At 38.1% G+C, this 72089-nt stretch overlaps 1 long non-coding RNA gene across 1 annotated transcript; it reads left to right on the top strand.

The window, feature by feature from the left end:
• Positions 1-26682: 26682 nt before the first annotated feature.
• Positions 26683-53586, top strand: LOC132418719 (uncharacterized). Its single transcript, XR_009518032.1, has 3 exons — positions 26683-26705; positions 52597-52770; positions 53522-53586. It is a non-coding gene; the product is annotated as an uncharacterized lncRNA (long non-coding RNA).
• Positions 53587-72089: the final 18503 nt, after the last annotated feature.

Raw genomic sequence — 72089 nt, 5'->3', positions numbered from 1 at the left:
GCTATGTGATAGGCACCTAACTTACATTTACTTATAATTTAGTTCTTGTAACAACCTTATAATGCAAGCATTATTATTGTACTACCTTTTTGCTGATGAGGAAGCAGGCTTAGAGTTTAAGGAACTTGCTCAAAATTATCCAACTTATAAGTGACAGAGCAAGATGTTGAACATTGAACCCTAAGTCCATCGCTCTGTGCTTCAATTGGGCCTGAAAAAACTTTGGTCCCAGATCATCAGCATTCTGGCTATATCCCAGGAGTGGCCTTAGTTAAGCCAGCATGAACCAGAGTAGGGAAGACACTGGACCCAGGAAGGCCAGAGAAATCAAGATATGAAAAAAGAAGGTGTGTTGTAAGATCCTAAGGAACTAATCTATGTCAGTGTAGGTGGGTTGATGTGTAGGGTCCAGATTTGAGATTTATGTCTGATGATTGATTGGATGTATATGTGAGAGTGTGATATTCTGAATGGATCCAAAATTTATTATAGGGGTGGTTAACTGTAACTCCATTAACAGAGATAGAAGATGGTGGAGGAGCAGCAATTCATGGCAATGTGAGCTTTCTGACTGTAATGCAATTGACTTAGGAATCATTTACAGAAAGATAACTACACATGATTTTTAAAAAGATTTTTGGAAATGAAGAAATATAGCTCATAGTAACTATTGGTCAATGAAGAAATCATAATAGAAATTAGAAAATATTTAAAACTGAATAATAACTGAAATTTTGTATAGCAAAAGTTATGAGATGCAGTAAAGTGATATATAAAGTAAAATTTAGACCTTTAAATGCATATATTAAGACACAAGTCTGAAACTTATCTCAGTAAAATAAACAAAAGTAAATTATGAAAGAGGAAAAATTTTAAATAAGAAAAATATTAATGAAATAGAAAAAATATAGAGATCGACAAAACCAAAAGATGCTCCTTTGAAATGACAAATAAAATGTATAGACCTCTGATGACACTGTGTAAGAAATCAAAGGGATAAGGAACAAATAACCAATCCTAAGAATAAACAAAAGATATTTACTATGATGTATGAAGCAAGCATTGGTAGAACTGAATAGATAAATAGACAAAACCACAATTACAGCTAGAGACTTCAAAAACCCTCTTGTAACAACTGATAAAACAGCTAGATGAAAATCAGCAAGGATATACAACTCAATAATACCATCAACCAACAGGACCTAATTCACATTTATAGAATACTCCACCCCACAACAGTAAAACACATTATTTTCAAGTGCCTATGAAATATTCATCAAGATAAACCATATTCTGAGTCATAAAACAAACCTCAACAAAATTTTAAGTTGAAATTATACACTGTATGTTCTCTGACCATAATGGAATCACACTAAAAATCAATAACAGATATCAGGAAAATCTCTAAACACTTCGAAATTAAACAAAACGCGTTCCAATAACTCATGGGTTAAAGAGGAATTCTCAAATGAAATTTAATTAAATGAAAATACAACATATCAAAATATGTATAATGCAACTAAAGCAGTGCTGAAAGGGACATTTATAGCACTAAATACTTACATTAAAAAGAGGAAAAGTCTCAAATCAATAATTTAAGTTTGTACCTCAGGAAACTAGAAAAAGAAGACAAAATAAAGCAAAACAAGTGGAAGGAAGAAAATAAAACACATAGAAGAACTCAGTGAAATACAAGAAAACAAATGAGAAAATCAATGAAACAAAAGCTGTTTCTTTGAAAGATCAATAAAATCAACAAACCTCTATCAAGAGTTACAAAAATAGGGCTTCCCTGGTGGCGCAGTGGTTGAGAGTCTGCCTGCCAATGCAGAGGACACAGGGTCGTGCCCCGGTCCGGGAAGATCCCACATGCCACGGAGTGGCTAGGCCCCTGAGCCATGGCCCCTGAGCCATGGCCGCTGAGCCTGCATGTCCGGAGCCTGTGCTCCGCAACGGGAGAGGCTACAACAGTGAGAGGCCCGTGTACTGCAAAAAAAAAAAGAAAAGAGTTACAAAAACAAAAAGAGAAAAAACCCAATCGCCAACACCAAAAATAAAATCGGATATCACCTGCAGCCATTAATAAGGATAAGAGAATATTAGAAACAACTTTATACACATAAGTTCAACAACTTCTATGAAATAGACCAATTCCTCAAAAACAACAAATTATCCAAACTCAACCAATATGAAATGGATCATCTGAGTGGCCCTATAAACATTAAAGAAATTGAATTTGTAATTTAAAAACTCCCCCCAAAAGAAATTTCTTGGTTTAAATGTTTTCACTGAAGAATTCTACCAAACATTTAAAGAATTAACACCAATTTCATGTAAGCTCTTCCAGAAATAGAAGAGGAAGGAATACCTCATAATACATTTAATGAGGCGAATATTACCTTGATATTAAAACCAGACAAATCAGTCCGAAAAAGAAACTACAGACCAATATCTCTCATGAACTTAGACACAAAAATATTCAAGAAAATATTTTTAGATAGAATCCAGCAAAGTCTAAAAAGAATTGTTACATCATAGCTATATTATTATAGTTTTTTATTGCTGCTGTAACAAATTACCACAAACATACTGGTTTAAAACAATACATATTATTTTATAGTTCTGTAGGTTAGAAATCCAACATGGGTCTCACTGTGCTAAAATCAAGGCATTGGCTGTGTGACTTTTTGGAAGCTTTAGGGTATATGCTGTTTCCTTGTCTGTTTCAGCTTCCAGGTGTGGCCCACATTCCTTGGATCATGGCCCCTTCCTTCATCTTCAAAGCCGGCAACATTGCATCTCTCTAACCATTCTTGGTAATCAAATCTGTTTCTGATCACATCTGGGAAAGGTTCTCTGCTTTTAAGAATTCAGGTGATAAGATTGGGCCCACACTAACTATCTGAGATAATCTCATCTCATGATCCTTAGCCTTAATCTCGTCTGCAAATTCCCTTTTGCCATGTAAGTAACATATTCACAGCTTAATGGGGATTAGGATGTGGACATCTTTGGGGCCCATTATTCTTCCTACCTTAACTCCCAAGTAGGATTTATCCCATGTATGGCAATCATTGTAATCCACTACATCAGGGCTCCCCAACCACCGGGCCGAGGACAGGACTGGCCCGTGGCCTGCTAGGAACTGGACCACGCAGCAGGAGCTGAGTGGTGGGCAAACGAGTGAAGCTTCATCTGCTGCCCCCCATCACTCCCCATTGCTCGCATTACCACCTGAAACATCCCCCCACCCCACCTCCGTCCATGGAAAAACTGTCTCCACAAAACCGGTCCCTGGTGCTAAAAAGGTTGGGGACCGCTGCACTATTACCAACAGGCTAAAGAAGAAAAATCACATGATCATATCAATTGATGCAGGATGGTTGCTGAGCAAAATTCAACACCCATTCATGCTTTAAAAAAAAATAAATCTTAGTGTTGTGGTCCGTTCTGGCTGCTATAACAAAATACTATAGACTGGGTGGCTTATAACCAACAGAAATTTATTTCTCACAGTTCTGGAGGTTAGGAAGCCCAAGATCAAGGCACCAGCATGACTGGGGGAGGAGGGCTTTCATGCTGTTTCATAGCTGGTGTTTTCTCATTGTGTTCTCACATGGTGGAAGGGGCAAGGGATCTCTGTGGGGTCTCTTTTACAAGGCACTAATCCCACTCACAAGGGCTCTACCTCATGATTTAAGCAACTCCCAAAGGCCCACGTCTTAATAACATCATCTTTGGGGATTAAGATTTTAACATAGGAATTTTGGAGAGACACAAACATTCAGACCACAGTACTTAGCAAACTAAGACTAGGGAGGAACATCCTCAGGTTGCTAAGGAGCATCTACAAAACACAGGTAATCTCATACTAAAGAGTAAAAGATTGAATAATATATCCTTAAGATCAGGAACCAGATAAGGGTGGCTACTGTCACCACTTATATTTGATATAGTACTGGAAGTCCTAGCCAGTACAATAAGGCAAGAAAAGGATATAATAAAAAGATTCATATTCAGAACATATGAATACTCTTGCAAATGAATAAAAATCAAACCACCAAGAAAATGTTTATTATTTTCATTGCAAAAGAGCAAATACAGATGGCCAAATAACATAGGGAAAGGAGTGTATCATTAGTAATCAGGGAAAACCATAATGGAATACCAATGTAGAAACTCTACAGTTGCAAAATTTATGAAATCTGACAACATCAAGCATTGGCGAGGTTGTGCTAAAATGGGAAGTTTCATATACCACTGATGGGAGTGTAAATTTGTATAATTACTTTGCCGAAGTGTTTGACACGCTCTAATAAAGTTGAAAATATATACCTTAATCTCAGACACTTGTGTACCAGGCTATATGTTCAAGAATATTCATGCAATCTTTGTAATAGCACAACTTGAAAAAAATGTGATTTATCAATGTAAAGAATTTTTGTAGTATGTTCATACAATGGAATCTTATTAAGTAATTTAAAAATCAACAAATTACAGCTATGCAAAATTACGTATTTCTTCTTACATACATAAAGCTGAAAGAAAGAAATATGTCACAAAAGAATTCACACATCATAATTCCACTTTTTGAGACTCAAACAGGAAAAAATAAACTATATTGTTTATAGATGCATACATAAGTGGTAAAATTATAAAGAAATCAAATTATGACAAAAGTCAAGGAAACGAGTAATGTTGGGAAATAGGAGGGAGTTTTGATTGAGAAGAACAAGGTAGAGTGCTGCTAAAGAACTGGCAATATTCAATTTCTTGACCTGGATAGTGTTTTACAATTATTTGTCAAGCTATATACATTTCATGTACTTTTCTATATGTATGCTTTACTTCACAGTACTTACTAAAAGAAATCAAAATGTATAACAATTTCACAATAATAAAATATATTTTTAAAAGAAAATAACTACATCCAAATCAAAGACTTTAAAAAATATCAGAGTAACCCAAAGCAGAATAAAAACTAGTGAAGAACCAAATGTAAAATAGATAGCTAGTGAGAAGCAGCCACATAGCACAGAGAGATCAGCCTTGTGCCTTATGACCACCTAGAGGGGTGGGATAGGGAGGGTGGGAGGGAGGGAGACACAAGAGGGAGGAGATACGGGGATATATGTATATGTATAGCTGATTCACTTTGTTATAAAGCAGAAACTAACACACCACTGTAAAGCAATTATACTCTGATAAAGATGTTAAAAAAAAACTAGTAAAGATAAAAGCAAAAATTGGGTGACACCATCAAGATGGTGGAGTAGGAGACCCCAACCTCTATCTGTTCACCCAGATCAATTATTAGCTACCCATGAACCAAAACAAAACAACAAAAAGCAGCTCTGGGAGTGCTCTGGAGTCTACTAAAGACACTTCAACAACAGAGTGGAATAAAAAACTTGAGAATAACCACACAAAAAGGGAAGGAAGACAGCTTCATTTTGCCTGCATCATCCCATCCCACAAGCCACTGGCACTGTTCAGCACCAAGAGGAGATTCCCAGCTAAAAAGAGTTCTCACAGGGAAAGGAAGAGTGGTATGAGTGACCAGCTTCCGTAGCCCTTCAGGGCACTGCACAAAGGTTCTGCTTCAGTTTCACCCAGCCCAGGGGCTGACAAAGCAGAGGTGCATAGAGACAGCAAGGAACAAGAACTAAAAGCAAGGGATACCAGTAGCCCTCATGCAGTGGGAGCAGTTGTGGCTCCAGTGACCTGCTCTGTAGACAAACCCAGCAGCTTTTGCCACTGAAAACACTAACAGCCAGCGCAGCTGCAAAAGACCACCTATTGATTACACTGGCTTTGCCGCACAGCTTTTTGCATTCCCTGATGCCTGCTGCCTGAGTCCCTCCCCACTCCTTCTTCCTGCCCCCTGCATCCTCCAGAGTCCAGAAACTGCATTAGTAGCTGGCCAAGGCCTCTGCAGCTGTGCTAGAGCAAGACACCAGCCTAGATCCTTGTGGCTGACTCACACTGCTGTGCACCTACTCGAGGCTAGACCCTCTAGCTCTGCACCCACATGCCCCCCAGCCTGACACCCATCACTGGCCTCCACTGCTGTACTGCACACCTAGAGGGAGACCTGCAGCCATGGCAGAGCATGCCAACAGCCAGGGTCCCCACAGCAGCTTGTGGGCTGGGATCAGGCCCTATCTTTTATCACTGACCTGCAACACTGTGTTACCAGTAGCTAATCCCTCCAGCTGTACACCTGCATGCCACTGACACAAACCCCACAACCAGCCTACACTGCTGTGCACCCATGACAAGACCCAGCAGCCATGGTAGTGCACACCAACAACCAGGGCCCCTGCAGCTACCAGTGCTGCCTACCCTGGTGCTCATCACTACCTGTGTTTGCAACCGGCACTTGCCACTCACAGGCACCTACAGCTGGCACTTGCAGCCAAGCCCATGCATAGCACAAGTTCTAGCTACTTCTGCTGCTTGCCCTGGTCCCTAGCTGCTGGACCTGGAGGCACTGATAAGGACACCAATAGTCCTTGCAACCTCTACAGATCCTTGCGGGGCTTGCCAAGGACCATGCAGTTGTCAATGCTGTGGACTCCAAAAGTCTGAGCTGATGAGCCATCATGTCACCCTAGACCCAGTGCTGTCACATGCCCCTGCACTTGGGCCCAGTACCACTAGGCCTGGGGTCCCAGCATGCTCCAACATGCCCTACATAGAGGTGACAGTCTTCCTGCAATGAAGTTAGTCCATAAAGTCTGGAGGAGGTGACTGCTTCTTCAAATGTGCTGACACCTACACAAAGCTATAGGGATCACAAAGAATCAGGGAAACATGACACTAACAAAGCAACATAGTAAACTTCCAGTAACTGATCTCAAAAATTGGAGATCAAGGAATTGCCTGACAAAAATATTCAAAATAACTTTTCTAAAGATGCTCAGAGAGCTACAAGAGAACACAGATAAACCAAAACTAACCCAACTCTGTTGGAAACTAAATAGACCAATGTGATAGTTAATTATACGTGTCAACTTGTCTGGACCGTTGTGCTCAGACATTTGGTCAAACTTTATTCTGGCTGTTTCTGTGAAAGTATTTTTTGGATGAGCTTAACAGTTAACCAGTGGACTTTGAGTAAAGCAGATTACTCTCCATAATTGGGCCTCATCTAGTCAGTTGAGGCCTTAATAGAACAAAGACTGACTTCTCCTGAGCAAGGAATTCTGTCAGCAGACTGCATATGGGCTCCAGCTGTAACTCTTCCCTGAGTCTCCAGCTTGCCAGCCTACCTTGTTAGTTGCAGAATTACAACATGTATTTAATTCACAACTTCCCAGAGTGTCTACTGTTAAAGTGGGGACATTGATTGGGAAGGAATGAGGTCCTGAAAATTGGAATGGGGATGTATGGGAGAACCTGATGAAGCTGGAGACGCTGAATCTCTAAATTTGAATGAGCCTTCTTTGCCAAAGGAAGTAGCCTTTCCACCTCCATCTAAGGAGATTAACCTTGCATTGTCTAAGGAACTGATATGCCCTTTACTGAGGCACCTGCTTCACAAGACACTGTTGAGTCTCCTCAGTAGCCTCTCCCAAAACCTCTCTTTATTTCTTGACCTATAACTAGACTCAAGTCCTAGGAGGCCCCTAAAGATGAGATCTTCAACAAAATAAAGGCCATATATGACAAGCCCACAGCTAGTATCATACTCAATGGTGAAAAGCTTTTTTTCTTTCTTTTTTTTTTTTTGCGGTACGCGGGCCTGTGGCCTCTCCAGTTGCGGAGCACAGGCTCCGGATGCGCAGGCTCAGTGGCCATGGCTCATGGGCCCAGCCACTCCATGACATGTGGGATCTTCCCAGAACGGGGCACGAACCCATGTCCCCTGCATCGGCAGGCGGACTGTCAACCACTGTGCCACCAGGGAAGCCCGTGAAAAGCTTTTCTTCTAAAATCAGAAACAAGATAAGGATGTCCATGCTCACCACTTCTATTGAACATAGTGCTGAAAGTCCTAGCCAGAGTAATTAGGCAAGAAAAAAAATAATAAAAGGCATCCAAATCAGAAAGGAAGAAGTTAAAATTGTAGATGATATGATGTTATATAAAGAAAACACTTTAGACTACACACACAAAAAAACCCTGTTAGAACTAATAAATGAAGTCAGTAATTCAGTAAAGTTGCAGGATACATAATCAACATATGAATATCAGTTGTGTTCCTATACGCTAACAATGAGCTATCTGTAAAAGAAATTAAGAAAACAACCTCATTTACAATTTCATTGAAAACAATAAAATACTTGGGAATAAATTTAACCAAGGAAGTGAAAGATCTCTATACTGAAAACTATAGGACTCTGATGAAAGAAATTGAGGAAAGAACAAATAAATGGAAATATACCCCATGTTTATGAATTGGAAAAATTAATATTGTTAAAATGCCCATACTACCCAAAGTGGTCTACAGATTCAAAGCAATCTCTACCAAAGTTCCAATGGCATTTTCCACAGAAATAGAAAAAACAATCCTAAAATTCGTATGAAACCACAAAAGACCTTAAATAGCCAAAGTAATCTTGAGAAAGAAGAATAAAGCTGGAGACATCATACTTCTTTTTTTTTAAGTTTTGTATAGACTTTATTTCCAGACCATGTTATAAAATCTCGAATATCTATCCACTTGGTAACTGTATGCATATTCCTTTTTTAATTTAGTGCACATTTTAACATATATATCAATGACTTTAATAATTGTACAGAGTTGTGTAATAACCACACCAAAAACAGAATATAAAATATTTCCATTGCTCCAATAAGTTTTCCCATACTCATTTACAATCAATCACTTGTCCACATTCCTAGTCCCTGGCAACCACAGATCTATTTTCTGTGCCTACAGTTTTGTCTTTTCCAAAAGGTCATATAAATAAAATACATAACTGGAAACATAGAATGTTTTTGTTGCCTTTCATGTTTGGAGGCATCACACTTCTTGATTTCAAGTTATATTACAAAGCTACAGTAGCCAAAACAGCATGTATGGTACTGGTATAAAAATAGACTAGACCAATGCAATAGAATAGCAAGCCCAGAAATAAACCAACACATATATGGTCAACTAATCTTTGACAAGGGTGCCAAAATACACAATGGGGAAAAGACAGGCTCTTCAATAAATGGTGTTGGGAAAACTGGATATTCACATATAAAATAATGAAATTGGACCCTTACACCATATACAAAAATCTACTCAAAATGGGTTGAATACTTAAACATAAGACCTGAAACTATAAAACTCCTACAGAAAACATAGGTAAAAAGCCCCTTGACACTGATCTTGGCAATGATCTTTTGGATATAACACCAAAAGCACAAGCAACAAAAGCAAAAATAAAGTAGGACTACATCAAACTAAAAAGCTTTTGCATAGCAAAAGAAACAATCAACAGAGTGAAAAGGCAACCTATATAAAGGGAAAAAATATTTGCAAACTGTCTATATACTAAGGGGTTAATACCCAAAATATGAGGAACTCATACAACTCAGGAGCAAAAATCCCCAAAAATCTGATTTAAAAATGGGCAAAGGATCCAACAGACATTTTTCCAAAGTAGATATACAAATGACCAACAAATGTATGAAACGGTGCTCTACATCATTAATTATTGGGGAAATGCAAATCAAGACCGCAATTAGATATCACCTCATGCCTGTCAGGATGACTATTATCAAAAAGACAAGAGATAAGAAGTGTTGGCAAGGGTGTGGAGAAAAGGGAACCCTTATACACTGTAGGAATGTAAATTGGCACAGCCATTATGTAAAATAGTATGGAAGTGTCTCAAAAAAAATCAGTAATAGAATTACCATATCATCCAGCAATTCCACTTCTGGGTATATATCCAAAGGAATGGAAATCAAGATCTCACAGAGACATCTGCACTCCTATGTTCATTGTAGCATTATTCACAATAGCCAAGATATAAAATAACCTGTGTCAGTCAGTGGATGAATGGAAAAAACTATATGGTATGTATGTACATACACACAAACACACACAAAATGGAATATTATTCAACCATAAAAAAGAAAGGAACCTCACCATTTGCAACAGCATAGATGGACCTTGTGGGCATTATGCTACATGAAATAAGTCAGAGAAGGACAAGTACTGTAAGATCTCACTTATATGTGAAATCTAAAAAAGCCGAACACATGGAACCAGAGAGTAGAATGGTGTTTGCCGACAGCTGGGAGGAGGCAGAGTGGGGAAAATGAAGAGGTGTTGGTCAAAGGGTACAAACTTCCAGTTATAAAAGGCATAAGTTCTGGGGATCTAATGTACAGTATGGTAACTATAGTCAACAGTACTGTATCATATATTTGAAAGTTGCTAAGAGAGTATATTTAAACGTTCTTTCCATAACAACAACAACAAAATGGTAATTATGTGAGGTGAAGAATGTGTTAACTATACTTATTTTGGTAAATGTTTTGCAATATATAGGTGTATGAAATCCTCATATTGTGCACCTTAAATTTACGCAATGTTATATGTCTATTGTGTCTCAATAAAACTGGAGAATATGTATCTGTGCCCAAATTTCCATTTTTTATAAGGATACCAGTGACGTTGAATTAGGGACTCATCCTCCTTCAATGTGACCTCATCTTACCTAATTATATCGTCAACAAAGCTATTTCCAAATAAGGTCACACTCTGAGGTATTAGGGATTAGAACTTCAACATATGAATTTGGGGGGAACACAATTCAATCCATAACCATATGTATCAAATATACATATAAAGGATAGTTTATGGATATGCAGGTAGGTAGTGAATGTCTAGAACATTACAGAAATGTTATATACCAATTCAAGGATAGTAATTACCTGTAGAGAGTGAGGGAGCTAGGAGGAAATGTTTAGTAATGAAACTCTAACAGTATCCTTAACTTCATCTTAATAAAAAAGTTCTGTAGCCAATATGGCAAAATAACTTTTAAATCTAAGTTCTGAGTGGTCGGTATCTAGATGTATGTTGTACTGTTTTCTGAACCCTTCTGAGTATTTAACAGCTTGTGTCTATAAATGTTATTCATTCCCTAGAAAGATGCTACAATGGGACTGACTCACTAAGCCTAACAACACAGACAGCTTTTCCTCCAACAATTAGAGTATGTTATTGTTTTTTTATTTTAAAATCAAATGAGGTAGTTGCTTTGCTTTTAGTGATCCTGTTATATATATATATATATATATATATATATATATAACTTTAAAGGTATAATCATATTCAGTGGGCTAAGATGCTTCCATGATGAGAGGTAAGCAGTATCTGAGACAGGCAGAGAGAAAAAATTTCTAACCCCACATATCATGCTTACGCCATGGCTTACTCTTTTCGACTGGAATGGGGGTAGAAACATGCAAAATCTTTGAAATCTTTCTTCCTCCCCCGTGCCCTTTACCTGTCCCTCTCTTTTTTTTCTCCTGGCTTGTGGGTTTCAATTCATTTAAATCCCATTTGTGAATTTGTTTCCTACCCAATACCAACTGCATATATTTACAGAAATTAAGAGGAGATCTGAATCAAAGGATCTCAAAGTCTAACCATGCTTCACCAATAGCAAACTGCTTGTTTCTGGGCAACTCTCTCAATATTTATTTATTTTTCATCCAGAAAATGAAAGATTTGGACTAAATAGTCTCAGATCTAAATGTGTTTAGAAGAACAAAGGTGATTGATGGAGCAGGACGTAAACATTTTATGTAACTTGTGAAAATGTAAAAATTTCAGTAAAATACGTATGTTTTCAATTATGTGATAAATTAGGTAGCTGATGTGGTTAATTTTTTCTCAGAGTGGAACACAATCACCTGTTTGTTCTAGTAACATGTACACACAATCTATGTTAATCTGACTCAATTATGCAGCCCACAACATAACATTATCCACACATTGAGACTCTTAAAAGTCCTTCTTGACAATGATAAAATTCACCTCTTAGGAAGGAAAAATAAATCTTTGTATAATCCAGATGCCAGATGCAGCTCTCATCCATAAGCCTTGAGTGTGTTTTTACTCTGAGCTAAACTTGACGCAATCTTGGCCTCTTAACCAACCTCTACAAGAAAGCCAATCATACAAAATATTTCCTAGGTTTTATGGAAGATTTTGTGGGGCCGCGGGGAAGAATCAGGTTGGATAACATGCAGTATCTTGTGTGAATACTCCCAAACAGAACCACCTCTCCTCTAAGTCTCTTCTCTGAGGTTTTAGCCACTGGCTCTCTCTCTTTCCCCAAACTTTGCCCCAAAGAGTGCTTGGTTAGCTCCTCCTCCTTGGATGACTCTGGTCCTTGGAGACTCTCTCCTCCCTCTTCGTATCCTTATCCAAGTATCTTCTCAACAAAGCTGGGCTGTGCCTACAAAGAAATCCTTCTAGACACTAACATCAAATTTTCCACATCTAGGCATTTGCAAGCAAAGTTCCCTTGCTTGTTGAAGACTGTATTTAATGTGGAAGTAGGCTTTTTGGCTCTAAGATCTTAATTATGTACAAAGCCTTCGACTCATGCCTGCAGGAATTATGCCCCAATACAGCACGTTCAGCAGACCTTCCAGGCTATCTCCTAGGCACAAAAATTGTTAGCTGACAATGAAGTTTCCTTGGACCCAGCCCCTAATTCCACCAGAATGTGATCTACTCAGAAGGCCAGCTTTCCTATTCCATCCAAACTCGACTGGGAAAAAAATCTGCTTAATTAGAAGGAAAAATAGGTAAGTGGTTAACATTGTGCAAGTATAATTTTCTCAGATGATTAGACACTTTTTCTTTTGAAATGAATAAATAAAAGGGAAAGAGGGGCAGAATAATAATGATACAGGTTTTACCTTTTAAAAATTCGAATAAAATTAGCATAATTTCCCTTTTATTAAGCTACAGTAGATAGAAAGCACATTATATACACTGTAGGTGGAGATGTGGGTGGACACATAAGAGGGGTAATGAGGGAGCATTGAAAATACAGCTGAAATAATGAGCATGTAATATGAAGAACAGCAGCAAAGATCAAGCTGGAGGATGGAAGAATGCCTGCTTTGATTATAGACAAAAGGAATGGAGAACAGAAAAAAAGAGGGAACCATTCAGCTGAGCTGAGAAACTGGGGCAGCCTGGACAAATGGAGCTTGATATAGATGGGAAGAGAACAGGGGATACTTCACCATTGACTTGGGTTTAAAAAATGATAACCTTGTGCTTAAAGAGGAGGAAAGCACAATAATATAATTCATTAAAAAATCTAGTTTTATCTATACTAATCCTGATGGAAACAGAAGCTACACAACTTGCTTCCATTTGAACTGGAGCAACCTTGTTAGAATATAGGACATTGGGGCTTCCCTGGTTGCGCAGTGGTTAAGAATCCACCTGCCAATGCAGGGAGCACAGGAAGATCACACATGCCGCAGAGCAACTAAACCCGTGTGCCACAACTACTGAGCCCACGTGCCACAACTACTGAAGCCCACGTGCCTAGAGCCCGTGCTCTGCAACAAGAGAAGCCACCACAGTGAGAAGCCCACGCACCGCAACGAAGAGTAGCCCCCGCTCAAAGCAACTAGAGAAAGCCTGCGCACAGCAACTAAGACCCAACGCAGTCAAAAATAAATAAATTTATTTTTCAAAAAAGAATATAAGACATTGGGTTTGATGGTCATTCTGTCCACCCCACTCAAAGTATGGACAACACAACCCTTGACACACACCCTTACTGCCCCATTCATTTTGCAAATGAGGAAACAATGGCCCAGTGCAGTCTTGTAGAAGTGATTTTTTAAACCTTAGAGCTTTGAGAAGCAGACAACCAAACCTCCATGTGTGATTTCTACAGAAAGGGCTCTGCTGCTTGACATATAGCAGAAACTGAATCAAGATATTATTAACAGGATTGAGGTAATTGATCTAGATTTTCAATGGATGTTTACAAACTAGTAGATGAATATGAATTTGGGATTTCTTAGCCTGATCTGTGCCAGGCATAGTATTTAGATGGTACCGTTGTTTCAGCTACAAATCTGGGAAGTCCAGGAGTTGTGTGTACAATATTTTTCTCTCTCAAAACCTAGGCTGTTAGATGGCAGAGTCTCAGGTCCAAAATGGATCCTGGGATGTCATCCTTCCAGCCAGCTCTTTCTGCATCTCCCAGGCAGTGGACCCACTCTCTAACCTCTCTCCCTGCTCAGGATCATCTTCTCACGCTCTTCTAAGACTTTCTCACATCCTATCTACACCTCCTTTATCCCTTCCCATATTCCCTACTCTTTTCTTTTCAACGTGGTTGCCCTTGATGGTTATTGAGAAGAACTTTGATTTCTCAGCAAATATGAAGCCCAAATTTTCATTAATTTAAAAAAGTTGAATCTCCTTTACTCAAGGACAAGAATCATTCTTCTCCAGAAACATAATTAATTGTTTGGTATCCCCCTAGAGATTTTCCTTCTAGAGAAAAGGGACCTTCTATATATATTAGGATAAACAACTCTAATGCAGCCGAATAAATAAGTAAAAGGTGAAATCTTCCCTTAAAACAAAGTAAATCCTTGCATCCTGCTCAAAGATCTGCTTCTTCCCATGATAGATAATCTGTTATTGGTATCTATCTTAGAACATGCAAATACCAGCCTGCGGCATATAGCTTGTCCCCACATCAGCCTCTCTGGAGGAGTTCTGGCTGTGCTTAATAACTCGCCTGAGATTGTGCTGCTCTCAACCACCTTATCTAATGAAGCCCCCTCATTAGTCTTTGTATCAGCATATTATTTGTTCCCTTTATAGCACCTGAAATTATCGTGTCTATTTTCTTGTACTTAAATTTTCCTTGCGCTCCATCAGGGCAGTAACTATATTTCTCATGGTTTTTGTGTCATCCTCAGTGACTGAGTTTCTGGCACATAGTAGGTACTCAATAAATACTTGTTGAGTGTTTGGGTAAGTAACCTAATATGAGCTTGGTAATCTGCATTCTGCCACTCAAAGGCAGCTCTCTAGAATAACAACTCATCAGAAGCATCAACAGCCACCTGGATTGAGGATGCTGGGCTGAGTCAAGAGGTTGTCTAACCTCCTTTGGGCAGGAAACTTACCCTTACCTCACCTACGGTAGACTGAATCAGTGACACCAGTTCTTCACCCTTCCTATCCTCACCCTTTCTGTGGCCTTTAATTTTAGACTCAGTCATGTCTTGCTTTGGCCTACATGGGCAGAAATGATTCTGGGTCAATTCTGAGCCTAGGCTTTAAGAGGCTTTGCACATTTCTGTCAAGAGCTGAGCTGAACTGGAAAGACTTGAGCTTCCAGGTAGTCTATTAAGATAACAAGCCAAAATGAAATAACAGTCAACCATTTAATCACTTACTGTGGTAATATAAGCAAGAGACTAAACAAGAGAAAATGGAAGCTGCCCCAATGTTCCATTTTCACCATGCAAGAGTACCAGGTGAAGGTCAGGTGTGTCAGCAGATAGGAGCAATCATCTCACTGCTGAGGGAACCCCAAACAAAAGACTCCTGCTGTTTTATGGACCTGGGGGTTTGAGGAAAGAAGAGAAGAAAAGTTTAAAAGTGGAAAAGTACTGAATACTGAGTCAGAGTGGAGAAAAACATCTTCAAGGCTCCCTGATAAAATATTATCAGTAGGGGTATCTAAGAGAGGCATTGGCTAGAGGCTTCCAATAAGGAGGCCTCTGAATGGAGGTGCCTTGGCCAGCAATGCAGTAATGCATAAGAGGATGGCTGGCCTTGGGGCTTAGGTCCTTGACTGCAACTCCCTTTAGAGACTACAATTCACTGTGCTCCAAATCTGGTGTGGGGAGAGTAGCTTTCCCTAATGAGACCTGCCAGGTAGAGCCTTTGTAATTGCCAGAGTGCTCAGGCCCAAAAGATCACATGTGGATTTTTGGCCAGGAGCCTGACCTCTCAGTTTAGACTTGCCCTCATGGACCATGGTTATTAACATAAGAAGGGCTTCCTCTAGTAACTGCTGCCCCTTTAGCCTGGGACCCAGAATGTATGCATGTGGAGCAGAGTCATCCCTGTTGACCTACAGACTTGCAGTTAAAAGCAGAGATGCCCTAGCCATGACAGCATGAAGCAAAACAATCAAGTGGAGCCCAGGCTACCTCAGCAGAACCAACTTAACTGATCCACAGATCCATGACGATAGATGCTGGCTATTTTTATTATTATTTAATTTTTATTTATTTTTTGGGTCTTCATTGCTGTGCACAGGCTTCTCTAGTTGCAGCAAGTGGGGGCTACTCTTCATTGCGATGCGTGGGCTTCTCATTGTGGTCGCTTCTCTTGTTGCAGAGCATGGGCTCTAGGCGTGCAGGCTTCAGTAGTTGCGGCATGCGGGCTCAGTAGTTGTGGTTCACGGGCTTAGTTGCTCCGTGGCATGTGGGATCTTCATGGACCAGGGATTGAACCCGTGTCCCCTGAATTGGCAGGCAGGTTCATAACCACTGCACCACCAGGGAAGACCCAGATGCTGGCTATTTTAAGCCACCGAGTTTGGAATATTTGTTATACAACATTACTGTGGCATAGCTAATAGATATTCTACCCTCTTTCCAGCCACTGTGGATGTCCTTATTCCAATCAAAAATTACCAAGTATGCAAAGAAACAGAAAAATACCACTCATAGTGAGAAGAATAATCAATCAATCAAGAGAAGCCCAGAAATGATATAGATTAGTAGACAAAGACATTTAACTTGTTAACATATATTCAAGAAGCTAGAAAACAAATTGAACATGTTGAGAATGGAAAATAAAACCAAGATATAAATTGAACTTCTAGAGATAAAAAGAACCCCAAAGGATATAGCTTTGTGGAACAGAAGATGCTAAAGTTGTCTATTACTATGGATAGGGTAAGGATGGGTGATAAGGAACGTTAAAGTTGGAGAGATGCACAGGGGCCAAACCCTGTAGTGTCTTAGGATAAGGACAAGAGGCTTTTAAACTGTAAAGAACAGTTGGTTGAATGAGTAGATAGTGATGCCATTAATTAAGCTTTAGCAGTATAGGAGAAGAAGCAGCTTTTTAAAAATTTATTGATGTGAAACTGATGTAACAAATTTAACCATTTAAAAGTGAACAATGCAGTGACTTTTAGTACATTCACAGTGTTGTACAACCACCACCTCTATCTAGCTCTAAAACATTTCCATCACTCCAAAATAAAATCCTGTTCCCAGTAAGCAGTTTCTCTCCATTCCCTCCTCCGCCAGCCCCTGGAAACCAACAATTTGTCCTCTGTCTCTACGGATTTGCCTGTTCTGGATATTTCATATAAATGGAATCATACAATACATGAACTTTTATGTCTGACTTTTTTCACTTAACATAATACTTTTGAGATTCATCCACACTGTAGGATGTATCAGTATTTCATTCCTTTTAAAGGCTGAGTAATATTCCATTGCATGTATATATGACAATTTGTTTATTCATTCATCCAGTAATGGACATCTGTTTTCACCTTTTGACTATTGTGAATAGTGATGTTATGAACTTGTGTGTACATGTATTTGAGTACCTGTTTTCAGTTTTTTGAGTATACACCTAAGAGAAGAATTGCTGGGTCATTTGCTAATTCTATGTTTAACTTTTTAAGGAACTGACAAAATATTTTACATAGTAACTGTACTATTTTACATTCCCACCAGCAATGTGTGAGGGTTCCAATTTCTCCACATCTTCACCAACACTTATTATTTCCAATTTTTTGTTGTTGTGGCCATCCTAATGGGTATAAAGTGATAACTCACTGTGGTTTTTAATGTTCCTAATGGCTAGTGACATTGAGCATTTTTTCATGTGTTTATTGGCAAGTTGTATATCTTCTTTTGAGAAATGTCTATTTAAGTCATTTGCTCATTTTTTAATTGGGTTGTCTGTCCTATTGTTCTTGAGTTGCAAGAGTTCTTTACATATTCTGAATACTAGACCCTAATCAGATATATGATTTGCACATGTTTTCTCCCATTCTGTGGGTTGTCTTTTCACTCTCTTGGTAATATCCTTTGATGCAGAAAAGTTTTCAATTTCGAAGAAGTCCAATATTTTTTTTATTTTATTGCTCATGTTTTTGCTATCATATCTAATTATCCACTGTGCAAATCCAAGGTCATAAATACTCCTATATTGTCTTCCAAGAGTTTTATGGTTTTATCTCTTATATTCAGGTCTTTCACACATTTTGAGTTAACTTTTGTATGGTGTGAGACCAGGGGTCCAACTTAATTCTTTTGCATGTGGATATGCAGTTGTCCCAGTATCATCAGTTAAAGAGACAATTATTTTTCCATTGAATGGTTTTGACACCCTTGTTGAAAATCAATTGGCCATAGATGTATGGTTTTCTATTTATCTCTCAACTCTATTCCATTAATCTATACATATCACTCTGTTTTGATTACTATAGCTTTGTAGTTAGGTTTGAAATTGGGAAGTGTGAGTCTTCCAATTTTTTCTTCTTTTTCTAAATTATTTTGGCTATTGGAGCCCCTTGCAATATCATATAAATTTGAGAGTTGGCTTTTTCATTTCTACAAAAAAATGCCACTAGAATTTTGATAGGGATTGCATAGAGAAGCAGGTTTTAAGGTAAAGCATGAGTTTGGTTTTGAGCACAATGAGTTTTGGGCACTTGTGGGAAATTCAAGATACTTATGTATAAGGAATCAGGTATATGTTCTAGAGCTTAAGAGAGAGGTAGGAGTGGAGATGCATATTTGGGATATGAGTATGAATGAAGCCATGGCTATTGATGAGATCTTTTGGGAAGAGTATATAGAGGGAGAAGAAAGGAAAATCCTTGGATTGGCCAATATTAAGAAAGTGTAAGGGAAGAAGAGCCTGTGAAAATAATTTTATAATAGAGGGATAATGGAGAAGGTAAGTGAACAAGAAAAGAGTGTTACAGTAGAAACCAAGAGAGGAGACAGATTTAATACAAGCAGTGTCTCATGTTGCAGAGAATTTATAAGTCTGAAAAGCAGTAAATTGATTCGACAGTCATGAGGCCATTGGTGACCTCAGGCATGTCAGTCTGTGTGGACTGTGGAGGCTGAAACCTGGCTAGGGTATGTTGGTGCATATACAGGAAGAGAGAAAGAGGGGGCAACCAGAAGTCTGGAATATTTTTTTTAATATCTTGGCTGTTAAATGAAGGAGAAAGATAGAGATAGTGCAAGAGGAGGATACAATGTTATTGGAAGGTTTAGAGGCCACAGTAAAGTACCTCAAAGAGGAGAGAAGTTGAAAATAGAGAAGAAAAAGGAAGTAATGATTGGAATAAGGTCTTGGATATGTAGAAGATAAGGGGGATATGGAAGAAGTTGCCTTGAGCAGGAGGAAGAACAGTTTCCACAGCCTACTCTCCTTCTTTAAAATGAATGATCAAACTTGAAGCTAAATGCAGATAAAAATGACTCATAGGTATGGGGGGGGGATTATGGAAGTTCAATACCTGATAGCCTTGATATTCTAGATGAAATAGGAGGTAAATTCACCTGCACTAAAGAGATGAAGTACTTGAGGTTAGTAGAGCATCCATTCAGAGAAATAGGAGGAGAAGCTAGTCAGAAATAAGGTAGCAAATTAATAAGGAGTGCTGAGGGTGCTGAGGTTGGATACCCTAAATATGTGGTAACCTTAATTCATTCAAGGATGTGATGTTCAGCACTAACATTCAGCAGCCCAGATGTGGGAGCAGAAAAGGAAGATGGTAAGATTGATCTAAAGTTGAAAACTGTAAGAAGGATGTGGTAGAAAGACAATGGACTTGATTTTGAGTGCAAGGGTACAGTGGTTGAGTGCAACAGGGTCAAGGTTGGATAGGTGAGGAAGTGAAGCCAAACAGGGTTAAAGCACTGGCAATAAGATGGCTCTGTGGTCTCTCTGTGTGAGGTTAAAGAACTGAAGTAAGGGAGAGAAAAGACTGAACGGACAGGAGGATAAGATCCAGAATGGTACATTAGAATATAAGAGTTCAGAAGTGGAGCTGGATATTAGGGTCTAGGGTATGACGATCAGAGTTGGGTCACTGAAGTAGTGACAGGTGATGACTGCTGGTGTTTAGGATATTTTAAGGAACAGCCGTGAGGCCAGGATGCTGGATGGGTTCACATGGATATAGAAGCTATCCAGCATGAAGACAGGACATGACGAAGAGAAGAAAATAGCAAGCTGGTGTTCAGGCCCTTAATGAACAAAGGGAACAGGTGAAAGTTTCAAAGAGGGATAGGAGGAAGTATATACAGTTGACACAAACCTTAACAAGGGGAGGTTTCTTGCCCCAGGTTGGAGGAGTAATACTCTGCCAGTTTTATTGGGATGTTAGGAGACATAATCAAGCCACAGCTCGTGATATGTGAATGTAGAAGAATCAGGCTTCTCCATAGAAGAAGTTTCAGAAGAGGTGTTGTGCTCTGGGGAGAGCAGGAGATAGTGCTCTGTTAAGAGGTTGAGAATATAAAGGAGGTTATTTAGAACAGAATAAGGGTCTCTGAGGAAATGGTTGGAGGGAAATCAGCAGTGTGAGAAACATCCAGGTGCAATGAGAATAAGGAATAATAATAATAACATATTGTCAGGTACCATGCCAAGGGCTTTATGTGTTTATCTTATTTAATAATTACACTAATTCTACAAAGTAGGTATTATCTCTCTTTTTCATATGAATAAATTGAGATTGAGGGCACTTAGAAACTTGTCTAAAGTTATGTATCTAAAAAGTCAGGGTCAGCAGTGTCTTCAGAATTTCAGATGGAATGTGGGCAGGGGGTATTTTGTGCCCTCAAAGAAGGAATGAGAGAGTGTGGTGGCAGAGAGATCAGATCTAGGGAGACACCTGTCCCCTTGGTTGGAGGGGCAGATTCATAGCTTTTTACATATGGCCCTAATTCTTATTATATTTAAACAATCAATCTACATGGGTTTCTGGGGAGAAATATGAAGAGAGGTTCGGGTTCGGAAAAACTTTTTATTGGGAAGAAGACTTGGGAATGGCTTATTTAATGTATTCTCTTCTCCACATAATTAATGAGATGCTGGAAATTTCCTTCTGATTCAAACTTTTTCCAAAACCACGACTTCAGTGTAAACAGAGATAATTAATCAAGGATCTGCTATCTGAGCTCTGGGAATGTAGCAATAACAGGATTGTAGAGACAAAACGTGATTCTTTCTTTAGTTTTTATGTCTCTTTCCCTCCTGCCACCAGCAGTGCCCCTCCCATGGCCTTCTGCTTTTTAGATTTGTAAAGTTGTGGTAAAAGCTTCATCAGTACTCACTCAAATCCCTTCAGGTCTTTCTTACTGTTTCTATGCACCCCTATGCTGGGTTTGGTGTGCTTTACCTCTAAAGGTTACAATTCAGACAATTCTGATGACTGCTTTCTTTGCCTGGGACAGCCTTTAGCCAGTGACTAATGGATGTGGCAATATGAAAGCTCAGCCTGCTTACCTCATGCCAAGACAGTTTGGAGGCATAATTTACATGCGAGAGTTCCCCTGAGAGTTCAAGCTGAATCTGTCCTCCATGAGATCTTGCCTAAAATTGCACCCTGGTTTTGCTTCTTCCCCTTCTCTGTCCTGCTTCCCTCACTTCTTTCCTAGTTTCTTCTGGGAGCACTTTAAAAATAAACCACACACATGAATCCTTAACTTAGGTCTGCTTCTGGGGAGCACAACTTAAGACAGGGAACCAGATAACTAATAAAGGGAAGTTCATTTAGACAGAAACTTTGAGAATAAATTTGAAAATGTAATTTAACATGTAAACAAAAATACATGAACAACAACTAAAGTACTAAAATAAAGTATGGGTGAATTACTTCATAACTTAGACATGGAAAAAGCTTTTCTAACTATGACTTAAAATCAAGAAGAAATGAAAATAAAATATTGATAAATTCCACTACATAAAACTGAAAATAAAATTTTCTTGAAAAAAGCAACATAAGTAAAAAAAGACAAAATGAAATTAAAAATATTTGTGTCTTATATCACAGACAAATGGCTAATCTTCCTGACATATAAAGAGCCATTAAAAATTGAAAGGACAACAAGGATGCACACTCTTGCCACTTCTATTCGACATAGTATTGGAAGTCCTAGCCAGAGCAATTAGGCAAGAAAAAGAAATAAAAGGCATCCAAATCAGAAAGGAAGAAATAAAATTGCCTCTGTTGGTAGACGGCATGATCTTATATACTGAAAACCCTAGAGACTCCATAAAAACTGTTATACCTAGTAAATGAATTCAGTAAAGTTGAAGGATACAAATCAACATACAAAAATCAGTTGCATCTTTATACACCAACAATGAACTATCAGAAAAGGAAATTAGGAAACAATCCATTTACAATAGAATCAAAAAGAATAAAGTACTTAGAAATAAACTTAACTAAGGAGATAAAAGACTTGTATATTAGAAACTACAAAATATTGATGAAAGCAATTAAGTCACAAACAAATGAAAAGACATCCCATGTTCATGGCATGGAAGAATTAGTATTGTTAAAATGTCCATACTACCCAAAGTGATCTACAGATTTAATGCAATCCTTATCAAAATTCCAATGGCATTTTTTTTTTTTTTTTGCAGTACGCAGGCCTCTCACTGTTGTGGCCTCTCCCATTGCGGAGCACAGGCTCCGGACGTGCAGGCTCAGTGGCCATGGCTCACAGGCCCAGCCGCTCCACGGCATGTGGGATCTTCCTGGACCGGGGCACGAACCCATGTCCCCTGCATCGGCAGGTGGACTCTCAACCACTGCGCCACCAGGGAAGCCTCCAATGGCATTTTTTTTTACAGAAATAGAAAAAACTATTTAGAATTCATATGGAACCACAAAAGACCATGAATAGCCAAATCAATCTTGAGAAAGAAGAACAAAGCTGGAGGCATCATGCTTCCTGATTTCAAAATATATTACGAAGCTGTAGTAACCAAAACAGAATGTATGGTACAGGCATAAAGACAGACATATCAACAAAAGGAACAAAATAAAGAGCCCAGAAATAAATCCACACATACACAGTCAAGTGATCTTTGACAAGGGCACCAAGAATACACAATGGAGAAAGGATAATCTCTTCAACAAATGGTGCTGGGAAAATTGGATAACCACATGAAAAAGAATGAAATTTACCCTTTATCTTACACCATACACAAAAATCAACTGAAAATGAATTAGAGATTTAAATGTAAGACTCAAAACTGTAAAACCTCTAGAAGAAAACATAGGTGGAAATCTTCATGACATTAGTCTTGGCAACAATTTCATGGGTATGACACCAACAGCACAGGCAAAATAAATAAATAAATATAATAAACAAGTGAGATTACATCAAACTAAAAACCTTCTTCATAGCAAGGGAAACAATTAACAGAATGAAAAGGCAACATACAGAAAGGGAGAAAATATTTACAAACCATATATCTGATAAGGAGTTAACATCCAAAATATATAAGGAACTTCAACTCAGTTGTAAAAAGCAAATAACCCAAATTAAAAAAATAGGCTAAAGGACTTGAATAGACATTTCCTCAAAGAAGACATGCAAATGGCCAACAGGTATATGAAAAATTGCTCAGCATCACTAATCATCAGGGGAATGTAAATCAAAACCACAATAAGATATCATCTCGCAACTGTCAGGATGGCTATTATCAAAACAACAAAAGACAACAAATGTTGGAAAGTATGTGGAGAAATTAGAACTCTTGCACACTGTTGGTGGGAACACAAAATAGTGCAGCCTCTTTGGAAAATGGTGTGGAGGTTCCTCAAAAAATTGAAAGTAGAACTACCATAAGATCCAGTAATTTCGACAATGGCTCCTTTTCCTCTCTTCCTCCCAGAAGCACAAGGGGATTTTTCTCTGCTATTCACTGCAAGATCCAGCACTCCTATGTTTATTGAAGCATTGTTTATAATAGCCAAGATGTGGACACAAATGTCAATCAACAGATGAATGAGTAAAAAATATGGTCTATACATACAATGGAATACTATTCAGCCTTTAAAAAGAAGGAAATTCTGCAGTATGTGACAACACGATGAACCTTGAGGTTCATTATACCAAACAAAATAAGCCAGGCACAGAAAGACAAATACTACATGATTCCACTTATTTGAGGTATCTAAAATAGTCAGTTCATAGAATCAAAGAATGGAATGTTGATTGCCAGGGGCTGGGGAAATGTTGAAATGAGGAATTACTAATCAATTGACATAATATTTCAGTTAAGCAAGATAAATAAGCTCTAAAGATCTGCTGTACATCATACCTAGAGTCAACAATAACATAATGTACACTTCAAAATTTAAGAGATTAGATTTTATGTAAATGATCTTACCACAATAAAATAAAAATTGAAAAATAAATATGTATTTTTTTAAATTGAGAGGAAAAATACCAAAAGCCCAATAGAAAATGAGAAAAGTGACAGAGAAATTGCAGGAAAAGAAAGTGAAATGGCCCTTAAACATATGGAAATATGCTTAAAATCACTCAGAATAGAAATACAAATTACTACTGCTCAAACATATTTTATGTTTATTAAGTTGGCAAAAGTGAAATACTTGACAAAACACCCTGTTCAAGGCTGTGCAGAAACATGTGCGTTCATGATAGTGGGAAGTACAAAATGGCAAAAGCCCTTTCATGGGGAATTTGGCAATATCTAATGAAATTAAATATGTACATACTCTTTTACTAAGCAGTACTGAAGATATACCTCTGCAAGACTAAATGATATATACATGTGTATTAGTCATGTATTATTTGTAACAACAAAAGGTTGAAAACAATGTATGTCTGTTAATATGGACTGATTGAATAAACTAGCCACATAATGGAGTACTATACAGTGATGAAGAATTTAGAACAAACTCTATGAGTTGATATGGAGTAATTTGTAAGATGTATCAAGTAAAAAAAATCAAGGTGTAGAACAGTCTATATGGTCTGTGACATTTTGTGTATGGAGGAAGGGAGAAATAACCCACACACACATGCACATATATAAAACAGTGTGTGTGTGTGTATGTATACACACATTATTTACATTGTATATATAGTATACATATATAACAATATACAAGATATACACAAAATAATATGTAACTATATATATGTTTATATTTGCAATAAAACCACAGGATGGACAATCAGAAACTAATAAAAATTGCTACTATGGATATATAAATAAATGGGAGGAGGGTAGCAAGACAGAATGGATACTTCTCTGAGGATACCATTCTGTGTAGTTCTCACTTTTGCAATATATTAATATTTTACATATTCAAAAATAAAATTACATCAAAAAAGTAGAAAAAGAAAACCCTAATATTGACCATAAGAAACAGATGAATTTTGCTATAAGTCAAATTGATAACATAACCACACAGAGAAAAAAGAATTACAAATTATTTCAAGGGACTTTTGAACACATTTCTGCCCCCAATACTCTATATATTTAGTAGCATATATTCTAAAGATGAAAAGAGCTGCAGAAAAATGTTTTAAACTTTACTCAGTCAGTTTACTGTTAATACTATCAGTTTCATTTGAATATAGTTTAGAATGAAGTAATTTGGCAATTTGATCATGAATGAGAAAATTGCCTTATTTTATTGTAACAAGAAATTTTTTTTAATGTATAAGCCCATAGTGATATTCAAAGAGAGGGAGGGAGGGAGGGACACAGAGAGAGAGAGAGGGGGGGGAGGAAGGGAAGAAAGCTCTTCTATGCAGAAGAATATCAGCTAATAAAGTGCAGAAGAAATGACATAATTTAAAAGTCCACATTTTACATGTTCTCCAGTAATAATTGATTCAGGCAAAGATCATCAATAGATGCTAAAATGTCATTAAGTGAAAATTTGCTAGGGAATAGGATATCCTCACAATGCCAAAGTATCCCCTACAGATTTCTTACTAATTGCGAAAAGAAAAATGTGATTTTCCAACGGAAAGACCCCGTAGCAAACCACCTTAACTAAGTGATCAAACTTTGCGTAACTAGTAGAGGGCCAACCTGACATTATCTGCCCCATTATGTGATGTAATATGAAGTACACAGAATTATCTATGAATGCTTATGAAGTATTCTTTTCAATTCTGTTGAAGTTGATTCTAATCAACCCTTAACCTAACTTACAGTCTACAAGGAAAACAGTGGAAAGAGGAACAAATTAAATGAGCTCAAGAGGAAATAATCAGACAAATCTAAGATGCAGAATAAAACAATTGTCCTGGACTCTTCAATAAGTCAATATCATGAAATAAGTGCTGGAGAAGGGAGACTGCTCTAATCTAAAAGAAACTAAAGAAACGTTAACAACCATATGTGCAAACCTAGGTTGTTTTCTTGGTTCTAAAGCAATAGCTAAATAAGACGTTATTGTGACAGTGGGGTAATTTGAACATTGTATTAGTTGTCTATTACTACCATTTAGTGGCTTAAAACAACAAATATTTATTATCTCACAATTTCTGTGGCCTTAGCTGGGCAGTTCTGGCTCAGTATTTCAGCAGGGGCTGCACTCGTTTGAAGACTTGACCAGGAGTGGAAGATCTGCTTCTCAGTTTACTCCCATGGCTCTTGGCTGCAAGCCTCAGTTCCTCAACAGGTGAGCCTTTTTATAAGCTGCTTGAGTGTCCCCACAGCATGGAAGCTAACTTGCCCCAGAATGAATGATATAAGAGAGAGTGATCTAAGAAAGAAAATGAGCACAGAAAGACTTAGTGTCTGAAGTTACATGCAGTCACTTTTGCTTTATTCTATTCATTAGAAATGAGTCACTAAGTCCAGCTCACACTTATGGGGAGGGTAATTAAGCTCTGCCTCTTAAAACAAGCAGGATCAAAGAATTTGTAGATATATTTTTAAAACAACTATAAATATGGGCTGAACACTAAAAGATATGTTAAAATTATTAATTTTCTTAGGTGTGATAACTTAGAAGATTGTCATTCTAAGGAGATGTGTGCAGAATTTAGGGTTGAAGTGTCATAATGGCAAACAAAAGAAAGAGATGAAACAAATATGGTGAAATATTTGCATTTATTGAGTCTGGAGGAAGGGTATATGGATATTCATTGAATCATTCTCTCAACTCCTCTCTGTGCTTACAGTTTTTACAGTAAAAAATGGGCACTAAGTATGTACAAAGCACTGTGCCTGACATGTGCTAGATGTTGGGAGTGGGAGGCAAGACTGATGGTTCATACAAAAAAGTTAGAGGTAGTGAATGGAAGGAAAAGAGTTGAGGGTATAGGTTGAGAGGTTGGATGCAGGAAGGGAAAAGGGAAGAGTGAAGCAAAGTATGAGGAGTTATGAAGTTATAGAGGGAGTATAGAAGTAGTCATCCTTACTTTTCAAAATTGGGCCCCAATTTTGAATGACCACTTTTTAAAAAAATTTTATTGGAGTATAGTTGATTTACAATGTTGTGTTAGTTTCAGGTATACAGCAAAGTGATTCAGTTATACATATACATGTGTTCATTCTTTTTCAGATTCTTTACCCATATAGGCTATTATAGAATACTGAGTAGAATTTCCTGTGCTTATAGTAGGTCCTTTCTGGTTATCTATTTTATATATAGTAGTGTGTGTATGTTAATCCCAAGCTCCTAGTCTTTCCCTCCCCACCACGTTTCCCCTTTGGTAACCATAAGTTTGTTTTAGAAGTCTGTGATTTTATTTCTGTTTTGTAAATAAGTTCATTTGTATCATTTTTAGAAATTAGATTTCACATATGAGTGATATCATAGGATATTTGCCTTTTTCTGTCTGACTTACTTCACTTAGTAGGATAATCTCTAGGTCCATCCATGTTGCTGCAAATGGCATTATTTCATTCTTTTTTATGGCTGAGTAATATTCCATTGTATATATGGACCACATCTTTATCCATTCCTCTGTCGATGGACATTTAGTTTTCTTCCATGTAATGGCCACTTAAATATCCCAATTTCTTGAAACTTTGATGAGGAACAAACCATTTACATAGTTTCAAAGCATCTCTCCATAAATTACATACTTATTCCAATGGGAAAAATAGTGACTTTACAGTTGACAAACCTGGAGGATACCAGCTTCACCAAATGATGAAAGTTCAACACGACCAAAATTAAGGCAAACATTGTTACATGCTCCTGATATATATGAGATACTAGAAAGGGTACAACGTTATTTAAATAGTATTGCTGTTAAAAAGCAGAAACTAACACACCATTGTAAAGCAATTATACTCCAATAAAGCTGTTAAAAATAAATAAATAAATAAATAGCATTGCTGCCAAAAATTCTGACCTGAAGCCAATCATGAGGAAAAATCAGACAAACCCAAATTGAGGATCAGTCTACAAAATAACTGGCCTGTGCTCTGTGTGGTGATAAACAACAACAGCAACAACAACAACAACAAATGTTAAGGAGATGTTCCGATTGAAGGAGATGGGAAAGGCATGGCAATCAAATGCAGTGCATGATCCTGAATTGACTACCGGATTAGGAAAAAACAAAATAGCTATAAAGGTCATTATTGAAGCAATTGTGAATTTGAAGTGTGGATTAAATAACAGCATTGTATCAATGTTGAATTTCCTGATTTTGATTGTTGTACTGTGGTTAATTAAGAGAATGTCCTTGACCTTAGGAAATGTACACTAAAGTATTTGGTAAAGGGACTTGATGTTGCCAATTTACCTTCATTTGAGAGTATTTAGTTCAAAAAATTATGCACATGCACACAGAAAGAGGGAAAAAATAAGAGAGGTGAACAAATAAGACAGGTGAGCAAAACATGAACAATTAGTGAATCTGAGTAAATGATGTAGGAGAGATCGTTACACTATTTTTGCAATTTGAAATTAAAGTAAAAAGTTAGCAAAAAAAAAGTTACCCCCAAAATCCACCTTTTCAGTATGTGCAACATTTGAGAGCAGACCAGATGGAAGCGCCGCTCTCTGTGTTCAAATACTAACCCTGGTATAGGATTCAGGGTGATTAGAAGACAAAATGGTCCAGTCCCAAATAACCAAATTGATCCTTTAATGACACATGGTTCGCAAAATCTAAATGTCTCTAGTTTTTGTCATTAAAAATCACAAGTAATTTAATTGTGTAAAACGAATGTATGGTGTTTTAGATGCAGAATAATAAATGCTAAGACCAGGTAAGAAGCTACACCCCAGCTTGGGTTGATTGGTCCCCGGAGCAGAGAGGAGTCTAGTGCATATGCCAGGCTGTGGTGTATACAGTGTCTACACACAGAGAGGTTAGTCCCCAAATGGAGAGGGAGGGAGGGAAGAACGAGTAAGGCGGCCGGCAGGACCATTCTCCTGATTAAAGGAGGCCATGGGTGCCAGGAAGCTACAGCCCTTCTCACTTGAGCCAGCAGCATCAGGCCTTTGCAGCCACCTCATTAAGAAGAGTCCATTCTACATAAGTGAGTGTTTCCCAGAAATATGGATTATTTCTGTCCCCTTAAAATTCATAATGATTGCCCAGAAAGCCCCAGGTTTCCTGTAATGTCTATTAAAAATTCCAGATAGGTTGAATCCCCACTATTTCCACTAAGAGAAATAAAATAGTAACACTAAATTACGCTGGTTCTTAGATGATGTACCCAGTGGAGAGAAGGTGTAATATTGGATTGAACGTGCAATCTCTCAGGATCATTACTAAAATACCTGATAGTCTCTTAAAAATTGTAATATATCTCTTTCTCTTAAAACTGAAGTTCAGGAAAACCAGTTCAATGATTAGAGTTTGTTCCTTTTTTTTTCTTTTTGAAATATTAAAACTAAAAGAGTTTAATAGGGAATGTGAGCTGAGGTTGGCTTTGATTCCTGAACTACTGTTTCTTTAAGGCTATAGAGCTACTTTTATTTCAGAGTTACCTTATGTTTCATAGGAAGGAAGAAAATTGATATTTATTGACTGCCTACTATGTGCTAGGCATTGCACTATTTCATTTCATCCAGAGTTTAGCTTATTCCAAACTCAGAGGAAAAAAATAAGAAAACAGTAAAGCAATTTTTTTTTTTAGAAAGGAATAATGTCAGTACCATTTTGTTCCCTGAATACAAATTCTAGACCTATACATTCCAATACATTTTCACACATATTCTGTGGCATCTAAGTATTCATGTTCCCCTTGGTTATTTTTGTCAACAAGAATTCCTTACTGTAACGATTTTTTTATTCTTCATTTCCTGACGGTTTCTTTTTCTTATAGACTAGAATACTTAACCATATTATATCGATAAGGCAGATTGTGTCATATTTTCTCCTTTTTACTTAAAGACAATATAAAAGCATTGCAGAAGATTTGGCAAAATGATGCGGGGGGGAGCATCTAAAAATCTTACAATCCGATGACAATAATGCTTTCCAATTCTGTGTACTGCCTTCCACTCTTTGTTCATAGTTACACGTTTTTACATAGTTGCAATAAAAGCATATGTGCCATTGGGGGGTTTTACTCACCTTCTAAATATCTTACTATGTAGATGTTAAAATTTCAGTATTATAATTCTTAGTGCCAGAGATATTCAATCAAGTGGCCATACCATAATTTCTTTGTGTGCCTCTACAATTAAATAGCTATATTTTTCCCTATTTTTCAGCATTAGGCAACTTGTATAAAAAATATCTTTACCTGTAGAGCATTTACCTTCTTTTTGGATTGTTTCCTTAAGACAAAATCCTATGAGATATGAGCACTTTTATGGCAATTGACCTTTCTTGTCAAATTGCTTTCTCAAAGTACTGTAATCAAATGATGACCTTTCCACATCAAGTGTGTGCCAGAACTACCACATTCTCCTCAGCACTCATTCATTACTTGATTATTTCAATCCTAGTGCTTTGGGGCTCATTTAGTAGATAAAACATCATATCATTTAGTTTCCTATGGTATCTCCTATTCGACTTTTTTTTAACTTAAAGTCTTTATTTTTTTAGAGCAGTTGTATGTTCACAGCAAAATGAAGAGAACATTTTTCCATGTACCCTCTGCCCCCACACATGCATAGCCTCACCCATTATCAACATCCCTCATAGATTGCTATATTTGTTACAATTGATAAACCTATATTGAGACATCATTATCACCCAGAGTCCATCGTTTACATTAGGGTCCTCTCTTAGTGTTGTACATTCTAAGGGTTTGGACAAATGTATAATGACATCTATCCACCATTAGAGTATCATACAGAGTAGTTCCACTACCCTAAAAGTCCTCTGTGCTCTGTCTGTTCATCCCACACCCTTCTCAATCCCTGAAAACCACTGAGCTTCTTACTGTCTCCATAGCTTTGCCTTTTCCAGAATGTCATATGGTTGCAATCATACTGTATGTAGTCTGTTCAGGCTGGCTTCTTTCACTTACTAATATACATTTAAGATTCCTACGTGTCTTTTCATGGCTTGATAGCTCATTTCTTTTTAGCACTGAGTAATATCCCATTGCCTGTATGCACCACAGTTTGTTTACCCATTCACCTGCTGAAGGACATCTTGGTTGCTTCCAAGTTTTGGCAATTATGAATGAGGCTCCTATAAACATCAGTGTGCAGGTTTTTGTGTAGACATTTTATTTGATCTTTATCTGCATATCTTCAATTGTAATCAAGGTTAAACATTTCATCTTATATGTATTTACTAAAATAGTTAATTTTTGTGTCAATGTTCTGTCTTTTTCCCAACTTCTATTGATATCTTCATGTTTTGTGTTTTGGCCAATTTCCACTTTTTTGTTTTAAAGCTAATATCCCTGAAAATTATTACCTGAAACATTCTCCTCGGTATGTAGCTTGCTGTTTAATTTTGTTTGTCAAAATGATGCTTATATGGTTGAATCTATGTTTTCTTTTGTGCTTTCTCCTAATGCTTTAAAGTTTTTAAAGTTATCTCTACTCCAGATACCTAAAAATATTCAACTTTATGTCTTAACTTGTTAATATATTTATAATTTATTTTGGTGAATTCTGTGAAATTCTTCTAAGTTATTCTTTTCCTGAATTGCCGCCACTTATCTGAACTGCAATATTTTGAATGCTTCCTTTTTGTTATCTGCCATCTTATCTATTTCTGGATTTTCCATTCTATTCCATTGATCAGTATCTGATCTTCCTCTACTACCACATTATTTACATTACTGTTGCTTATAAATAGGCATTTTTATTGTGTTTGTAATAGGGTCTGTATTAGTCAGCTTGGGCTGCTATGACAAAATGTGACAGACTGGGTGGTTTAAACAACAGTCACTTATTTCTCTTGGTTCTGGAGGCTGGGAGGGCTAAGATTAAACTCAGTTCCCAATGAGGTTCTCTTCCTGACTTGCAGATGGCTGCCATCTTGCTGTGTCCTCACATGGCTGAGAGAGTCTGAGCTCTCTGGTGTCTCTTCTTGTAAGGACACTAATCCTATCAGATCAGAGCCTCACCCTTGTGAACTCATTTAACTTTAATTCCTTCCTTATTCTAAATACAGTCATATTGGGGGTTAACGAACAGCAACACATGAATTTGTGGGGGGCACAATTCATCCATAGCAGGATCACATTTCCCAATAAGCATCCAATCTAATTATGTTGCTGACCCTATAATTCCTGACCCCTGCATATCGTAGCAGCCAGCCACGACCCCAACAGCTACTTCTGATCATCATCCTAGATCCTCATCCTTAGGCCCCATGTTACTGCTCTGACTGCTTGCACTATACCACAACTCCCATGATTTGATTTTGAATCCCTGCAGTCCTGCATGGTTCTACCTCTCTAATCCATTCTTCTTTAGGCCCCCTTTGGCCTCAAGTGGAAATCTTCAGTGAATTGTCCTCAGGTCAGCCCCCGGCTCCCTACGTATGTAGTTTCTTCTCAAAGGATGAGGCACATAATTGGTTTCACAATTCACTTTCCACCTGCACATTGACTCATAATACAGGGCTCTGTGACACTACCTCTACTAACTGTGGTTTAGGTCAATAAAACAGGTTTGTATTTCAGGCTTCTTAAACTAGAACTTTAGGATAGGACTTCCCGTGTGTAATGGGTTGCTAAAATCAATACTATTTGCATGTAATATTCTTTTGCCACATGTTTCTAATATTGTTCTCTTACTCTAGATGTTGTTCTCACTGTTATGCTTCCATCTAGTTGGGCAGGCATGGGTGGCCTGCTAACTGAGCATGTCATCATGGTGACAAAGACCTTTTCCTTAAGCTTCAGACTCTTCCTCAAAGCACTAGGGAAAAGCTGAATCCTAATTTGGAATGAAGGGCTTCATTCAAAAATTCATTCACTCCCAGAAAATGTAATTTGGTCTTTTGTTTTCCATTATAAGGAATCTCTTAAAATAAAATAGTAGTTGAGATTCTAAATATTTGGCCAGAGACTATCTTTGTCCTCAGCACTTAATGCAGTACCTGGTACATAATAGATGCTCAATAAATATTTATGGAATGCAAGGAAAAAGAGGTAAATTTAAACCTGGAAGCTGAGATCAGCTTTTAATTTTATATTCTGGGGTAATTTGTTGGCTTTATGAATGTATGACTCCTTCAACTTCAGTACGCCAAGATGCTGCTCACAGGGACAAAATTCTGAGTCCCAGGATCATTCCTCCAGTGATTTGGCCAGAAGTGTGCTTCACAGCAGGTGGGTATACTAGAGCTCTCTGCCTAAAACCTATAAGAGGGTAGGAGGATTTTATTCATTCTTCCATTCTACAGGTATTTAATGTGGTTCCAAAGATGAGAAGAAGCAATGTGCCGGCATAAGACAAGAACAGAGACTGTAGGGATTCAAAGAAAGCTAACATTGAAATTGATGTTGAGCCTGCATTTTTAAAGGTAGAATGACCTTAGAAATCATGAAACCAGTGGTGATTGGTGATAAGGGATTCACTCTTGTCTCCTAACCCCCAAAGTTGGATCTTAAGAAAGTCATAGGATTAGTATTTCCACCACTTTTCTTTTTTTTTTCACCACTTTTCTTTAAAAACAGCATCATATCATTCTGATACATCACATAGAAATTGTAATTTATGGAGTGGGGATTCAGGAGTGAATTTAATGTCAATTCTCATCAAATTCCTACTGTGCCAACTTTCTATTTTACAAGTCTCTCTTATCCGGAACAGCATCATTCAACCTCACTGCTTCCCATTTTAAAATTAATCATTTGCTCTGTGTCTGTGCTTTGTAATTTCTCTTGTCCTCTGTTATTAAGTCTGTGGTTTGAGGGACAGTCTACTTGAAAGGTATTAAGAAAAAAGTTTTATGGCCAGAGCAGCACACTCTTGGTAGCAAAGCGACTTGTGCCACTTACCCAACAGACTGTAGAACATTCTCAGCATTTTGTTCGGAACTCTTAAGAATGTGGTCCTAAGGACTTGGCAGAATCCTTACTCTTAGAGGATAGAGAACCCTGAAAATGAAGAAATTCAGAAATTCATGGGTATGAAACATGCACCCAGAGATGTGAAGATGCTGCAGTCTAATCTTGAGGATTCCAAGGTACCAAATAGAGGAAGTGCACTAGCACAGCACTTCTCAAACTTTAATGTGCACATGAATCACCTGGGGATCGTGTTAAATGTAGATTCTAATTCAGTAGATCTGGAGAGAGGCCTGAGATTCTGCATTTCTAACCTGCTCCCAGGTGATGCTCGTGCTGATGATCCATGGACCACGTCCGAGAAGAGTCTTAGTAAATATAACACTTAATAAAGGCTCTTTTATGACTTATTTATTTACATCCTCTTTTCCAAGAAAAAAAATCGTTGCCATTTATAAAGCTATGGGCAATAAAACAAGATTAAGAAATAAAATAAAGGAAGAAATTGAGGTTAAGGGGGGAAAAGTAGGAAAGGAAAAGAGCATAAGTCTGGAGGATCAGTTGACATAGGAAATGCAAATAATTGTTCCCTGAATAACTGCTAGAGGAGGGAAAGTATTTCTGTGCTTTTTAATAACCAGAACAAACTGAAAAATGATCTGTTACAAGTCTTACAGTGTTTGTGAGATAAAACCTTCCCAGCGCTCAGCAGAAGCAAGTAGCATTGAGCACCAGGGGCATCATTTCCTGTGGATAACCATGCAAGAGGCTCAAGGTGAAGCAGTAAGCAATATTCTTCAACATGTTCTGAGAGGAAATAGAATGCTAAACTCTTTGTTTTAATAATGTATGCATCTGTATAGGCCAATGACATAGTGCCAACGTGTAGATTTATGACTCTCTGATGCTCTGGCATGTATCAAGGATAAGATTTAGGATCTCTAGGTTGAAAGGACTGCATGTCCTTCAGTATGGATTATTTATACAGATGTAAGTCTTATATATGTATGTAGCTCAGGAAAATTTCTGTAACAAGATGCATAAGAAGATATGGAATGATTTTGTTCAAAACAGAGGACAAGTCCGCCACTAAGCACAGCCCCTCAAGATTTGCTAAGATGTAGACCAACTGGTCCTTCAATTATCCACCCTATCACCAATCTCCAGAATATATATGAGAAGGCTAGATAGTTGCTAGTGTGATCTTTGAAAGGAATTTACAGAGAAGAAGAGAGACGTGGCATTTTCCCCTCCTCCTGTGGGGAAGGATAGGGGTTTTCTTTTGCTCAGTCAATTCTGGAGTCTCAAGAAAAGTATTTGGTGAGGGACTGCTTCCTAAAAACATGCCTAATGCTGTTTCTCAAATTTTTTAGGCAGTGGGGTGCTAGTAAATGTTTAACAACCTGTTCTCCAGAAAGGGAGTGAGGGTGGGGGAAGCCCTGATTTGTAGCACTTGCTGATTTCTGTGGTGTAAATATTTCCATCATGGCCAATTTCAAGCTACAAGCCTGAAATCACTGATGTGATGTCACAACTGACGTTGTGAAGAGATGTGTACAATCATCTTGCAGCTCCAAACACCACTGATTTTAGGTAAATTCCATGTTCTTACAGTAATGGGCTCCAGCCCATGCCTTTTTGTAGACTCCTTCAACATTAGCTCTGGGCTTGATCATGTGACTTGTTTTCAGTCATGGGAAATCAGCAAGCGTGACACAAGCAGAGGTTTAGAAAGTACCTGTGCTGTATTTGGAGCTTTCCTTCTTGGAATGCTTCACCATGTAAAGAAGGCTGGGATAGTCTGCCGGAGGATGAATGATCACTTGGAGATATGTGACCCAGCCAACTCCCAACACCAACTGCCAAATATATGTGAGTAAGGTCATCTTAGACCATCCAGCCCAGTCAAGCCACCGGCTGACTGCAGCTGTATGCGTTACCACAGGCCACAACAGCAGAAAAACCACCCATCTGAGCCCATCCCAAATTGCTCACCCACATAATTTTGAGCAAATAAAGTGTTTTTATTTAATTGAGGTAACATTGTTTTATAACTTTATATAGGTTTCATGTGTACATTATATTTCAACGTCTGTATATGCTGCAGCATCTCACCACCAAAAGTTTAGTTTCCATCTATGAAAGTGGTAGTTGTTTTAATCTACTAAGTTTGCATGCAATAATAGATAACTGATACACCATACATGCCTCCCCTGGAGATTGGGATGCACATGAGTAATTATGCTGGTAGAGTAGCTCATGATGGCATGGCATGGAGAGAAGGGTCAGCACTAGATCAAGCCAACTACCATCTTATAGTGAGCAAGGTCAAGTCCTTATCATGAAGGGGATCTTTGAAAGGACCCTACCCAAAAAGGCTCCTGCTGGGGTGAAAGGGTCCCACAAGAATAGAGATTGTGGGGAGTTCTCTGGAAGCAGGAGATGAGGGCGTATTATAAGAGAAGTCTGTCAGAAAGCTTATTACCCATATCTGAAGGAAGGTACAGTGAAGTAGCTTCCAGCAATGCACCTCATGAAAGACTTAGGGTTTGGATGCCTACCAAGATAAGAGGGCATTCAACAGTCAAGAGAAACACAAACAACAATAACTCCAAGCTCTCTTTTCTCCATTCCTTCCTTAAAGGAGCCACTGGTCAGTAGAATAAAGAATAAAGTAGAATAAAGCTGTTTCCTGTTTGTATTGTACCAAATCCAGCCAGTTCTATAACTTGCAAAACTTACGCTTGCATCTAAAGAACTTTTAAATAATATTTAATGCATAATGAATGACTTATGAACACCCAATAAAAAATAATACTGTCTCATTCATTCATGCATTCATTCATTCAGTATGGATTGAGGGTTACTTTCTGCCAGGCAAGTTGTAAGATCTAAAAATTTAGCAATGAAAAATATAGAGTTCTTACCTTCATAGAGCTTACATTTTAGTGTTGGGGACAGATAAAACAGATAAATACATAATCAAGTATCAGTGAGAAGTTCTCAGATGAAAATAAACATTTATTTTCTGATACCATTCCAATGGGTGAAAGAGTATCACCTCATTATTCTGGGTAAGGGTGATAGTCCAGGTTTTCCATTGAACTTCCATTGATCCCTGAGTGGAAGTGGCTCCTTGTTACTCCTTAGTGAGGGCAGGAAGCCAAAATTGCAGATGAGGCGAAGACAGCAGGGGAGCAATGGAAGGCAGAGATGTTACCTTTCATCAGGTCCTAACATTTCCCAAGCAACCAGGGAAGTTCTCAATATGTAGTTACTTAAGACAACTTAAATATTCAACACAAAGAAGGTAGATAATTAATGGTGACTTCATAAAATGGAATACTATCCACCAATGGCCACAAATGTATGATAGCTATATGCATCAATATGGATGAATCTCAAGAAAGTAATGTGACTAATAAAAAGCAAGTTACAGAAAAGAAAACATATACTGTGTTTCTAATCATATAAAGCTTGAAAACTAAGCAAAATATTTTTTTAGGGATACCTAAATGGGTGTAAATGAAAAACTATAAAGAACAATAAGGGAATGATTAACAAAATTGAAGACAATAGTTGATTCTGGAAGAAGGAATGGGGTATGACTGGGGAGAGGTATACAGAAACTTTCAAAAGTATAAGTAATGTTCCAGTTCAGCAATTCTCAAACTTTGATCTGTGTCAGAACCACGTGGGGAATTTGGTAAAACAAAACAAAACAAAACAAAAAACCTGAGTTCTATCTTATTTCCAGGGGCTTGGGCCTCTATGTTCTCTATTGGATCTCCAGAGAATTCTGATAGACACCAAGGTTTAAGAACCAAGGTTAACTCTTAAGATAGGTACTGTGTAAACACAAGTTTATTTTGTAATTATCTTTTAAGTATATATGTACATTACATACACTTCTTTATATATATAACACATTCTATTAAAAATTTTAGGTAGTTCCTTTAATGGTCTTGTCTATACTTCCTAGGCATGAAAACTTCCAGCAGCCCAAGCCTCTTGACCATGACTGAACAGACCTCAGTATACTTTATATGATAGTCTCCATTCAGAAATCAGATTGTCTAGTCTAGTCTGAGTCAAAACTCCAAACTTGATTTAACATTAAACTGTATTTCTCTCCCAGTTTAAGCCTTCTTCTGACAAGAAGTCTGCAGTAGAAAAGGTGAGGTGTGGTTGATATGGTTGACTTCTTTTTTTCCCCTTAAATCCCCCTCCACTAACTGCTAGAGTCAAATCCACTGCAGTCATCAGTACTATTATGATACGTCTACCTTTTTTCACTTTAGCTCTACAGCCCATTCTCCACACAGCAGCCTCAATAATATTTGTTTTAATTTTTTTAATTTAAACTAATTTTCAGCTTATAGAAAAGTTGCAGAAATAGTGCAAGAGTATTCCCTTATACCCCTCATTCAAGTTTCCCTAATATTAGTATCTTATATAACCATAGTACACTTACTAAACTCAGGAAATTCACTCAAGTACAATACTATTAACTAAATTACATGCTTTATTCTAACTTCAGTGGTTTCCCCACTGTCATTTTTCTCTTCCAGGATCCTATTTCCAGGATCACATTGCATTTAGTCGTTGTTTCTGCTTCATCTCCTCCATCTATAAAAGTTCTTCACTTTTTCCTTAACTTTCATGACCTTGACACTTTTGAAGAGTATTAATCAGTTATTTTGTCAAATGTCTCCTGATGTAGGTTTTTCTGATGTTTTTTAATGATTGGAATGAGGCATTTTGGTATGCCTTTATTTTAGAACTTTCAAAACTCTCCAGTACACTAAGAATAAAATCAAACACGTACCCCAATTTGGCATCGTCTGACCCTTAAATTTGTTCTTGATTCACCTTAAGTCACTCTGGTCTGGCCACGGTGGTTATTGTAGTTTGAATTCCTCAGGAAGCAGACTCTGAGATGAAGTTTAGTGTGCAAGCTGTTTATTATGGAGCTCCTTTGAGACCAACCCCTATGAAAGGAAAGGAAGAAAGGGGAGTGGGCATGTGGAGAAATTGAGCTGCATGTGACAGACTAGACTGATCCTACATGGAGCCCTGGGGCTAGAAATGGTCTTTCTGGGTTGTACCCTTTTGAAATGAGATGGCCAAGCCTTATACTCCCTACATGCATTGATAACTGGATGTAGCCCATCTTGGAAAAGATGTGACCTTAGTGGCATGGCACCTGAAGACACTGACACTGAAAGTTGTTTGCCCTTAGCACTCCCAGCAGCTGGGACAATAAGTACTTCAATGAAGGAGGATCTAGGTAGCACATGACAGTGTTCCACCACACTGTCTTCCAGTTTAAGGTCTTTTTCCCTTCAGAAATTTTTATGTACTTGTCCTTCCAGCTGTTGTGCTTCCCATTGGCTATTTGCATAGATGATTCATCCCCATCCTTCAGAAATCAGCTAAAACATCAGTGTCTCAGTGAGGCCTTCCTGGCTTCCTTTTTCCTACTTCATGATTTACGATTACATGTCTGTTTACTAATTTACTATCTCCCAATGAGACTGAGAGCTCCATAAAGGCAGGAAGCACATAAATTTGATTCACCTCTGTTTACTACCACTTAACATGGGGCCAAGTCCATAGCAAGTCTTCAATAAATTGTTTAAAAATTAGTGAATAACAAGATGAATGGATGAAATAAAATATAATAAATCTGGGTTTTTTTGGACAGAACTTCAGAGTATGGTAAATAGTCACAGACAACCAGGAAATGATCTAGGGTGTGTGGTGTGGTACAATCTCCTTAAGTTAAGGAATTCAGGGAATGGAAAACATAGTGAGAGACTCAGAAGTCAAGGAAACTCAAACCTGTTGTTGAAGAGGTGTTTTAGTCTGCTCAGGTTGTCACAATAAAATACCATGGATTGGGCTGCCCTGGTGGTGCAGTGGTTGAGAGTCTGCCTGCCGATGCAGGGGACACGGGTTTGTGCCCCGGTCCGGGAAGATCCCACATGCCGTGGAGCGGCTGGGCCCGTGAGCCATGGCCGTTGAGCCTGTGCATCCGGAGCCTGTGCTCCGCAATGGGGGAGGCCACAACAGTGAGAGGCCCGTGTACCACAAAAAAAAAAAATACAAAAAAAACACGTGGATTGAGTAGCTTAAACAACAGAAATTTATTTTCTCACAGTTCTGGAGCCTGGAAATCCAAGATCAAGGTGTCAGCATGCTCAGGTTCTGGTAAGGGCCTTCTAACTGGCTTGTAGATGGCTGTCTTCTTGCTTGGCTTGCTGGCTTGTCCTCACATGGCAGAGAAAGAAAGAGAACAAACTCTCTGGTGTCTCTTCTTATAAGGGCACTAATCCCATCATGAGGGTCCCACCTTCACGACCCTACCTAATCCTAATTACATCCCAGTGGCCCTATCTCCAAATACTATCACACTGAGGGGAGGGCCTCAACATATGAATTTTGGGGGACACAATTCAGCCCATAGGAAGATACAATGCATTTTGTATTAAGTTTGTTTAAAAGACTATTAACTTACCTACTTTTCATTGTTTATCTAAAAGACTCAACACATTAGTTTATTATCCATGTCTAAAGCATATAATTAGTGCTGAAGGAATAATATCACCACATATTAAGTTTAAAATACTAAAGATATATTTCTTAGGACAACACATGCTGTTGGTAATTGAATATGAGCAACATACTAACCTTTGAGATTAGCAATTTTTAAAAGTTCATGTGGGACTTCCTTAGTGGTGCGGTGGTTAAGAATCTGCCTGCCAATGCAGGGTACACGGGTTCGAGCCCTGATACGGGAAGATCCCACTTGTCACGGAGCAACTGAGCCCATACACCACAACTACTGAGCCTGCACTCTAGACCCCGAGAACCACAACTACTGAGCCCGTGTGCCACAACTACTGAAGCCCATACACTTAGAACCCATGCTCCGCAACAGGAGAAGCCACTACAATGAGAAGCCCACACACTGCAATGAAGGGTAGCCCCCACTCGCTGCAACTAGAGAAAGCCCACGCGCAGCAATGATAACCCAACCCAGCCAAAAATTAATTAATTAATTAAATTAAAAAGTTCATGTGCATTAGAATTTCCAGAGGATCTGGTTAAAATGTAGATTCCTGTGCTCCATAGCTGGTACTTCTGCCACTTCTGCCATAGCTGGTACTTCTGCCATTTTATTGGGTTTTGTTATTTATTTATTTATCTATCTATTTACTTATTTATTTATTTTTGGCTGTGTTGGGTCTTTGTTGCTGCATGTGAGCTTCCTCTAGTTGCTGTGAGCAGGGCCTATTCTTCCTTGCGGTGCACGGGTTTCTCATTGCAGTGGCTTCTCTTGTTGCAGGGCACAGGATCTAGGCACACAGGCTTCAGTAGTTGTGGCACATGGATTCAGTAGTTGTGGCTCATGGGCTTAGTTGCTCCGCGGCATGTGGGATCTTCCTGGACCAGGGCTTGAACCTGTGTCCCCTGCATTGGCAGGTGGATTCTTAACCACTGCGCCACCAGGGAAGTCCCACTTCTGCCATTTTAAACAGAGCCCCAGGTGATTCTACTATAGATGAGTGAGGATTGCATTTTGAGGAATATGTTACTGGTTACATCAGAAATAACTTGGTCCTTCAAAATGAGTTCAACATTCTGCTGCCTCCTTCCTTGGCATGACTGCAAGGGCATTGACAACATTTACAGATGATTTGGTGGTGTTTATGACGTGCAAGTTTCTTAAGCAACAGAGAAAAAGGAAAGGTATTCCTGATAGCCAGCAGACAACTGCTCCCACTACAAAAACATGTTCACACAGAGAGACACAGACAGAGACAGACAGAGACAGAGAAAGAAAGAGAGAATGATGCACCAGAATTTGACTGTGGTTGGGGGAGAGTTGGTTGGCAGCTCTTGGAGAGCCAGGAGATGGGTGAAGCCTAACACAGCACTGTCACTGAGTGAATAAGCATAACGACTTGAAAATTTTTAATCTTTTTAAATTAGTACTTTTGGAGCAGCTTTAAGTTCACAGCAAAACTGAAGTGAAGGTACCGAGATTTCCCATATACCCTCTGCCCCCTCCACACATGAATAGCCTCCCCCATTATCAACATCCCCCACCAGAGTGGTAAATTTTTTACCACTGATGAACCTACATTGACACATCATAATCACCCAAAGCACACTGTTTTCATTATGTTTCACTCGTGGTGGTATACATTCTATGGGTATGGACAAATCTATAATGATGTCTATCCATCATTATGGTATCATGCAGAATATTTTCACTGCCCTAGAAATTCTCTGTGCTTCTCCTAATCATTCCTCTCCCACCCCAAAGCCTGGCAACCACTGATCTTCTGTCTCCATAGTTTTGCCGTTTCCAGAATGTCATATAGTTGGAATCATACAGTATGTAACCTTTTCAGATTGGCTTATTTCACTTAGTAACATACAGTTAAGTTTCCTCCATGTGTTTTAATGGCTTGAAAGCTCATTTCTTTTTAGTGCTGAATAATGTTCCATTGTCTGGATGTATCACAATTTATCCATTCACCTACAAAAGGACATCTTGGTTGCATTGAATCTATAGACCAAGTTGGGAAGAACTGACATCTTGACAGCATTGCGTTTTCCTATCCATGAATGTTTTCCTCTGAATATCCATGAACTTTCCCTCTGTTACTTAAGTACCTCCATTTATTTAGTTCTCCTTTTTGTTCATCAGAGTTTTGTAGTCTTCCTCATATAGATCCTGTACATATTTTGTTAAATTTATCCCTAAGTATTTCATTTTTGAGTGTGCCAATGTAAATGGTATTGTATTTTTAATTTCAAATTTCACTTGTTCATTGCTGGCATACAAGAAAGTGACTGGCTTTTGTAGATTAACCTTGTATCCTGCAAGCTGGATATAATCGCTCATTCCAAAAGTTTTTTGTTGATTCTTTAGGATTTTCTACTTTTAGACAATCATGTCATTTGTGAACAAAGACAGTTTTATTTTTCCTTCCCAATCTGTATGCCTTTCATTTCCCTTTCTCGTCTTATTGCATTAAGTAGAACTTCCAATATGATGTTGAAAAGGAGTGGTGAGGGGGGACATCCTTGCCTTGTACCTGATCTTAGTGGGAAAGCTTCTAGTTTCTCACCATTAAGTATGATGTTAGCTCTATTCTTTATTAGTTTGAGGAACTTACCTTCTATTCATAGTTTACTGAGAATTTTTATCATGAATGGATGTTGGACTTCGTCAAATGCTTTTCCTGCATCTATTCATATGATCATTTGATTTTTCTTTTTTAATCTGTTGATGTGATAGATTACATTAACTGATTTTTGAATGTTGAACCAATCTTGCATACTTGGCATAAATCCCACCTTGTCATGGGGAATAATTCTTTTTATACATGGTTGGATTTGATTTGCTAATATTTATTGAGGATTTTTGCATCTATGTTCATAAGAGATATTAGTCTATAGTTTTCTTGTAATTTTTTTCTGGTTTTGGTATTAGGGCAATGGTAGCCTCATAGAATGAGTTAGGAAGTAATCTTTTGCTTTAATTTTCTGAAAAAGATTGTAGAGGATTGGCATAATTTCTTCCTTAAATGTTTGGTAAAATTCACCAATGAATCCATGTAGGCCTGGTACTTTCTGATTTGGAAGATTATTAATTATTGATTAAATTTCTTTAATAGGCCTATCAAGATTATTTATTTCTTCTTGCATGAGTTTTTGTAAATTGTGTCTTTCAGGGATTTGGTCCATTTCATCAAGATTATCAAATTTGTGGGCATAGACTCGTTCATACTATTCTTTTATCAAGATTTCAATGTCCATAGGATCTAGAAAAATGTCCTGTCTTTCATTTCTGATATTAGTAATTTGTGTCTTCTTTTTTTCTTAGCCTGTCTAGAGGCTTATCAATTTTATCATTTCAAAGAACCAACTTTTGATTTCCTTGATTTTTTAATTGATTTCTTCTTTTCATTTTCATTGATTTGTGTGCTAATTCTTATTATTCCTTTCTCCTGCTTACTTTGAAATTAATTTGCTGTTTTTACTATTTTCCTAATGTAGAAACTTAGATTATTGATTTTAGACTTTTATTCTTTCCCAATAAATGCATTCAATGCATTTATAAGAAAAGATGCACTGCTTTTGCCACACACCACAAATTTTGAAAAGTTGTGTTTTTATTTTCATTTAGTTCAAAATATTTTTTGATTTCTCTTGAGGCTTCTTTGAGCCATGTGTGATTTAGAAGTATGTTTTTAACCTCCACATATTTGGGGATAATAGCTTTTTAAAAAATAAATAAATGAGGGAAGACAGTTAAATAAAGACTTTTTTTGTAATCTGGTGTAGCCCAGCCCAGCACAATCGAGGCTCTCAAAATAAATGGGAGCATAAGAATATTATTTTTATCTCCCTGCTGGACTTCTATGTTTAACAGGACTCATTTCTTTCCATACCAAAGGGCATTAATGGAATGCACGACAAGATTAGCTAACATGAATTAAATAGAATTTAATTATCATAAATTTAAAAGAACCACCACAGCTGCTATGAGCAATGTGGAAAAATGGAAAAAGTGAAATACAGTTTGGCTTCCATTATGATTAACACTATAGAAAAGATTTTATTTCCTATTATTATTATCACTCAAGTGTTGCTACAAATATTTTTAAATCCATTCTAATCTGGTAACAGAACTGACCATGGAAAATTAAATTATTTATTTTCTTGCTTTATTCAATTTATGGACTGAAAAGTTACCTTCATTTAATTAGGGGTTAATATAGTGATGAAATAGCATGAATCATTATTAAAATGGAAGAGAAAGATTAAAAAATTAAACCAACCACTTTGTATTGATCATCTGTTTTTAATCTCATTATTTTTCTGATTTGTATATTTTATTAGAAGTGATATTAAATATATTAATGAAACCTCCTTCTCTGACAAGAAACATAATGCAAAGTTCTCTTTCTCAAATCATTTTAATTATCAAGAACATTAATATGAATTTAAAAATCTAGAATTGTATGGATATATAAAACCGAACTCAAACACGAAAACCACCCTGACGCTTACCTAAAAAGGTAGGTGATATTGACACTAACCTACAAATATTCTTTTTTTAAACATATTTATTGGGATATAATTGCTTTACAATGGTGTGTTAGTTTCTACTTTATAACAAAGTGAATCAGTTATACATATACATGTATCCCCATATCTCTTACATCTTGCGACTCCCTCCCTCCACCCTCCTATCCCACCCTTCTGGCTGGTCACAAAGCACCGAGCTAATCTCCCTGTGCTATCTGACTGCTTCCCACTAGCTATCTATTTTACATTTGGTAGTGTATATATGTCCATATATATACTACCACTCTCTCACTTTGTTCCAGCTTACCCTACCCCTTCCCCACGTCCTCAAGTCCATTCTCTAGTAGGTCTACATCTTTATTCCCATCTTGCTCCTAGGTTCTTCATGACAATTTTTTTTAAGATTCCATATATATGTGTTAGCATACGGTATTTGTTTTACTCTTTCTGACTTACTTCACTCTGTATGACAGACTCTAGGTCCATCCACCTCATTACAAATACCTCAGTTTCGTTCCTTTTTATGGCTGAGTAATATTCCATTGTATATATGTGCCACATCTTCTTTATCCATTCATCTGTTGATGGACACTTTGGCTGCTTCCATGTCCTGGCTATTGTAAATAGAGCTGCAATGAACATTTTGGTACATGATTCTTTTTGAATTATGGTTTTCCCAGGGTATATGCCTAACAGTGGGATTGCTAGGTCATATGGTAGTTCTATTTTTAGTTTTCTAAGGAACCTCCATACTGTTCTCCATAGTGGCTGTATCAATTTACATTCTCACCAACAGTAGGAGAGAGTTCCCTCTTCTCCACACCCTCTCCAGCATTTCTTTTTTTTTTTTTTTTCGGTACACGGGCCTCTAACTGTTGTGGCCTCTCCCGTTGGGGAGCACAGGCTCCAGCGGCGAAGGCTCAGCAGCCATGGCTCATGGGCCTAGCCGCTCCATGGCATGTGGGATCTTCCCAGACCAGGGCATGAATCTGTGTCGCCTGCATCGGCAGGCAGACTCTTAACCACTGCGCCACCAGGGAAGCCCGCTACAGCATTTCTTGTTCATAGATTTTTTGATGATGGCCATTCTGTCCAGTGTGAGATGATGTCACACTGTAGTTTTTTTTGTTTTGTTTTGTTTTGTTTTTTTGCAGTACATGGGCCTCTCACTGTTGTGGCCTCTCCTGTTGCGGAGCACAGGCTCCGGACGCACAGGCTCAGCAGCCATGGCTCATGGGCCCAGCCGCTCCGCGGCATGTGGGATCTTCCCAGACCGTGGCATGAACCTGCGTCCCCTGCATCGGCAGGTGGACTCTCAACCACTGTGCCACCAGGGAAGCCCACATTGTAGTTTTGATTTGCATTTCTCTAATGATTAATGATGTTGAGCATTCTTTCATGTGTTTGTTGGCAATCTGTATATCTTCTTTGGAGAAATGTCTATTTAGGTCTTCTGCCCATTTTTGGATTGGGTTGTTTGTTTTTTTGTTATTGAGTTGCATGAGCTGCTTGTAAATTTTGGAGATTAATCCTTTGTCAGTTGCTTCATTTGCAAATATTTTCTCCCATTCTGAGGGTTGTCTTTTGGTCTTGTTTATGGTTTCCTTTGCTGTGCAAAAGCTTTGAAGTTTCATTAGGTCCCATTTGTTTATTTTTGTTTTTATTTCCATTTCTCTAGGAGGTGGGTCAAAAAGGATCTTGCTGTGTTTTATGTCATAGAGTGTTCTGCCTATGTTTTTATCGAAGACTTTGATAGTGTCTGGCCTTACATTTAGGTCTTTAATCCATTTTGAGTTTATTTTTGTGTATGGTGTTAGGGAGTGTTCTAACTTCATGCTTTTACATGTAGCTGTCCAGTTTTCCCAGCACCACTTTTGAAGAGGCTGTCTTTTCTCCACTGTATATTCCTGCCTCCTTTATCAAAGATAAGGTGACCATATGTGCGTGGGTTTATCTCTGGGCTTTCTATCCTGTTCCACTGATCTATATTTCTGTTTTTGTGCCAGTACCTTACTGTCTTGATTACTGTAGCTTTGTAGTATAGTCTGAAGTCAGGGAGCCTGATTCCTCCAGCTCAATTTTTCATTTCCAAGATTGCTTTGGCTATTCGGGGTCTTTTGTGTTTCCATACAAATTGTGAAATTTTTTGTTCTACTTCTGTGAAAAATGCCATTGGTAGTTTGATAGGGATTGCATTGAATCTGTAGATTGCTTTGGGTAGTATAGTCCTTTTCACAATGTTCATTCCTCCAATCCAAGAACATGGTATATCTCTTCATCTGTTTGTATCATCCTTAATTTTTTTCATCAGTTTAATAGTTTTCTGCATACAGGTCTTTTGTCTCCTTAGGTAGGTTTATTCCTAGGTATTTATTCTCTTTGTTTCGATGGTTAACGGGATTGTTTCCTTTTTTCTCTTTCAAATTTTTCAACTTTAGTGTATAGGAATGCATGTGCATTGATGTTGTATCCTGATACTTTACCAAATTCATTGATTAGCTCCAGTAGTTTTCTGCTGGAGTTTTTAGGTATCGCTATGTATAGTATCATTTCATCTGCAAACAGTGACAGTTTTAGTTCTTCTTTTCTGATTTGGATTCCTTTTATTTCTTTTTCTTCTCTGATTGCTCTAGCTAAAACTTCCAAAACTATGTTGAATAATAGTGGTGAGAATGTGCAACCTTGTCTTGTTCCTCATCTTAGTGGAAATGGTTTCAGTGTTTCACCACTGAGGATGATGTTGGCTGTGGGTTTGTCATATATGGCCTTTATTATGTTGAGGTAAGTTCCCTCTATGGCTACTTTCTGGAGGGTTTTTATCATAAATGGGTGTTGAATTTTGTTGAAAGCTTTTTCTGCATCTATTGATATGATCATATGGTTTTTCTCCTTCAGTTTGTTAATATGGTTTATCACATTGTTTGATTTGTGTATATTGAAGAATCCTTGCATTCCTGGGATGAACCCCACTTGATCATGTTGTATGATGATTTTAATGTGCTATTGGATTCGGTTTGCTAGTATTTTGTTGAAGATTTTCTCATCTATGTTCATGAATGCTACTGGCCCGTAGTTTTCTTTTTTTATAACATCATTGTCTGGTTTTGGTATCAAGGTGATGGTGGTGTTGTAGAATGAGTTTGGGAGTATTCCTCACTCTGCTATATTTTTGAAGAGTTTGAGAAGGATAGGTGGTAGCTCTTCTCTAAATATTTGATAGAATTTGCCTGTGAAGCCATCTGGTCTTGGACTTTTGTTTGTTGGAAGATTTTTAATGACAGTCTCAATTTAAGTGCTTGTGATTGGGCCGTTTATATTTTCTATTTCTTCCTGCTTCAGTCTTGGAAGGTTGCGCTTTTCTAAGAATGTGTCCATTTCTACCAGGTTGTCCATTTTATTGGCATAGAGTTGCTTGTAGTAATCTCTCATGATCCTTTGTATTTCTGCAGTGTCTGTTGTCACTTCTCTTTTACATTTCTAATTCTATTGATTTGAGACTTCTCCCTTTTTTTCTTGATGATTCTGGCTAATGGTTTATCAATTTTGTTTATCTTGTCAAAGAACCAGCTTTTAGTTTTATTGATCTTTGCTATTGTTTCTTTCATTTCTTTTTCATTTATTTCTGATCTGATCTTCATGATTTCTTTCCTTCTGGTGACTTTGAGGAATTTTTTGTCTTCATTCTCTAATTGCTTTAGGTGTAAGGTTAGGTTGTTCATTTGAGATGTTTCTTGTTTCTTGAGGTAGGATTGTAATGCTCTAAACTTCCCTCTTAGAACTGCTTTTGCTGCATCCCATAGGTTTTGGTCATGGTGTTTTCATTGTCATTTGATTCTAGGTATTTTTTGATATCCCCTTTGATTGATTCAGTGATCTCTTGGTTATTAAGTAGTTTATTGTTTAACCTCCATGTGTTTGTGTTTTTTACAGATTTTTTCCTGTAATTCATATCTAGTTTCATAGCGTTGTGGTCAGAAAAGATACTTGATATGATTTCAATTTTCTTAAATTTACCAAGGCTTGATTTGTGACCCAAGATATGATCTATCCTAGAGAAAGTTCAATGAGCACTTGAGAAGAAAGTGGATTGTGTTGTTTTTGGATGGAATGTCCTATAAATAGCTTAAGTCCATCTTGTTTATTGTATCATTTAAAGTCTGTATTTTCTTATTTAATTTCATTTTGGATGATCTGTCAATGGGTGAAAGTGCGGTATTAAAGTCCCCTACTATGATTGTGTTACTGTCGATTTCCCCTTTTATGGCTGTTAGCAATTGCTTAACATATTGTGGTGCTTCTATGTTAGGTCCATAAATATTTACGATTGTTTTATCTTCTTCTTGGATTGATCCCTTGATCATTATGTAGTGTCCTTCTTTTTGTCTTGTAATAGTGTTTATTTTAAAGTCTATTTTGTCTGATATGAGAATTGCTACTCCAGCTTTCTTTGATTTTCATTTGCATGGAATATCTTTTTCCATCCCTTCATTTTCAGTCTGTATGTGTCTCTAGGTCTGAAGTGGGTGTCTTGTAGACAACATATATATGGGTCTTGTTTCTGGATCCATTCAGCCTATGTCTAAGTCTCTTGGTGGGAGCATTTAATCCATTTACATTTAAGGTAATTATTGATATGTATGTTCCTATTACCAATTTCTTAATTGTTTTGGGTTTGCTTGTTTCCTGCTTAGAGAAGTTCCTTTAGGATTTGTTGTAAAGCCGGTTTGGTGGTGCTGAACTCTCTTAGCTTTTGCTTGTCTATAAAGGTTTAATTTCTCCATTGAATCTGAATGAGATCCCTGCTGGGTAGAGTAATCTTGGTTGTAGGTTTCTCCCTTTCATAACTTTTAATATGTCTTGCCACTCCCTTCTGACTTGCAGATTTTCTGCTGAAAGTTCAGCTGTTACCCTTATGGGGATTCCCTTGTATGTTATTTATTGTTTTTCCCTTGCTGCTTTTAATATTTTTTCTTTGTATTTAATTTTTGATAGTTTGATTAATGTGTGTCTTGGCATGTTTCTCCTTGGATGTATCCTGTATGGACTCTCTGTGCTTCCTGGACTTGATTATTTCCTTTCCCACATTAGGGTAGTTTTCAACTATAATCTCTTCAAATATTTTCTCACTCCCTGTCTTTCTCTCTTCTTCTTCTGGGACCCCTATAGTTAGAATGTTGGTGCATTTAGTGATGTCCTAGAGGTCTCTGAGACTATCCTCAATTATTTTCATTATTTTTTCTTTATTATGCTCTGCAGTAGTTATTCCCACTATTTTATCTTCCAGGTCACTTATCTGTTCTTCTGCCTCAGTTATTCTGCTATCAATTCCTTCTAGAGAATTTTAAATTTCATTTATTATGTTTTTCATCATTGTTTGTTTGTTCTTTAGTTCTTCTAGGTCCTTTTTAACGTTTCTTTTATATTCTCCATTGTATTTCCAAGATTTTGTATCGTCTTTACTATCATTACTCTGAATTCTTTTTCAGGTAGACTGCCTATTTCCTCTTTATTTTTTTGATCTGGTCAGTTTTTACCTTGCTCCCTCATCTGCTGCATGTTTCTCTGCCTTCTCATTTTGCTTAACTGACTCTTTTTCAGGTCTCCTTTTTGCAGGCTGCAGGTTCATAGTTTCCATTGTTTTTGGTGTCTGTCCCCAGTGGCTAAGGTTGGTTCAGTGGGTTGTGTAGGCTTCCTGGTGGAGGGGACTAGAGCCTGTGTTCTGGTGGATGAGGCTGAATCTTGTCTTTCTGGTGGGCAGGTCCATGTCTGGTAGTGTGTTTTGGGGTGTCTGTGACCTTATTGTGATTTTAGGCAGCCTCTCTGCTAATGGGTGGGGTTGTGTTCCTCTCTTGCTATTTGTTTAGCATAGGTTGTCCAGCACTATAGCTTGCTGGTCATTGAGTGGAGCTGGGTCTTAGCGTTGAGGTGGAGATCTCTGGGAGGGCATTCGCCATTTGATATTACATGGAGCTGGGAGGTCTCTGGTGGACCAATATCCTGAACTCGGCTCTCCCACCTCAGAGCACAGACCTGAGATCCGTTCAGAACACCAAGGCCCTGTCAGCCACACCACTCAGAACAAAAGGGAGAAAGAAAGAAAGAAAGAGAGAAAGAAAAAGAAAGAAGAAAGAAAGAGAGAGAGAGAAAGAAAGAAAGAAAATTAATAGAATAAAAAATAATTATTGAAAATTTAAAAAGAAAATTAAAAAGTAATAAAAAGAGGAAAAAAAGAAAGAAGTGAGCAACCAAACCAAAAAACAAATCCACCAATAATCACAAGTGCTAAAAACTATACTAAAAAAAAAAAAAAAAAAGGACAGACAGAACCCTATGACAAATGGCAAAAGTGAAGCTACACAGACAAAATCACCCAAAGAAACATTCACATACAGACCCAAAAAAGAGAAAAAGGAAAAAAATATATATGTCATTGCTCCCAAAGTCCACTACCTCAATTTGGGATGATTCATCGTGTATTCAGATATTCCATAGGCAGGGTACATCAAGTTGATTGTGGAGATTTCGTCCGTTGCTTCGGAGGCTTCTGGGAGAGCTTTCCCTTTCTCTTCTTTGTTCACACAGCTCCTGGGGTTCAGCTTTGGATTTGGACCCACCTCTGCATGTAGGTCGCCTGAGGGCGTCTGTTCCCGCCCAGACACGACAGGGTTAAAGGAGCCGCTGATTCAGGGGCTCTGGCTCACTCAGGCCAGGGGGAGGGAGGGGTACGGATGTGGGGCGAGCCTGTGGAGCAGAGGCCGGCGTGACGTTGCACCAGCCTGAGGCTCGCCGTGTGTTCTCCCAGGGAAGTTGTCCCTGGATCACGGGACCCTGGCAGTGGTGTGCTGCACAGGCTCCTGGGAGGGCAGGTGTAGATAGTGACCTGTGCTTGCACACAGGCTTCTTGGTGGCAGCAGCAGCAACCTTAGTGTCTCTTGCCCGTCTCTGTGGTCCGCGCTGATAGCCGTGGCTCGCGCCCATCTCTGGAGCTCGTTTAGGCAGTGCTCTGAATCCCCTCTCCTTGTGCACCCTGAAACAATGGTCTTCTCCCTCTTTGGCAGGTCCAGACATTTTCCAGGACTCCTTCCCGGCTGGCTGTGGTGCACTAGCCCCCTTCAGGCTGTGTTCACACAGCCAACCCCAGTCCTCTCCCTGGGATCTGACCTCCGAAGCCTGAGCCTCAGCTCCCAGCCCCCGCCCATCCCGGCAGGAGAGCAGACAAGCCTCTTGGGCTGGTGAGTGCTGGTCAGCACCAATCCTCTTTGTGGGAATCTCTCTGCTTTGCCCTCTGCACCCCTGTTGCTGTGCTCTCCTCTGTGGCTCTGAAGCTTCCCCCCCTGCCACCCCCCCGTCTCCACCAGTAAAGGGCTTCCTAGTGTGTGGAAACTTTTCCTCCTTCACAGCTCCCTCCCACTGGTGCAGGTCCCGTCCCTATTCTTTTGTCTCTGTTTTTTCTTTTTTCTTTTGCCCTACCCAGGTACGTGGGGAGTTTCTTGCCTTTTGGGAAGTCTGAGGTCTTCTGCTAGCGTTCAGTAGGTGTTCTATAGGAGTTGTTCCACATGTACATGTATTTCTGATGTATTTGTGGGGGGGAAGGTGATCTCCACGTCTTACTCTTCCGCCATCTTAAAGGTCTCTGCCTTACCTGCTAGTGTTGGAGGGTCTCCTGCAGAGGCGGATGGGCGGCTGTCTAATCTCATTTTAATGGAAGGGAAAGTTAGTCTCCCATCCCCTGCCCCCCAGATATGATTTCATTGTAGGTTGAACGCTAATAAATAAGTAGTTTCTGGGTTTTCTTTTGTGATGAGAGAACATTAAAAAAATAAAACTATTGCTTAAAACATCTTTCTCTTGTGTGAGAAACAAATAAAATAGAATCCAATGATGTGACTATGTTTGCAACAATTGTTTGTTAAGCCTGAGACTTTTTAGAAACAAGTATACAATTATTCATCTAATCTAAACTTTACATTTTTCTGTTTTCAGGTCAAACTCCCAAGTGTTTGAGGTCAGATTTTGATGGAACACCCAGATGTCCTCAGCTGTCACGGAGAATACTTACCATATTTGCTTGCATATTTCCCCCGTTATATTGACAGATATTAGTTATTAACAAAGAAGAAAGAGGTGGATTAATGAGTTAACCTAGCAATCACTGTAGCCTGGGGCCAAAACCACCCTTGCCATGATCCAAAGTTTTCAGCTTTATTGTATTCTTTCAGAAATAAGCCATTGTTTCACGTGGCTAGTAAAATAATAAAAATAATAATAAGAAGAAGAAGAAAAAGAACTAATGCCTATTTAGCACCTGATACCCAACTACACAAACGCGTGTGCATACACACCATTCTGCCTCTTCTCTCTACCATAGTTGTCATCCCCTCCTCACATACCCATCCTCCTCTCTCCTGGTGAAAAACTGTCAAAGGGGCTTACTGAATCCTGCAGCAGTCTTTGAGATGCATTGGTTTGGTGTGAAATGCATTCACTGGTATGGAAATGTGGCTTTAACAAAGGGTTCTTCATATTGGACCAAATGTTTGCAGCATTATGTAGAGCACTGCTTGTACTTCAGAAAGAAGGATCAGCAAGGGAAGGAATGGGGCAAAATGATTTTCTTGGAGTTGTGGGGAAATTTTTCTTTGTTCATAATAGCCCTATGAATAGGACAAATGTGGAAATACTGCCAGAACTGAAAAATCCCAGCCTATAGTAACTGCCACTATTAGGGAACTTCCAGAGGACTGGGAAGTACTGCTGTTTGCTCCCAGCAAAAATTAGGAGAAAAGACGTTCCCTTACCTGTTGTTAATTGCCAAAACACATGTGTCAAGCCTTCTTTGAGCAAGAGCTGTGTGGGAAATTTACACACAAGTGGAGAGAAAAAGGAGGCAATGACAGAGTTTTGCTTTCTATTGTCTTTTGAATTTTCTCAAGTATAGCAAATGCTGAACATCCCAGAGGAATAAACTCTTAAGGCTTGGGAAAGATGGATACTAACAAGACATACCTTTTTCATCTTTGCCAGGTTAAGGGGATCTAAATAGTTCCTTCTGTTTCAAATGACCATGGATGCCCGGAGTAGAAAGACTCACAGGCAATGTGTAAGTTTGTGTCACCATGTCACCGTGTCTGGGTAAAGCATTTCTGTCAAGTCCTTAGCTGTGTTCCACAGCACTATTGAATTAAGGTGCTGCTTTCAGCAATCAATTTAATGATCAGTGCAGCCAAACAGTGGTTTTGTATTTTTTAGCTGAATTGGTTGATTATGTTACTGAATTGATTAAATTAACTGGCCACTTTAAGGCCAGAGGGAAAATGCCGCATACTCACCTAGAAGAAAATGTGGGGAAAAAATGATCATTTTCCCACAGTTGAGGAAAATCATCACTTTTTTATAATGAGAAATCTATACTGTTTGTGGTACTTCAAAATGATTACTGAGGGGCTTCCCTGGTGGCGCAGTGGTTGAGAGTCCGCCTGCCAATGCAGGGGACACGGGTTCGTGCCCCGGTCCGAGAAGATCCCACATGCCGCAGAGCGGCTGGACCCGTGAGCCATGGCCGCTGAGCCTGCGCGTCCGGAGCCTGTGCTCCGCAATGGGAGAGGCCACAACAGTGAGAGGCCCGCGTACCGCAAAAAAAAAAAAAAAGATTACTGAACTTCTTTTAACTACCCACTTTTATGCTCAGCACCAGGCAAAGTATAGGTAGTATACAAAACTGGACAAACCATTGTAGTCTCTGCTCTCCTGGAGCTTATAGCTTAGATGACATGAGAGAGATTTGAATAAATAATTAGACAAATAAATAAATATGTACAAATGACATGTGTGCTTTATACTTTAAAAAATGAAAAAAGCTATGCAAAGTAGCTTTGATTTTTCCTTTCTTTTTTCCTTCCTCCTTTCCTTTCTTCTTTTCCTCATTCCTTCCTACTTTTGCCCTCCCTCTCTTTCTTTTTTCTTGTTGCGTGGTTGGAGAATGTGTAGGTTGAAGGAGGCTGGAATATGTAAATATGAGGTAAACCTAAGAGACAACATGAAAAGTTTCCTCAAGTTAAAAAAAAAAAATCATGGGAAGAAGAAAGAATAGCAGGGTATAAGAAAGGGAGTGGAGTAGGGAAGGAAAAACACCAAAGACCTTATGAATTCCACTTAAAATATACAATAATGGCAATTAATGGCTTAGGTTGGTAAGCTTAGGGAAATAAAACCAGAGGAAGGAAATCATCTAAGAAAGAATTTTCTTCACTTTTCTATAAGTGATAAGTTTTGTTTTATCTTGTTTCTAAGATGTTCTCATGAAGTTTTTTTATTGGTAGAATTTTGGATGGAGTAATTAATTACTGGCTCAGAGGCATGAAATGTAATGCCCATGGTCACACATTGGGATAGAACTGGGTTGGGCCTCCAGGCCTCCTAATGCCTAAATTGGGGTTCTTTTCACTGTATCACACCAATTCTAAGTAAAGAAAGCTTTCCAGTGCAATGCCTCATTATTTTTAATGGACAACTTTGTTTACATATAATCAAATTGTCTACAGTTTGCCTGGAGGTGGGAAACATTTCCCACCTCTCCTGGTTGCTTGTGATCACACTTCTGGCCTCTGTCCAGCCCTTACTCAGATTTACCTTGTGGATGAGATTGGGAGAATTAACTGGGCAAGTGCAACTCTGTTCCTTTCTCCTTCTGGTATGTGCCTGCAGAGAGCTGTGAGTTTCCATGGGAGAGACCTGTGACAGGCAGGTAATTCTCCTAAATGCCTTGATGCAGTATCAGGAAGCCTAGTCAGCCACCCACCCAAGCTTCATTCTCCAAACAACTTTATCAATAACAAAGCTGATTTATCTCATCTTTCAAGTCCTACAAGCTCAAATACTAGTAGAAGTCATCAGTAAATCTATCTGTGAATGGGCTTTTCTTTGTGAGAAGTTTTAAAATTACTAATTCAATCTCTTTATTTGTTTACCTCCATTCAAATTTTCTATTTCTTCTTGAATCAATGTTGGTAGTTTGTATCTTTATAGGAACTTTTCCATTTCATCTATGCTATCTAATTTGTTGGCACACAGTTGTTCATAGTATTTCCTTATAATTCTTTTTGATTTCTGTAAGGTTGGTAGTAACGTTCCCTCTTTCATACCACCTTTAGTAATTCGAATCTTCTCTCTTTTTATCTTGATCAATCTAGTTAAAGTCTTGTCCATTTTGTTGATCTTTTTAAAGAGCCAATGTTTAGTCTCATTGATTTTCTCTATTGGTTTTGTATTCTCTATTTCATGAAAGTCTGCCCTGATCTTTATTATTTCCTTTCTTCTGCTTTCTTTGGGTTTAGTTCCCTCTTCTTTTTCCTATTCCTTAAGGTGAAAGGTTAGGTTATTTATCTGAGATCTTTCTTTTTAAAAATATAGATGTTTGGAGCTATACATTTCTCTCTAATCACTGCTTTAGCTGCATCCCATAAGTTTTGGTATATTGTATCTTTACTTTCAGTCATCTCAAAGTATTTTCTAATTTCCTTTGTGATTTATTCTTTGATCCATTAGTTATTTAGAAGTGTGTTATTTGATTTCCACATATTTGTGAGTTTCACAAATTTTTCCTGTTGTTGATTTCTAATTTCATTTCATTGTGATCAGAGAAATACGTTGTATGATTGCAATCCTTTAAAATTTATTGAGGCTTGTTATATGGCCCCACATATGGTCTACCCTGGAAAGTGTCCTCTGTGTACTTAAAAAGAATGTGTATTCACAATGTTCATTGCAGCACTATTTACAATAGCCAGGACATGGAAGCAACCTAAATGTCCATTGACAGATGAATGGATAAAGAAGATGTGGCAGATATCTATACAATGGAATATTACTCAGCCAGAAAAAGGAATGAAATTGGGTTATTTGTAGTGAGTTGGATGGACCTAGAGACTGTCATACGGAGTGAAGTAAGTCAGAAAGAGAAAAACAAATACCATATGCTAACTCATATATATGGACTCTAAAACCCTAGTGGCAGAGCAGGAATAAAGATGCAGACTTGAGGACACGGGGAGAAGGAGAAGCTGGGACGAAGTGAGAGAGTAGCATTGACATGTATACACTACCAAATGTAAAATAGATAGCTAGTGGGAAGCTGCTGCATAGCACAGGGAGATTATCTTGGTGCTTTGTGACCACCTAGAGGGGTGGGATAGGGAGAGTGGGAGGGAGGCTCAAGAGGGAGGGGATATGAGGATATATGTATACATATAGCTGATTCATTTTGCTGTACAGCAGAAACTAACACAACATTGTAAAGCAATTATACTCCAATAAAAATGTAAAAAAAATGTGTATTCTTCTATTGTTGCATGGAGTGATCTAAAAATGTCTGCTAGTTCTAGTTGGTGTTGTTCAAGTCTTCCATTTCCTTGTAGATCTTCTATTTTTTCTAGCCATTATTGAACATGGGTTATTGAAGTCTCCAACTATTACCATTGATGGCTCATATAGTTCTACTTTAACTCTATGAATATTTCCTTCCTAGCCCTCTATCCATCTGCTATACTTGTAAACCATATTTAAACCTTAATACCCCACCACAGTTCATCCACCTCTGCTCCTTTTGTCCAAACACACACCAGAGAGAGGTACAAAGATTTGGAGATGGATAGTAGTAAACATGGAGGGATCCCTGAGCTTGGGGTTATAAAGGATCAGCATAGAACACTAGTGGTAGACTTAAAACATCAGTTCCAGTTAAATATGACTAAAGTCTAAATTCAGTTAAACTAGGAAACTTCAAGGCTCAGTGCTCTAAGTTGTATAGTAAAAATCACAGATGAGTATGATTTCATAGTCAATTGATTTTTGACAAGTGTGCCAAGACAACTTAATGAGGTAAAGAATAGTCTTTTCAACAAATGGAGCTCAGACAACTAGACATCCACATGCAAAAAAAATTGAAATTAAATCTCTACTTGACATCATATGCAAAAATTAATTCAAAAAGGATCATAGTAAATGTAAGAGATAATAATATAAAACTCTCAGAAGAAACCAAAGGAGTAAATCCTCATGACTTTGGGTTAGACAACATCTTCTTAGATATCACACCAAAAACATAAGCAATGAAAGAAAAAATACATTAATTGGAATTCAAAAAAAAATTAAACTTCTGTGTTTCAACAGACACTATTAACTGAGAAGACAACTCACATAAAGGGAGAAAATACTTGGAAATGATATATCTGATAGGAACTTGTAAATAAAAAACACTTGTAACTCAACAATAAAAAGACAATTAAATGAATTAAAACACGGGGAAAGAATATGAATAGACATTTCTCCAAAGAAGATGCTTGTAAATATTTATGTACCCAACATAGGAACACCTAAATATATAAAGCAAATATTAACATACATAAAAAAGGAAATGGACAGTGACAATAATAATAGGGGACTTTAATACTCCACTTACAGCAATGGATAGATCATATAGACAGAAAATCATTCAGGAAACATGGGCCTTAAATGACACATTAGATCAGAGAGACTTATAAAGATGTATACAGAACCTTCCAGTCCAAAACAGCAGAATACACATTTTTTATCAAGGACACATGGCACAATTTCCATGGTAGACCACATTATACCACAAAACAACTCAATAAATTTAAGAAGATTGAAATCATATCAAGTACCTTTTCTGACCACGACAGTATGAAACTAGAAATCAACTACAAGATGAAAACTGGAAAAAACACAAGTACGTGGAGACTAAACAACATACTACTTAACAATCAATAGGTCAAAAATAAATAAAAGGGGAAATTAAAAAATACCTTGAGACAAATAAAATTGGAAATGCAACATCCCAAAATCTATGGAATGCAGCAGATGCAGCAAAAACAGTTCTAAGAGGAAAGTATAGAGCAATACAGGCCTACCTCAAGAAACAAGAAAAATCTCAAATAAAAATCGAAGTTTAGACCTAAAAGAACTAGAAAAAGAAGAATGAACAAAGCCAAAATTAGTAAAAAGAAGGAAATAATAAAGGTCAAAGGGGAAATAAATGAAATAGAGACTAAAAAAAATTGAAAAGATCAATAAAATTGAGAGCTGGTTCTTTGAAAAAATAAACAAAATTGACAAAACTTTCATTAGACCCATCAGGAAAAAAAAGGGAGAACTCAAATAAATAAAATCAGAAATGAAAGAGAAGTTACAACTGATACCACAGAAATACAAAGGATAATAAAAAACTACTAAAAACAATTATAAGCCAAAAAATTGGAAAACCTAGAAGAAATGGATAAATTCCTAGAAATATACAATCTTTCAAGACTGAATCAGGAAGAAGTAGATTATCTGAATAGACCAATAACTGGTAATGAAATTGAATCAGTAATCAAAAAACTCCCAACAAACAATAGTCCAAGGCCAGGCAGCTTCACAGATGAATTTTACCAAACACTTCTTAAAGAACAGTTAGTACCTATCCTTCTCAAATTACTCCAAAAAATTGAAGAGGAAAGAAAGCTTCCAAACTCATTCAAGGAGGCTAGCATTACCCTGTTACCAAAACCAGATGAAGATTCTACCAAAAAGGAAAATTACAGGCCAATATCCTTGATGAAATAGGTGCAAAAATCCTCAACAAAATATTAGCAAACTGAATTCAACATTATATTAAAAGGATCATTTACCATGATCAAGTGGGATTTATCCCAGGCATGCAAGGATGGTTCAACATCAGCAAATGAATTAATGCAATACACCACATTAACAAAATAAAGGATAAAAATCATGATCATCTCAATAGATGCAGAAAAAGCATTTGAAAAAATTCAACACTCATTTATGATAAAAACTCTCAACAACCTGGGAATAGAGGGACCATACCTCAACAGAATAAAGGCCATATGTGACATCCACAGCTAACATCATACTCAATGGTGAAAAGCTGAAAATTTTTCCTCTAAGATCAGGAACAAGACAAGGATGCTCACTCTCATCACTCTTATTCAACACAGTATTGGAAGTTCTGACCACAGCAATTAGAAAGGAAAAATAAATAAAAGGCATTCATATTAGAAAGGAAGAAGTAAAACTGTCACTATTTGCAGATGACATTATACTATATATATATAGGAAACCCTAAAGACTCCACCAAAAAACTATTAGAACTAATAAATGAATTTAGTAAAATTGTAGGATACAAAATTAATATACATAAATATATTGCATTTCTATACACTAATAATGAGCTAGCAGAAAGAGAAATTAAGAAAACAATTCCATTTGCAATTGCAACAAAGAGAATAAAATTCCTAGGTATAAATTTAACCAAGGAGGTGAAAGAACAGTACTTAGAAAACTATAAGATGTATATGAAAGAAATTGAAGATGACACAAATAAATGGAAAGATATACTGTGCTCATGGGTTGGAAGAATTAATATTGCTAAAATGCCCATACTACCCAAAGCAATATAGAGATTCAAGGCAAACCCTTTCAAATATCAATGGTATTTTTCACAGAATTGGAATAAATAATCCTAAAATTTATATGGAACCACAAAAGATCCTGAATAACCAAAGAAACTGTGAGAAAGAAGGACAAAACTGAGGCATCATGCCCCCTATCTTCAAATTATACTACAAAGCTATAGTAATCAAAACAGTATGGGTATTGACACAAAATATAGACATATAGATCAATGGAACAGAATAGAGAGCCCAGAAATAAACCCTTGCACATATGGTCAGTTAATCTACAGCAAAGGTGGCAAGAATATACAATGGAGAAAAAACCATCTCTTCAATAAATGGTGTTGGGAAAATTGGACAGCTACATATAAAATAATATATCCAGACCACTGTCTTACACCATATACAAAAGTAAATTCAAAATGGATTAAGGACTTGAATATAAGACCTGAAATCATAAAACTCCTAGAAGAAAGTATAGACAGCTCTGTTTTGCATCTGACTCCTCATGCAAGGGCAACAAAAGCAAAAATAAACAAGTGGGGGGGGGAACTTCCCTGGTGGCGCAGTGGTTGACAATCCACCTGCCAATGCAGGGGACACAGGTTTGAGCCCTAGTCTGGGAAGATCCCACATACCATGGAGCAGCTAGGCCTGTGCGCCACAGCTACTGAGCCTGTGCTCTAGGGCCCACGAGCCACAACTACTGAGTCTGCATGCCACAACTACTGAAGCCTGCATGCCTAGAGCCCATGCTCCACAACAAGAGAAGCCATCACAATGAGAAGCCCATGCACCACAACGAAGAGTAATCCCAGCTACCTGCAACTAGAGATAGTCAGCCCACAGCAATGAAGACCCAACAGAGCCAAAAATAAATAAATAAATTTATTTAAAAAAAAAAAAACAAGTGGGACTACACCAAACTAAAAGCTTTCGTACAGCAAAGGAAACCAGCAACAAAATAAAAAGGCAACCTACTGAATGGGAGAAGATATCTACAAATCATGTATCCAATAAGGAGTTAATATCCAAAATCTACAAAGAACTCATACAACTTAATATAAAATAACAAACAATCTGATTTTTAAAAATGCACAGAGGACCTAAATAGACATTTTTCCAAAGAAGACATATGGATGGCCAACAAGCACATGAAAAAATGCTAAACATCATTAATCATCAGGGAAATGCAAATCAAACCACACCTAACAAAAAGATATAAAGTAACAAGTGTTGGTGAGGTTGTGCATAAAAAAGAACGCTTGGGCTTCCCTGGTGGCGCAGTGGTTGAGAGTCCTCCTGCCAATGCAGGGGACACGGGTTCATGGCCCAGTCCGGAAAGATCCCACATGCCGTGGAGCAGCTGGGCCCGTGAGCCATGGCCACTGAGCCTGCGTGTCCGGAGCCTGTGCTCCGCAACGGGAGAGGCCACAGCAGTGAGAGGCCCACGTACCACAAAAAAAAAAAAAAAAAAAAAAAAAAAAAGGAACCCTTGTTCACTGCTGCTGGGAAAAACACTAATTCAAAAACATATATGTACCCCAATGTTCATAGCAGCATCATTAGCCAAGATATGGAAGCAACCTAAGTATCCATTGATAGATGAATGGATAATGAAAATGTGTTATATATATACAATGGAATATTAGTTATAAAATAATGAAATCTTGCCATTTGTGGTAACATGGATGGACCTAAAGGTATTATGCTAATGAAATGAGTCAGACACAGAAAGAGAAATACCATGTGATTTCACTTACATGTCAAATCCAAAGAACAAAACAAAGGGACAAACAAAAGAAAACAAAAACATATTCATAGATACAGAGAAGAAACTGCTGGTTGCCAGAGAGGAGGCTGGGAGTATAGGTGAAATAAGTAAAGGAGATTAAGAAACACAAACTTCCAGTTGTAAAATAAATAAGTCATGGGGATGTGTAATATACAGAATAGGCTGTATAGTCAATAATATTCTAATAACTTTAAATGGTGACAGATAGTAACTTGACTTATTGTGGCAATCATCTCATAATGTATATAAATGTTGAATCACCATGTTGTATGCTGAACATAAAATGATGCAGCCCCTTTGGGATATAGTTCTTTTGTTCCTCAAATAATTAAATATATAGTTACCGTATGATCCAGAATTTTTACTCTGAGGTATATTCTCAAGAGAACTGAATGCATATGTCCTCACAAAGACTTGTACATGAACCACAATGTTCACTGCAGCACTATTTACAATAGTCAGGATATGGAAGCAACCTAAGTGTCCATCGACAGATGAATGGATAAAGAAGATGTAGCACATATATACAATGGAATATTACTTGGCCATAAAAAGAAATGAAATTGAGTTATTTGTAGTGAGGTGGATGGACCTAGAGTTTGTCATACAGAGTGAAGTCAGAAAGAGAAAAACAAATACTGTATGCTTACACATATATATGGAATCTAAAAAAAAAGAAAAAGGTTATGAAGAACCTAGGGGCAGGACAGGAATAAAGATGCAGACCTACTAGAGAATGGACTTGAGGACACGGGGAGGGGGAAGGGTAAGCTGGGACAAAGTGAGGGAGTGGCATGGACATATATACACTACCAAATGTAAAATTGATAGCTAGTGGGAAGCAGCCGCATAGCACAGGGAGATCAGCTTGGTGCTTTGTGACGACCTAGAAGGGTGGGATAGGGAGGGTGAGAGGGAGATGAAAGAGGGAGGAGATGTGAGGATATATGTATATATATAGCTGATTCACTTTGTTATACAGCAGAAACTAACACACCATTGTAAAGCAATTATACTCCAATAAAGATGTTTAAAAAAAGACTTGTACATGAATGTTTATAGCAACATTGTTCATAAAGCCAAAAATAGAAAAAATCCTGAATATCCATCAACTGAAAAATGGATAAACAAAATGTGGCATATCCATACAATGTAATATTATTTAGCTGTAGAAAGGAATAAAGTACTGATATACGCTACAACATGAATGAACCTTGAAAACATTATTCTAAGTGGAAGAAGTCAGACATAAAATGCCATGCATATCGCATAATTCCATACAATCATAAAAAGCACTGAATTGCATACATTAAAATGCTGATCTTTATGTGAATTATATCTCAATAAAACTATGATTTTTAGATATGAATAAGATAACTTCCCTACTTTTAAGAAAGTGCCCTCAGGACAAACTCTTGTCACCTACCTGGGAGGAGATGCTTCTCCTGAATATCAGGGGAATGCCAGAACCCACTGAGCCAGCTGTGTGTCCATCAGGACTCCTGGCATATACACAGTAGACACTCAGAAATTCTTGTTGGAATAAATTGGTTTCTACCAAATTCTCTCAGCTTGTCTGAGGGAAACTCAGTCCCCTGGCTGGATCACTCTGATCCTAGATACCTATCTTGTCTACCTGGATGATTACTACCTCAGAAAAAAATCTTTTTTCACTAACTGTCCTAGTGGATATGAGTCTGATTTGTTCTACCTCCAACCAAGCTCCATTTCTAACCATGCTGGGTAGATCTCTTTTCAGTTACCTGTCCAGTGAACTCAGATGGTTGGAGAGGAAATATGGTCTTATACAAGAGCATGGACTCCAAGACCTCACAGTCTCCAGCTGAGATAAATAGAAAAACCTGGTCTCTCCTCTTTCTCCCCATCCCCCTTTCCAACCTCACACTGCAGAAAGAGTGATCTTTTAAAAAAAAGTAAATTGCATCCTGCCTCTTTGTTGCTATATTGCTAACAGTAATTGAATGTTTAATGTCTAGTACATTTCTAAGCCCTTTATGTCTACTGACTCATTAAATCTTCCCAACAATAAATATTATTATTATTCTTATTTTATAGATGAGCAAGGTAAGGCACAGAAAGGTTAAGTTGCTTATCCAAGATGATACATCCACGAAGTGGTTGGGGTGAGAAATTAATCCAGACAGCGTGGCTCCAGAGCCCTTGACCTCAGCACCACACCATCCCCCTCTCAATGGCTATATATCCCACTAAGAGTAAAATCTTTACCATGGTTTTCAAGGCCTGAATGATGTGGCCCCTGCTTTCCTCATCTCTTAACACCAACCAGTATCTCGGATCACCACGCTCCACTCACACTAGTCTGCTGTTAATTCCTAGTATGTGCTAAGCTCTGTCCCACCTCAGCACCTTTGCACTTTCAGTTTTCTCTGTAATGCATCTACTCTCCTCTCCCTCCCTCATGTGTCTGGTTGTTTAAATATTACCATGTCAGGGATGTTCCCTGATCGTCCTCTCTTGAGAAATATCCTCCTCTTCAGCTTTCCATCCTAAGACCATGCTCTTGCAACCTCATCATTTCCATCAGATCACTTTTCTCAGAGGATTTACCAGGTTGTTAACTGCCACCCCTGCTGGAGTGTGGGATTTTTTTTTTTAAAACAACTTCATTGGAGTAAAATTGCTTTACAGTGGTGTGTTACTTCCTGCTTTATAACAAAGTGAATCAGCTATACATATACATATGTCCCCATATCTCTACCCTCTTCGATCTCCCTCCCTCCCACCCTCCCTATCCCACCCCTCCAGGTGGTCACAAAGCACCGAGCTGATCTCCCTGTGCTATGCGGCTGCTTCCCATTAGCTATCTATTTTACATTTGGTAGTGTATATATGTCCATGTCACTCTCTCACTTTGTCCCAGCTTACCCTTCCCCCTCCCTGTGTCCTCAACTCCATTCTCTAGTAGATGTGCATCTTTATTCCCGTCTTGCCCCTAGATTCTTCATGACCATTTATTTTGTTTTAGATTCCATATATATGTGTTAGCATACGGTATTTGATTTTCTCTTTCTGACTTACTTCATTCTGTAGGACAGTATCTAGGTCCATCCACCTCACTACAAAAAACTCAGTTTCGTTCCTTTTTATGGCTGAGTAATATTCCATTGCATATATGTGCCACATCTTCTTTATCCACTCATCCGATGATGGACACTTAGGTTGTTTCCATGTCCTGGCTATTATAAATAGAGCTGCAATGAACATTTTGGTAAATGCCTCTTTTTGAATTATGGTTTTCTCAGAGTATATGCCCAGTACTGGGATTGCTGGGTCGTATGGTAGTTCTATTTTTAGTTTTTCAAGGAACGTCCATACTGTTCTCCAGAGTGGCTGTATCAATTTACATTCCCACCAACAGTGCAAAAGAGTTCCCTTTATCCACAAACTCTCCAGCATTTATTGTTTGTAGATTTTTTGATGATGGCCAATATGATTGGTGTGAAATGATATCGCATTGTAGTTTTGATTTGCATTTCTCTAATTATTAATGATGTTGAGCATTCTTTCATGTGTTTGTTGGCAATCTGTATATCTTCTTTGGAGAAATGTCTATTTAGGTCTTCTGCCCATTTTTGGATTGGGTTGTTTGTTTTTTTGCTATTGAGCTGCATGAGCTGCTTATAAATTTTGGAAATTAATCCTTTGTCAGTTGCTTCGATTGCAAATATTTTCTCCCATTCTGAGGGTTGTCTTTTCATCTTGCTTACGGTTTCCTTTGCTGTGCAAAAGCTTTTAAGTTTCATTAGGCCACATTTGGGTAGTTTTGATTTTATTTCCATTTCTCTAGGAGGTGGGTCAAAAAGGATCTTGCTGTGATTTATGTCATAGAGTGTTCTGCCTATGTTTTCCTCTAAGAGTTTGATAGTTTCTGACCTTACATTTAGGTCTTTAAACCATTTTGAGCGTATTTTTGTGTATGGTGTTAGAGGGGGTGTTCTAATTTCATTCTTTTACATGTAGCTGTCCAGTTTTCCCAGCACCACTTATTGAAGAGGTGGGCATTTCTCCACTGTATATTCTTGCCTCTTTTATCAAAGATAAGGTGACCATATGTGCATGGATTTATCTCTGGGCTTTCTATCCTGTTCCATTGATGTATCTTTCTGTTTTTCTGTCAGTACCATACAGTTTTTATTACTGTAGCCTTGTAGTATATTCTGAAGTCAGGGAGCCTGATTCCTCTAGCTCCGTTTTTCTCTCTCAAGATTGCTTTGGCTATTCGGGCCCTTTTGTGTTTCCATACAAATTGTGAATTTTTTTGTTCTAGTTCTGTGAAAAATGCCAGTGGTAGTTTGATAGGGATTGCATTGAATCTGTAGATTGCTTTGGGTAGTAGAGTCATTTTCACAATGTTGATTCTTCCAATCCAAGAACATGGTATATCTCTCCATCTGTTTGTATCATCTTTAATTTCTTTCATCAGTGTCTTATAATTTACTGCATACAGGTCTTTTTTCTCCTTAGGTAGGTTTATTCCTAGGTATTTTATTCTTTTTGTTGCAATGGTAAATGGGAGTGATTCCTTAATTTCACTTTCAGATTTTTCATCATTAGTATATAGGAATGCCAGAGATTTCTGTGCATTAATTTTGTATCCTGCTACTTTACCAAATTCATTGATTAGCTCTAGTAGTTTTCTGGTAGCATCTTTAGGATTCTCTATGTATAGTATCATGTCATCTGCAAACAGTGACAACTTTACTTCTTCTTTTCTGATTTGGATTCCTTTTAATTCCTTTTCTGCATTGATTGCTGTAGCTAAAACTTCCAAAGCTATATTGAATAATAGTGGTGAGAGTGGACAACCTTGTCTTGTTCCTGATCTTAGTGGAAATGGTTTCAGTTTTCCACCATTGAAGATGATGTTGGCTGTGAGTTTGTCATATATGGCCTTTATTATGTTGAGGAAAGTTTCCTCTATGCCTATTTTCTGCAGGGTTTTTATCATAAATCGGTGTTGAATTTTGTCAAAAACTGTCTCTGCATCTATTGAGATGATCATATGTTTTTTCTCCTTCAATTTGTTAATATGGTGTATCACATTGATTGATTTGTGTATATTGAAGAATCCTTGCATTCCTGGGATAAACCCCACTTGATGATGGTGTATGAACCTTTAATGTGCTGTTGGATTCTGTTTGCTCGTATTTTGTTGAGGATTTTTGCATCTATGTTCATCAGTGATATTGGCCTGTAGTTTTCTTTCTTTGTGACATCTTTGCCTGGTAGTCGTATCAGGGTGATGGTGGCCTCGTAGAATGAGTTTGGGAGTGTTCCTCCCTCTGCTATATTTTGGAAGAGTTTGAGAAGGATAGGTGTTATCTCTTCTCTAAATGTTTCATAGAATTCGCCTGTGAAACCATCTAGTCCTGGGCTTTTGTTTGTTGGAAGATTTTTAATCACAGTTTCAAGTTTGGTGCTTGTGATTGGGCTGTTCAAATTGTCCATTTCTTCCTGCTTCAGTCTCAGAACGTTGTGCATTTCTAAGAATTTGTCCATTTCTTCCAAGTTGTCCATTTTATTGGCATATAGTTCCTTGTAGTAATCTCTCATGATCCTTTGTATTTCTGCAGAGTCAGTTTTTACGTCTCCTTTTACATTTCTAATTCTATTTATTTGAGTCTTCTCCCATTTTTTCTTGATGAGTCTGGCTAATGGTTTATTAATTTTGTTTGTCTCCTCCAAGAACCAGCTTTTAGTTTTATTCATCTCTGTTATCATTTCCTTCATTTATTTCTGATCTGATCTTTATGATTTCTTTCCTTCTGCTAACTTTGGGGATTTTTTGTTCTTCTTTCTCTAATTGCTTTAGGTGTAAGGTTAGGTAGTTTGTTTGAGATGTTTCTTGTTTCTTAAGGTAGGATTCTATTGCTATACACCACCCTCTTAGAAGTGCTTTTGCTGTACCCCATAGGCTTTGGGTCGTCCTGTTTTCACTGTCATTTGTTTCTAGGTATTTTTTGATTTCCTCCTTGATTTCTTCAGTGATCTCTCAGTTATTAAGTAGTGTATTTTTTAGCCTCCATATGTTTGTATTCTTTACAGATTTTTTCCTGTAATTGATATCTAGTCTCATAGTGTTGTGGTCGAAAAAGATACTTGATGAGATTTCACTTCTCTTAAACTTACCAAAGCTTCATTTGTTCCCCAAGATATGACCTATCCCGGAGAATGTTCCATGAGCACTTGAGAAGAATGTGTATTCTGTTGTTTTCGGATGGAATGTCCTATAAATAAATATCAATTAAGTCCATCTTGTTTAATGTATTATTTAAAGCTTGTTTTTCCTTATTTATTTTCATTTTGGATGATCTGTCCATTGGTGAAAGTGGTGTGCTAAAGTCCCCTACCTGATTGTGTTACTGTGGATTTCCCCTTTTATGGCTGTTAGTATTTGCCTTATGTATTGAGGTGCTCCTATGTTGGTTGCATAAATATTTACAATTGTTATATCTTCTTCTTGGATTGATCCCTTGATCATTATGTAGTGTCCTTCTTTGTATCTTGTACTTGTCTTTGTTTTAACGTCTATTTTGTTTGGTATGAGAATTGCTACTGCAGCTTTTTTCTGATTTCCATCTGCATGGAATATCTTTTTCCATCCCCTCACTTTCAGTCTGTATGTGTCCCTAGGTCTAAAGTGAGTCTCTTGCAGATAGCATATATATGGGTCTTGTTTTTGTATCCATCCAGCCAGTATGTCTTTTGGTTGGAGCATTTAATCCATTTATATTTAAGGTAATTATCGATATGTATGTTCCTATTACCATTTTCTTAAATGTTTTGGGTTTGTTATTGTAGGTCTTTTCCTTCTCTTGTGTTTCCTGACTAGAGAAGTCCCTTTAATATTTGCTGTAAAGCCGGTTTGGTGGTGCTGAATTCTCTTCGCTTTTGCTAGTCTGTAAAAGTTTTAATTTCTCCATCAAATCTGAACGAGATCCTTGCTGGGTAGAGTAATCTTGGTTGTAGGCTTTTCTCCTTCATAACGTTAAATATGTCCTGCCAGACCCTTCTGGCTTGCAGAGTTTCAGCTGAAAGATCAGCTGTTAACCTTATGGGGATTCCCTTGTGTATTATTTTTCCCTTGCTACATTTAATATTTTTTCTTTGTATTTAATTTTTGATAGTTTGGTTAATATGTGTCTTGGCGTGTTTCTTGAATTTATCCTGTATGGGACTCTCTGTGCTTCCTGGACTTGATTGACTATTTCCTTTCCCATATTAGGTAGTTTTCAACTATAATCTCTTCAAATATTTTCTCAGTCCCTTTCTTTTTCTCTTCTTCTTCTGGGACCCTATAATTCGAATGTTGGTGCATTTAATGTTGTGCCACAGGTCTCTGAGACTCTCCTCAATTCTTTTCATTCTTTTTTCTTTACTCTGATCTGCAGTAGTTATTTCCACTATTTTATCTTCCAGGTCACTTATCCATTCTTGTGCCTCAGTCATTCTGCTGCTGATGTCTTCTAGAGAATTTTAAAATGCATTTATTGTGTTGTTCATCACTGTTTGTTTGCTCTTTAGTTCTTCTAGGTCCTTGTTAAACGTTTCTTGTATTTTCTCCATTCTATTTCCAAGATTTTGGATCACCTTTACTATCATTATTCTGAATTCTTTTTCAGGTAGACTGCCTATTTCCTCTTCATTTGTTAGGTTTGGTGGAGTTTTGCCTTGCTCCTTCATCTGCTGTGTGTTTCTCTGTCTTCTCATTTTGATTAACTTACCATGTTTGGGGTCTCTTTATCACAGACTGCAGGTTCGTAGTTCCCATTGTTTTTTTGTGTCTTTCAGTGGCTAAGGTTGGTTCAGTGGGTTGTGTAGGCTTCCTGGTGGAGGGGACTAGTGCCTGTGCTCTGGTGTATGAGGCTGGATCTTGGCTTTCTGGTGGGCTGGTCCACGTCTGGTGGTGTGTTTTGGGGTGTCTGCAGCCTTATTATAATTTTAGGCAGCCTCTCTGCTAATGGGTGGTGTTGTGTTCCTGTCTTGGTAGTTGTTTGGCATAGGGTGTCCAGCACTGTAGCTTGCTGGTTGTTGAGTGGAGCTGGGTCTTGACGTTGAGATGGAGATCTGTGGGAGATTTTCGCCATTTGATATTACGTGGAGCTGGGAGGTCTCTTGTGGACCAGTGTCCTGAAGTTGGCTCTCCCACCTCAAAGGCACAGCCCTGATGCCTTGCTGGAGCACCAAGAGCCTGTCATCCACACAGCTCCAAGTAAAAGGGAGGAAAAAAGAAAGAAAGAAAGAGGAAGATAAAATAAAATAAAATAGAGTAAAATATAATAAAATAAAGTTATTAAAATAAAAAATTATTTACTAAAATTTTTATAAGTAGAAAAAAAAAAGAAAGAAGAGTGCAACCAAACCAAAAAACCAATCCACCAGTAATAACAAGTGCTAAAAATTATACTAAAAAAGGAAAAAAAGGACAGACAGAACCCTAGGAGAAATGGTAAAAGCAAAGCTATACAGATGAAATCACACACAGAAGCATACAAATACACATTCAGAAAAAGAAAAAGGGAAAAAATATATATATCGTTGCTCCCAAAGTCCACCTCCTCAAGCTGGGATGATTCGTTGTCTCTTCAGGTATTCCACTGATGCAGGGTACATCACGTTGATTGTGGAGATTTAATCTGCTGCTCTTGAGACTGCTGGGAGAGATTTCCCTTTCTCTTCTTTCTTCGCACAGCTCCTGGGGTTCAGCTTTGGATTTGGACCCGCCTCTGCATGTAGGTCGCCTGAGGGCATCTGTTCTTCGCTCAGGCAAGACGGGGTTAAAGGAGCCGCTGATTCGGGGGCTCTGGCTCACTCAGGCCTGAGGGAGGGAGGGGTACGGAGCGCGGGGCAAGCCTGTGGCGGCAGAGGCCAGCGTAACGTTGCACCAGCCTGAGGCTCACCATGCGTTCTCCCGGGAAAGCTGTCCCTGGATCCCGGGACCCTGGCAGTGGCGGGCTGCACAGTCTCCCCGGAAGGTGGGTGTGAATAGTGACCTGTGCTCGCACACAGGCTTCTTGGTGGCGGCAGCAGCAGCCTTAGTGTCTCACACCCGTCTCTGGTGTCCACGCTGATAGCCGCGGCTCGCGCCCGTCTCTGGAGCTCCTTTACGCGGCGCTCTGAATCCCCTCTCCTCGCGCACCAGGAAACAAAGAGGGAAGAAAAAGTCTCTTGCTTCTTTGGCAGGTCCAGACTTTTTTCCCGGACTCCCTCCCGGCTAGCCGTGGTGCACTAACCCATTCAGTCTGTG

This window comes from Delphinus delphis, chromosome X (genome assembly GCF_949987515.2).
Source record: "Delphinus delphis chromosome X, mDelDel1.2, whole genome shotgun sequence".
Taxonomy (NCBI): domain Eukaryota; kingdom Metazoa; phylum Chordata; class Mammalia; order Artiodactyla; family Delphinidae; genus Delphinus; species Delphinus delphis.
Note: the sequence above shows the minus strand (reverse complement) of the source record. Positions and strands in the feature narration are given on the sequence as shown.